This window comes from Fundulus heteroclitus, chromosome 19 (assembly GCF_011125445.2).
Source record: "Fundulus heteroclitus isolate FHET01 chromosome 19, MU-UCD_Fhet_4.1, whole genome shotgun sequence".
Taxonomy (NCBI): Eukaryota; Metazoa; Chordata; class Actinopteri; order Cyprinodontiformes; family Fundulidae; genus Fundulus; species Fundulus heteroclitus.
The window spans coordinates 14,823,933-14,896,021 of NC_046379.1; the positions used below are offsets into that span (position 1 = coordinate 14,823,933).

Sequence of the window (72,089 nt, forward strand, 5' to 3'; positions counted from 1 at the left end):
TTGTTTTTTTCTAAAGTCACTTATTATTTCCGTGAGTCCCGTTTTTTTTTTTTTTTGGCCTCGTTTCTGAATGTGCAGTCGCTTATTTGGGTTCTAAAATAAGCGACTAACACCAGTAAAAAGACCCAGTCGGTCCTGCTGATGTACTGCAGACAGTGAACGGGCCGGCGGATATCCCTCCGTGTACTGTACATATGTACCCTTCGTCTCTCTCTCCCTGAGAGGTGGAGAGAAGTGCCAGGCAGAGAGAGGCGAACAAAACGACCCGTTTCTGCCGGGACGACACAGAGTAGTTGCTGGATTACACTGCTCTGTAGTGTAGTCCAGCAACTACATAACGCCAAATATAAACTCCACTGTTATATTAAATTACCTATCTGTTCAGTAGAAAGCCTGCAAGCTCCGTATCAGTTCTGAGTCCGCGCCGCCCAGAATTATCTCCACTCCACGTGGTAATAATAGCTACGCCAATATAGGCTCTCATTTTCCCCCGATTATTACTTCTTCTTTTCTTGGTTGCTTTCTTTTCCCTCTTGTTGGGCAAAGAGTATGGGTGGTCCTCCATTTCAACAGAAACCGGCAAAAAAAGATCTACGGTCGTCTTTGCCTGTTTTATAATCCTCCACCACCGACAGCGCATCTTCATACAGAACACAGAAATGGAAAACACATAAGGTTGACGTAACAACAATTTCCGTGATCGTCCCTTCATAGTTTCCTCTTGCTTGCTGTGCATACGCACTTCTAGTGTTTTTGTATCTGGTTAGGTTAGCGGTTAGCTGTTCATTGTAGCGCCACTGCTCTCACCGTAGACTTTGAACATGGGTGAGAGTCACATGAAACGGACAGTGTTCCTGTTTATGATAAGAAGAAGAAGGCCTCAGTAGAAATTAATAAGACCAGAATGGATTTGGGGGATTTTTGAGATGCGACCCACCTGAAGAGTGGAAGAGAGGGGTAAGCCTTTCTTTCCCATGCGGAGTTATTCAAAACGGGACTTGGGGAAACTTCCAAAAAAAAAAAAAAACGGCAACCCTGGCTTTAACTCTGTATATTTTTTTTTATTGAAATGTTAGGTTTAACTCAGTAGGTTCCAGTCCAGTAGGACCTAACGTGTCATCAGCCCAGCAAGCATTGCACAGGTGCAAAAATGGAGACCTACATGGGTGAAAAATATAACAAAGAATATAAAGTTTTTAAAGTAATTATGAGTTTGTATGTATCACAAACAGCAATTTTTTATTTAATAGGGAAATTACAACATATTTGGGCTAACATGTTCAACTATGGATCCCTTTAAGGAAATGGATGAATCACCTACTTGCATGTTTGATCAGCAGAATCTGATATGTCAGATGTCTTTTTTAAAAGATGTCTTTGGTTGAATTAGATTATCTCTGTCTACAACATCGGTCTTTGTAAAAAAAAAAAAAAAAAAAAGATTAAAATTATTGTTTTGTCAACCAGATTAAACCTAAACTGGTGCCCTGAGAAGTGGGTATTTAGTGCAGTTTGCTGACTGAACTCAGCAGCAGAGGGCTCTCTTTCCCTCACCCTATTTGATATTGAAGTCACTTTTAGGATAGATCAAATAACAACAGTCTCATAGATCACATAATGGCTAAATGCAATAAATGAAAGTATTTTTACATTACTTTGAAAAATGATTTTTTTGTAACTTTTAAATCAAAAAACTGGACGGACATAAAATAATATATAATGGCGTTATATACTTTATATACGTTATATACTTTTACGCATCTGATTTCAATGCTGGTCTCTACACACATAAAGAAGCCATTTGCAAATAATCTGATTTTGAAAACTACTTCACAAACTAACTTATCTGACTGTTTTAATTTCTCGGGATGTTTGCCAGATAGGAATTTCCCTACCATTAATCTTATTGACGTTCTGAGTGACAGACCGGATTATCTACTAAAACTTTCAGCCACTTGAGACGGCTACCTGTGTTTTGCTTTTGAGAAGAAGAAAGAGAGGGGAGCCATTCTTCAGGTAGAAAGAGAACAGAAGGCTGGTGTAACCTAAGCAATGCGACAACTATCGGCGGCCCGTAGCATTATCTGGACAAACTAATATTTACTCCATGACAGTGCAAACACATTCATTTGCTCTGGCTTTATTCAGTGGTCTGGCATTGTTGATGGATTAACTCTAACGATGAAATCTAACCTATCTCCCCAGTTTGATCTGAAGGCCTTACTTCTGAGAGTGCCCTGCATCAGTCACTCGCAAGTGAAATTACCAGAAGTTCTGAACCAAAAGATTAAAGGTTCCAGATAAAATAAGCCTGAAGATAATCAATGGTTAAAGTTACTGAACTGTTAGTGCTCTAAAACTATTTGCTTTTCAATGACCAGTCAGCTGTAGAGATGTAAATGTGTGCCATTATTTAGCAGAGAGCCTCTTAAAAAAATGAAAATAAAATCAACAAGCATCTGTTTCGTTTTTATTCTGCTCTGCTCAGAGGGACTGGAGATTTGCAGCAGTCTGAACATGAAAAAGGGCAAGTAATCACTTGGTTTGAAGTCTGACCACACTGCGGTGAATCTGTTTCAGTCAGGTCTGCCTTCAATAAAAAAAGATTTGCCTCCCCCACCGAATGTAGTCTTCAAAATTACACACTCTTCAGAGCATTGTTGGAATGCACAAAACATAAATGTCCTCTCTCCTCACTAGAGAGTAATAAGAAACTACCTGCAGAGGACACTGGCCATGAAGTCAAACACCTGCAACAATGACACCATAGCAGTTAACCTTTCCTTCATCCAGCCCATCAACACCAAATAAAGAAACCGGATTCCCATGACCTGTCAGGTGATGAGAACTGGAATGATTGCTTTGCAGCATTAATCCAATGGAAGGATGGAAAAGGATAACCTTAAATCAGAAAATATTTTACTGCAAAGGAAATAATTTACTCTAAACAGATTAAACTAATGAGCTTTTAGAAACTTGCATTTTTTTTGGCCTTAAAGTCAGTCTCATTTTAAATAAATTATTGGTAAATTAGAATTAAAGACAAAACACGCTAGATGACCAGAGGCGGATCTTGCACAAATGGTACCCCGGGTAAGCCCCTACTGTTGTGCCCCCACCATGCCCACCCCACAAATAGATAGATGGATTGATAAATACAGATAGACAGGTATATTATGACTCTCACACTCGAATTAATTTGAGTTGAATTTAATATGGTTGTAATATTAAAAACATTTTGTATTGTGTTTTCCCAAATAAAATAAATGTTGAGGACAGGACAACTTTAATCAGCCATTATATTTATGTATCAATTAAATTTCTGTAATAAAACATCTGTAGTTATCTGTAATCAAAGTACTATTCAGATTCCATAAAAACAGTCTTTAATTTAGCACTGCAAAACAGAAACCAACTACAGCTTAATTTTCAAGCTGTAGTGTGAGGACATATTCCACATTACAAAATAGGATTGGGTTTCTGGAAACACTGCCAACGATTATGTGCAGTAGACATAAGACATATTGCAAAAGACATATTCTGGCGAAACTAAATTGTACACATAAAATAAATATGGTTTCTCACTCCGTACTGTTTCTAACAGACATGCTTTACAATAGGTTGCCTTTGTTACAATAGTAGCTGATCTACATAATTAAACAGAAATCATCTGAGCTGGCCTGTTGTGCTTCTAAAAAACAATTTCATAGTTCGTTTTTGGCTGCAGTTCTCTTCCCAAACCGTAGGGGTCACCACTTATGAAATAATCCCGCTCCACAGGAAGAATGGCAGCAAAAGAGGTGCCTTAATAGAAGTTAGTTCACAAACATAACTTTCATCTGCTATTATGAAAGGTCAAACTTTACCCATACTAATATAGATAAAACAGTGCATCAAGATTTCATCCAAATACTGCATTTTATATTGGCTGCTTTATATTTGCACTTAGACCGTGAATTGGTATGAACTGGTTAGTCTTAAAATCCATACTGTCTACACTATGCACAATACAGACAGCCACCAACTTCCCAATGACTGGATATGCAAATAAGTGCCAAAAAAATTTTGTTAGGGTTGCAACTGACAAATAATATTTTTTTGTTTTGCTTCCCCACATGTTTTGCTGCTTTGGGCAGGTAGCCATAGAGCCTATATTTTAAAGACCACCACGGCACTGTTTTAGTCACGACGGGATGTTTTTCAAATTGTTGTTGCTGTTTAACAACAAGTGGTGAGGATTTCTCTGCAAGCATTTGCAAGTAGAGATGCGATGGTGTATCCATCCAGCATCCTGTCTTTTAATGGACAGAAACTACCCTTCTTTATCACACATTGGCCCCTGAGAAACACCCAAACCAAATCAAACACATATCTATTTGTTTTAATCTTCAACGTGACAGACAGACAGACAGCTTTAGGTTTCACTTGTAGACTGGCCCAAGCCTTCTGAATTCAGTAACAGATAGCCCAAACGTACGCAGAGACATCCTACCTATGCTTGGAGCGCTGAAAACTGTTGGAGAAGACAAACACTTCCTCTGTAACCCTGACCCTTTGCTTTTGTCTGTCACAGGTCGGCCTTTAGAAAGAGACGGGTGGAAGTCAGAGGCTTTCAATTCCATTTTCCCATGAAGAAACGCATTAAAAAGGAGATGCGCTGCTTTCTTGTGAGCGATTCCTGCTGGATAAGATCACATAAAACCAAAGATGTGTATTAATGTTGATTTAGTAAAAGTGTAACGTAATTAGACACCTTAAAACTGTGACAGCCAGAATGTTGTTGTTTTTTTAATTAAAATGTTTTTCTTCCGAATGGGCTGCAATAATTCTGTTCAGTTGTTAGAATCTGTGACTTTACAAGATAATCATGTCATTTCATTGCATGACATTGCATATGACTGCATGACAAACTGTTTTTTTTTTTTTTGTTTATCCGTCTCGAAGGAGAGATCCACAGGCTAATCACCTGCGTGCAGATGAGATAACGCAAAGTAGAGCACGCTGTTTCCTGCATGGGTACATGTCTGGCGTATGCAGAACCTGTTGCTCTGTTGAATTCTTTATGTGTACATGCAGACCAGGAACAAAAGCTGTCACCGTGCAGTGAGACTGGGAGATAATGCAACAAAGGGTGAAACGTAAACAACAATGACAGTCATTAATCAACCTTTTGACCTTGCACCGCTGCTGCCACTCCCTAGGTGTTTGCGACAGAGGCGCCAGCAAGAGCTGCCAACCCCTATCACTTGTCAGATTTTAAGGAACTTGTTGGGTGATCACCAGGACAGGCTGCTGTCTACATCAACACAAACTTGCGCTGCCCTCTGAACTTGTACAATATCCGGGATTACATCTAACGCCGGCTATAGCAGTCCAACCTTTCCCATATTGACAATGTCTGTAGGTTTAAACAACCAACAGATCTGTTTGGGGCATTTAAGAACATGGAGGCCCGGGAAGCCCAGCGTTTCGTGCAGCTCCAAACCGAAGTACAATGGCGTGGGGGGAGGGAGGCCCTTTGAAGAACACGAAGTGCAGCCAGTTGTGGAGAACCATGCATGCTGCTGTTTCTGGTGCTTCTTACTTGAACGTGCCTCGCCTTTCTCAGCGCTCACACGCAGCGTTGACCCAAAGGGTGGCTGTTAATTTGGCATGGCGAAAACATGAACCTGAAACTGAACCACGGGTCTGATACAACTGCTCCGCTGGGAGGAACGTGCAGCGACACAAAGCGGACCAAGTGACATATAGGGCTAATATGAAATAACAAAACATGACTGGTTGTACATTCAAGAGGAAGAGGAACTTGCAGGAATGTAATAACAAATAATAAGCAGATTTTAATGCAGCAAAGTATGTATTTGAGAACAGGTCATTGGATGGACATGGTCCTATATATGATGAAACAACAGCAGAAATGTATAGGGTTAAACACTTTAATATCAGGCGGGTACATTTTTTTTAACTGGAGGAGTCCAGATATTAATTAAAGCTCTCTTCTCTCTTTATTAGTCAAATATGTATATTTTATGGAGCATACAGTGCAGTTAATAAAAAAAAAATCAACGCAACCCATGTCATAACGTCTGTTTTGTTAGCGTTAATAAATGACATCAAGATAAATAATTTTAGACCTTTTTCACATTTAATGTGAGATAACCTGTAAAAATGCATTGACAAACTGAATTGCTTTAGAGGGAAAAAAATATATATTTATTTTTTTGGTCTAGCAATATTAAAACAGTATTTGGATCAGTGTTTCTTTGAAAATAAATCCTGTATTTAGCAAATTTTAATAAATTAATTCAAAACAGATTTTAATGCAGCAAAGTCTGTATTTGAGAACAAGTCATTGGATAAACATGGTCCTATATACAATGACACAACAGCAGAAAGGTATAGGGTTACACACTTTAATATCAGGTGGGTAAATGTTTTTTTTTTAACTGGAGGAGTCCAGATATAAATTAAAGCTCTCTTATCTCTTTTAAGTCAAAGATGTATATTTTATGGAGCGTACAGTGCATTTAAAAAAATCAACACACCCCATGTCATAACGTCTGTTATTTGTAGGGTTAATAAATGACATCAAGATAAATAATTTCAGACCTTTTTCACATTTAATGTGAGATAACCTGCAAAAATGCATTGACAAACTGAATTTCTTCAGAGGGGAAAAAAGAGACATAAATATGAAGCTTTCATGTTAAAGGCCCTATACCATGAAAAGTCAACTTTTCTGAACTTTTAACTATGCTGTGGTGCTATACCTTCATTAAAATCATGCTGAAAGTTGTATTTTGCTTGATTCATGCATGTCTGCGTACACCTTATGAATTCTGTCCTCCGAGCAGGAGCCTCTCCCTGTCCTTGAAAACGAGTAGCCATCACTGGGTCTATGTAGAGGGGTCATAACCCGCCCCCTCCAGAAAGTGCCTACCTTGCCAAATAAATAACATGCCCAATGAGTGTTTATGTGAGACAGAGCATGATCATTTCTGCTCAAAGTTGAGATGAAGTGGCTCTTATGGCACCTAATATTCACAGCGATTGTTCTTTTTTGATACCATGCTGTAGCTGCTCTAGGATGACATCATAAAATGGGTGGCACCCATACGAGAAGAGCCGCCGTTTCAGTGAAAGGAAGCATCTTTCTTCCGGGTTAGAAAAATAGCACCAGTAAACAACACATTTTTTCATAACAAATGAATACTCTGTAGTGCCAAATTCAATATTTCATCATATATTTGCCAATAGTTGACTTTGGAAGACTTAAAAAAAAGCATGATATAAGGACCCAGTTCCAGCTGAAGAAAACAGCAACAGAGAAGCTGCTGACATCATGCTTCACTGTGGGTATGGTGTTCTTTTGGCAATGTGCTGTGGATGTCTTTGTGCCAAACATACTATTTGGAAATGGGGCCAAAAGGTTCAACCCAGGCTTTATCGGACCATGACACATTTTCTTGATGAGTTTGGAGGACTTTAAGTGTGTTTTGCCAAATTTTGCCAGAGGTGCACAGCCAATGTTATTTGACTTTTTGTTTTAAATGTATACGTCCATAGCTCACTCTGGTTGCATACAAAGTTTTTACGAAAGATTATCACATCCGGCTGGTATATTAGTTGTTATTTTGGTGTTTTACAATTTGTTTTTGCTCAATTTGTTAGTAAATAAAGCATTTAGTGTATATTAACGCGTACTGCGCATGCACAGCAGGGTTTGAAACAAGGAAGTGGCTAACGGCTATTAGCATCTCCAGGCAAAACAATAAAGAATGTTCCAAGATCTAGTGAAAAAAAAAAAACTCAAAAAATATATGATTCCAAGGGGGAAAAGACTGGAATGTCACTGGCAATACAGTATGTCTTGGTGTTCACTGAAGCGGATGCTAAAATTGACGATTGCTCAGATGTGACTGCAGAGTTGATTGATGTGAGTACATTTTCTGATACATGCGGCTCTTAAAGTTGCTCTTAGATAATTTTATTTAATTAATAACAGTTGGTCTTCGATTTACTGCTAGGCATTGCAGAGGGTCAGGCTTGGTCCGGCATTATTTAATTTTGATTTATTAATTAAGCAAATCGCCATTATGATAGTTACGATACAGTCGCTAGATGGTGCCACGTCTGTTTATATCTGCTCATCACACTCGGCACTGGGGCTATCCACAAAAAGGACAATAAAAACACTATCAGGAAGGAGGCTTGGTGTATATAACCCTATTTTATCATTATCAAACTTTTTTGATATTTTTCAAAGCATATAACATGGCTATATACCTTTAATGAAAAAAAAGCTTCAGTCAGTTTCACTCGATCCCTAAACCTATTTAGGCTAAACTAAATAAGTTTAGCCTATGTCTAAACTTTTTGGGCCAAAATTGTCAAGTCAAGAATACATGAAGGCCACAAAATTAATAAGAAATTAAAAATCATCAAAAAAATATTTGTTGCGAATTTTTAAATGCTCTACTAAAATATAATGATTTTAATTAAACAAATTAGTCCAATATTCAGTTGGAAAGGGATTTGTAAATAATTGTAGATTGTATTTAAAAACCGTTTGGCTCATTTGCCTTATCAAAAGATGGTCATCCAGTTTGCAAATAATTTTGGGCTTGATTGAAATAAAAATGCATTATTATTATTATTATTATTATTATTATTATTATTATTATTATTATTATTATTATTATTATTATTATTATTATTATTATTGGTCTAGCAATATTAGAATAGTATTTGAATCAGTATTTATTTGTGTGTGTGTGTGTGTGTGTGTGTGTGTGTGTGTGTGTGTGTGTGTGTGTGTGTGTGTGTGTGTGTGTGTGTGTGTGTGTGTGTGTCCTGTCTAGCAATGTGGCAATAAGAATTGTTTTAATGCCAGAAAGAGCCCAACAGATTTTATTCTCACAAGTGGAGCATTATCGCTTTCGCCATAGTGCTCAGCTTGATTTATATATGTAAATAGTTTTATTATGTAGGGAATAAGCAATGTTTATGTGGACACTAGATTGAAAAAGTAGAAGAGGAGAGAGAAATGAGAAGGAAAAAAAGAAAGGAAGAAAAGGTGAAAGAAAGAGGAGACAGTAGAGAGATTGACAAAACTTCATCAGTCTGCTTCATGGCCTGCAAAGATGTAAAAAGAACAGCACAACCAATAGATTTACAGATACAATACAGCAACACCTCGATACCATCACTGAAGTATATACAGTATTAATCAATACGAAATGTATAAAGTGGTAGCTGAAGATAAAAATTGATGAGTATGTATGTAGCTGGAACCAAGCACCTGTAGGTGTTTGTGAGCGTGCGCTTGTGTGTGTAAGGTTTATCCTTGGGGAAAATGCTCAATAGTGGTTGTGAAGAGCCAAAGCCCCCCCCCCCCCCCCCCATCAGTATTTCTTTGAAAACACATCCGTATTTAGCTAATTTTAATGAATTAATTCAAAGCAGATTTTAATGCACCAAAGTCTGTATTTGAGAACAAGTCATTGTATGGACATAGTCTTATATACGATGAAATTAAAGAAAATGTAAAAAGTGCAGTTTTTAAAAGACAAATACTTTGTGTTGTACTTAACATTTTCAGTTGCAAGATTGTAACCTGTCTGTAATAATTTTGCCCTAATTAAAAATAAAAAGTTTCCATCTGTATCAGCCACCTAGACCAGCCGCACAGATACAGGGACCGTAAATGCCCCCCGGGCCGCACTTTAGACACGCCTGCGCTACTCATTTGCTCAGACATACAAGGAGTATTTTGCTGCAAAATGCTGTATACAGCCAGTGCTTATCTCTTGGGAGTCAGTTTCCTTCTTGTCTTTTCAGCATTGTGAAGGGATGTCCAGTTCTTGGTATTTAGACCGTTGGGACATATTTTCTCCACTTGATCCTGACTCCCTTCACTGTGTTCTAGATATGTCTAATACATTGGAAGTACAGTGGGATCCCTCTGATGCTTTGGAAGCTCTCATTAAACCATGGCTAGGCTGTAAGGTTGGACCAAGATAATATCAGGAAAAGACAACTAGAACAGCTGATCTTTATCCAGGGTTATTAGAAGCCCTTTAAATTGAGGCTGAACAATTGATCCAATTATTTCAATTTTGCCTCCAAATATTCATAATAACAACATAATTGTAAAACAAAAACATAATTACTTTTGCACACTTAGGTAAAAGCGTAATTTTAGTTTGTTAATTTTTAGTTTCCCTTCTAATTAATTTCAGATTGTTTTCTAATTGAGGAAAATGAAACAATGGACCGATCCAACGCAAACTTGCATGGTTAGTGGAATTACTCAACCAAAAATGTTAAAAACACAATACGAACGACCAACACCGTGGAAAGTTTTATTATATGTCCTTTTTTTCTGTTATGCTTTGCTTTGAATCTGTTTACAGCATCTTAATGCCATAAATGCTCACTGGGACTCAAACTCAGTATTCATCCACAGCTGAAAATTATCTTCAGCAAGTGCAGTATTTGCTTTTCCACAGAAAAATATTTGCTTAAACTCCAGCGCTGAGATGATGTGGGAAATTAATGAACCTTTTTTTAGGCTCGTATAAAAGCTTTTGGTTTTTAACTGGAATGAATGGCAGCAAACAAGCAAAGGAAATCACAAAGTACTGAGAGATGGACTCCCTCAGTGCTTTAAAATAAATGTATCTAATGGTCTCATATGAATCTTTTTGGACAGAAATAACACAAACCATATTATTTACCCTTTAATATATCTATAACAATTATATATGTAATTAATAGTAATAAACAAAAACCTTTAATTTTATTTTTTGTCTGAACAGTGAACACACTCATCTAGCTTCTGAGTTAGTATTTCCCCCCTCAAAGCCACAGACAGCTGGATGGCTGACAATGTGCATTTTTTTTTACAGAAGTGTCATCCTCATATTATCACCTAATAACAGCTTGAACTGGGAACTAATTTGAGGTCAAACTCATATGTGGCATATAACTCATATGTTGCATATATACCAGCCCACTTTATGTGAGTTCCACATGTGGGTCATGGTTGAACATTGATTCTGTAATGTCCACAAATTGTAGGATTATTCTACACCAATGATTTTTTTCCCTTCTACTAGCCCAGATCTATTGTAAAATATGCGTCTACTATAAATCTGCCCAAGATTTCTCCATGACCAAAACTGTATTTTTGATAGTAAAGAATTGTGTGCTACAACTGCACTTCAATGCAAAAGCACTTCAAACCACCTAGTTTTCCAAAAATATGCCTCCTTTCATTGCAGACATTTCAAACAGTGAAATTTATTGTGTTTGCAAACATAATTTCATGCTCTTTTAGTCATCTGTATATAATAATCAAAACTGGGCTCTACAATTCAACATGATCCTGCGGTCGGGCTCTGCATTGCTTTGCTGCCATTATCCTTACAGGACCAAAAACAGCGGCACGATCTCCTGAGAGCAAATGTTAAATGATACGTTTTCATTTAGAAAGCCAAATGTCATCATCATGTCTCTGTCCCTTTTGCTTTCAGAGCATCTGGTTGATGTGGTGAGCTGGCAGAGCAAGTAAGAACATGGGAAGAAGACATTTATCATCCTCTAGACTTCAGAGCTGTAACTCTGCCTGCTTGGAAATCCTGTGGACAGTCTATGGAAAAAAAAAAGAGCGCTGATTGAATTACAAGAGTTGCAGAGACACTGCTTTGGTGTTTCAGCAATAGGTGGCAAAACTTGGAGGCATAATTTACAAACTAATCTAGAAATTGGTCTAACTCTCGTGATTTTCTGTTTTTGTTTTTATTTTCCTTTTTTTAATCATAAACCTCTGATCCTTTCTTTGTTTAAGTTTTCCAACTAGGATTGCTTTTATTGTATGACATAGTTGTTATGGATCTTTTTCCAGGGTGCCACTGTGTCAAGGAAAAGCATTGAATAATTAAAATGCAAGCTGTAAACTGTGGCTTTTAAGTGTGCACTGTGATTTCAAGTCAACTAGGAGTGGGTGTTCCACCATGCTTTCTACAGTGTAGAAAACTGTTGGGAAATTCTAGCTAAGCACAAAAGCTGACTGATGGTTTTGAGTTTGCTAGCAGATTCGAAATTCCTGTTTGGTACTTTAAAAAGGGGCTAGTTCACTGTTTTTAAAGAAAACATTGGCCACACTGCAGCACAGTTAGTGACACTGCTGCATGACTGCGAGCTGGTCCTAGGTTTAAATCCTGGTCTGGGTTATTTCTGCATGAAGTTTGCATGTTCTCCTCTTCCATGGGTGGGTACCCTCCAGGTACTCCAGCTTCCTCCAACAGTCTGCAAACATGATGCTTAGGGCAATTGGCCCTTGTAAATTGTCTTTGGGTATTATTTTGTGCCTACATGGTTGTCTGTCCTGTGTCACTCTGTGTTGCCCGGTAATGGATTGGCGACATGTCTAGGTCTCCCCACCTCATAAAGAAGGCGTGGTCTGCTCTGGTAACCGTGGAAATGTTTGTGCAAAGAGGGCTTGTTCATAAAATCAAGAACATGAGGGAAAATCCTGAGCATCATCTTTGTGAGGCTGCCATGAAACAACAGGGTGTTTTCAGTCAGAGGCTTCTTCAGATCTGCTGTATGACGCATCGCTACAGGAGACCTTTCGTGCCCACGGCCATCCAGGGTAAGCATCGCCCCAAGAACTGCTACTGTTGTGTGAGCAGAAGCTTGTCATAAATCCCATCATCCATGTCAAAAATGACGAAATGTGCATGTTCCAGCCTTGGATCTGTTTGTAGGCAACCTGTTTCCATGATAAGTCATTTAATTTCAAATTTCCAGCAAAGGCAGAAGTGCTGACATTGGTATTTGTTTTTTCTCGAAACTTGACACTTTGCCAACTTACCGCTCTTTCTTTTTCTGCTATTTCTTAATGTTCCCAGACCTGTCTGGTCTTCTATGTTGCCTATCCTGAGATGTTCTCTTGTTGACTTTGAGGCAAACAAAAGCAGAGTGATGAGTGAGCGAATGACTTGTGAGCTGCCTGGGGCAGCGTCTACCCTTTAAGAAAAAACTTATAGATAATACAAATTGCACTAAATCATACTGTACTCAACAAAGTGTCAACAACATTATTGGAACGTGGGTTCTAAACACTCAATCCCCCCCCCCCCCCTCCGACCCCCACATACATGGCAGACACTGTCATCTTTCACTGCATCACAGATTATTAATTGTGCTTAATATAATATCCATTAGGATCAAAAAAGGCAACGTCTCAAAACTTTTTTCCAAGTTACCATGGGAGCTTGTGTTATTTGAGAACCCCTTCAAGTTTAAGTTTCCAAGTGAAACACTCACGATACAATGGAAGTCATAGACAAGCAGGGTTTAAATCCAGGCTTTCTACACATTTTGTGCTCAGTTGTTTGGCCTCAAACATCTGTAGGTTACAGTAGTCACCAGACTCCTTTTCATAGCTATGTCTGCTTTGCCCCTGCAAAATACTCCAACAAAACCTATAAAATCTAACAAACAAGGAGCCAAATATGATAGCTGGACTGTCTAAAGGGACAAAGAATTTGCACAATTTTGCATCGGAGATGGCACCGACAGGACAGTTTTGACTGTACATGTTAAAATTGCTTAAGAAACGTTGCTTATACATGGCAAATCTTGGGAGCCATGTATAAAATTGCCAAAATGTTTATTTCACCTGTGGAAAGTGAATAAAGTTTCACAAAAAGATCACGCTGTATGAAGAATACTTGAAGCCAGTACTTTTTAGGCTGTAAACTCTTTTGACTAAATTTCTTGTTTGCTTTTATCTATTATAATCTGTTTTTTTATTTGTTTTAAATCACATTGATAAAACAGCTAGACCGCAAGAGTAAATTAAAATGTAATTTTAAAAAGAAATTATTATTTCTTAGAAGTTTTATTTTATTAAGATTTAAAAAGGGGCTTTCCAAACCAACTGTGGCCTGTGAGAAAAGGTAATTGGCACAACAAAAGTTCAACAAATTTGACAGCAACGTTTGGGCCACAATTTCCTCAGCAGAAATAGTTTAAATCAGCCACAATGAAGTCTTTTTGCACTTGAAGTACCTGTTTTAGTCCGTGCCAATGTCTCGATCAGATTTAGATCCACACTTTGACTAGAACACCAAAATTTTATTAATTTAGACTTTGGCTTGATTATTGCCTTGCTGCATAACCCAAATATACTGAAGCTTAAACTCACAAACAAAGAGCCAGGCATTAAATCTTCAGGATTTTCTGGTAGAGCATAATCCATAGTGTCATCAGTTATAGCAGTTATGGCTGACTAGCTTCACAGGGAACAGAGAAGTCCCAGACCATGGCCCTTCCACTACCACGTTTCACTGTTCCTGAAATGCTGTGCTAGGTTTACGCAATACGCACACTTTGCAGACACTTCCACTTTTGTCTCTTCCGTCCACAGAATATTTTCCCAAAAGTTCAGTGGAATCAATGAGATGCTTTTTTCTGCAAAATATGAGACGGGTCTTTGAGTTCTTGGTCATCAGTGTTTTTCACCTTTGTGCTCTCCCTTGGGTGCCATTTTCCCCAGCCTCTTTCCAATTGTTGAATCCTGAACACAACCGTAACTGAGGCACATGGAGGATTCAGAGCTTTAGATGTTGGTATTGGTTCTTTAGTGAGTTCTTGGACGGGTTGCTGGTGTGCTCTTAGAATAACTTTGGTAGTCCTTCTGGGAAGGTTCACCATAGCTAGATGTTTTCTCCATTCATGTAAGGTAGCTCTCCTTGTGACTTGTTGACACCGAGAGTCTTAGAAATAACACGATAATCCTTTCCAGACTGATAAATATCTGTTACTTTCATCTTTTCTTGAAATGTTTAACGTATTGCCCGTTTCAGATCTTTTAGCTGACCTCCTCTTGTAAGACAGGGTCTGTTTAAGTGATTTATATATTTTACAGGTCTAGCAGTAATCTGGTCTGTTTTTTTTTTTTGTCTGTGAAACTGGTCAATCACATTAAATTACTGATTTCATATAAGCCCATGTTATATTGCGGTTGTTTTTCAGTAAATTAAATAATCTGTTGAAAACGTAAGGGTTAGCTGCTTCTTGTATTTGCTAAATGATATTTGCATATATACAATCATGTCCTAGTCATTTGATAATAATCTTGAATTAGACCTTATATTGTGAAAACTTAAGCTGTATGGGCAAAACCTTATAGTGATGATGTAAAAATAAACTAATATATTTCTTGGAAGGGGTATTCGCTTAAAAATTTAACACATAAGAAAAAAGCATCAGCAAATGGCTCAGTGGGACATAGAAAATGCTGAATGCTAGTTCTGACGTTTAAAAACAACTCACTGGTACCCGATGTATCAGTCATTCCTAGGGATGTTTCTGCGCTTCGTGTCAGTTCCTAAAAACATCTGAAACCAGCCCACCTGCTGCCCTCTGAACGTAGAGCGTCTACTGGAGACGCCGTGGGGGGTATCACTTGCTCCCCTGATTGATGACCGTGGGTCCCGCAGGAAATAACCCCACCACCATGAAGGAGTGTTTTCCGAACCCCAAGTGGTATCCGGGAAAACACGTACGACTCCAGCCAGGGAGCATGTGTATTCAAAGGCCATCTTAATGTTTGGATACGCTGAGCCACTTGGGATTTTGTGCACAAAATGGGAAAAGAATTGGACTGGCTTCTGCAAAATAGAGTTCATGGCACCCAGATTGCATCCAGTGAGCTTAAACCTCAGCTGTACAATTATGTTATGACCTTTGTGTTGAGAGACAATGTTAAAAAAAAACTATGTTCAAACAATTTAGTTCCTTGTAAGATGGATCTTCTTTTACATTAATGGTAATACGATGTTATACACCTTTCCTATGGAGCCTAATAGCAATTATATAACATTAAGGTAATGTTTATATTTTAACAGCACAGATGGGTAAAAATAATTACACTCCGCACTTATTCATGTCTGATTTTTTATTTATTTATTCCGTTTTTTCAGATAAAATTATTATAAATATATATTTTCCTGACTAAGGAACACATAAATCTCACTTGCAAACTAAACCAAATACACTGGTCTTCACTGAAGTGTTTCATGAAATCTGATTCTTTTTCAGTAATAAAACTAATATAGCTCTTTTTTCAACCAGTGTGTGCAATACACAAAGTCCTTTATGCACAATGAACTTATTCACAATTCAAAAGCAATTCTCACTAAGCTTTGTTCCTGCTAAACCCTGGTCCTTAGAATTTCCCCCCTAATGATAAATGAAAAAAGGTTTAAACTGATTAGACTTGTCAAGTATAAAATAGGTTTGATCTATAAATCTTATTAATAATCCGGATTTCCTTTCACTCAAAACTGTTTATTCCTCTTCCTGAAAGTTATAGCTTTGTGAGCAAAAAAATAAAAATAAAAACTTTATTACTTTTTAGATGCTTTCATTTCCGAAAATGAAAGAGGTGGTCTCATCCTCGAGGCACTTATGAGGGAGAGCTATCCAGCTTCACAGAAATAGTGAGAACTAAATGCCTTCAATTGAACCTTAGCATCAAACACAACAGATTTTTCTAGAGACGCTCCTGTAAGCTCTGATCTGTGATCTGCAGGTCAAATCCTAAGAAAACTAATTATTTTTACTTCTTATCAATACCATTATCAAATATTCCTGCATTTTCTATCTAATAACGCATCGACAAAGGCCATGTGCTTTACAGCACTTTTTTTGTTTAGCCACGGGCTTTCATGCATGAATAGAGCTAATATCTTCATTTTATGTTGGAATCTACCTCAGTCAAAGAACTTGAAGCACATCTTTTCTCTTTTGTTTGATGTAGACTTTAGAAAAAATCAGCTAAAATAAGAATCTGCAGGTCAGACGTTGGCGCTCTATAGGTTGGTGTATCTATAGTTCTTCCGCATTCCCACTAAAAAAACAGCAGCAAACCTGCCTTTTTGTATGGCTCTGCCCTCACCTCCCATCAGTTTAGCAACAGGAGGGCCTTTAACTTATTATTTGACAAAGCTTAGTTAAAAACATGTCGGATGGTAGATGTGGTTCGTAAAATGATAGAAATGAAGAGGATTAAAAGCGTCTAAAGTGTATTTTAGTGGCAATGAAAGATGCAGTTTCATTTGTTGGGCTACTAAAACACAGTTAATTGCAAAGCAAATGAATTTGCAAGGACTTGAAAAACCCGAGCATATACTTGAATTAACTTTTCTTTAACTTTAACAAAAAAAATCTGAGAAAGCTTAGGGACATGTTTAGCTGCATAAATGGGACATTCTTGTATAATTCCTTGATTTTTGGTTGAATTAAAAATTACCACTGCAAGACACCGCAGCACATTTTCTTCGGTTTTATGTATTATTGTCCGGAAAATAAAATTTGGTCAAGTTGTAATTAGCAAGTCAGACCTAAAGAAAACCAGAAATTGATAGGGCCAGGAAAAGTCTAAGTGGCGCATCTTTCCTCTGAAGGTCCACCTAAAATGATGTAAAGCAGGACCAGCAGCTATTGCACGAATCCTCCCTCACCTATAAGTGGCATTTATTCACAGCATTGGTGTCTAATAGAAAGCACATTCCATTAAATGAGAGAAGTAACAATTTCGAAGGGGAACTAATTTTGTTCTGATCGCAATAAATTATGCTGTTTTATTTCGTTTGGCAACTAAAAAATAATAATAATAATAGTAATCACAGAGCAACCTATTTTCAAAATAAAATCAACATGTCAAGAGAAATAAAACTTTATGATAAAACCTGAAATGAAGAATCTCAAACATTGCCATAAAAGAGAAAAGGATAAGAGAATTGATAAATGCTAAAGCTGGATACAAAACTGGTTCAAAATCAAAAAGCCGTCGCGTATTGAAACACTTTTTTTTTTTTTTTTTTTTTTTTTTTAAGAGGAACACGGTGTAACCTGTGAGGGAGTGCATGCAGTGAGAGGTTTTCTGGTCGGGGTTGGCAGAAAACAAACGGGCTACAGGAATAAACAGTTTACAGAGCAGGCTAGCGAGGGCACAGACACGTAGGCATGTACCGGGAAAAATCCTCGACGTTTAACGGATAAAAACGTATTCGCGGGGCTGCGTGTGGGTGCATATGGAGCCTATATGACTTCTAGCCGCTCTCATGTACAGCCCTGTTGAAGGTGCACGATCAGCCCTTAGATTTCCATCATGGCGGGTATCAATTACAAGCCAGATAGCATCAGCGGAGGCGCCCAGCCTGCAGATAACTCCATGGCTGAGTAAACAAAGTTCCCACTAAATAGTTGTCTAATCGTTATCGACATTAGGGTTCAGTTCCAAATAAGAAATGCCTTAATATGAAGTAAGTCAAAACTTTGTTTTTTCTTTTTTTCTTTTCTTTTTTTTTTTTTCGCCCCGCATGTTCAGGAAGAAAAAGGCCAATCTCAAACTGAGCCTCTGTTCACAGAAAATACATCTTATTTTCCTATGCGCTTCATCAGCGTCAGACGCCTAATTTCTTTATTTCACAATTTCAAGGTTTCAACGGACACTTATGTGATATTAAGATATTGACCTCGAAAAGACGATAGTAAAAACAAATACATTTTTTTTCCTTAATATATTTTCTAGGATGCTCAGGTAACATTAGCCAATCAGCGCCCCTTCTTCAGTTCAAGGATCAGACAACAGAACATAGGCTAGAACACATGGCATTGAAGACCGCCTTTATTTTTTTTTTATATATTCACAATGAAATTATAAAAATATATAATTAAAGCTTTGCCATATATTTTACATTTAGACAATTTATAACTTTTGTTCGCATCGTCGAGTCACTCGTGGCCACAATTTAGGATAATAATAAAAGGCGAATTACAGAATAGACCTTGTCTTACAATAAACATTGAGCGCATTTACATGTACTTTTTTTTTATCCTGTAGCCTCAATTAGATACAGCCTATAGCAAGATGAAATATTTCAACTAAAAGAAAGTAAATAAACTATCCACCAGGGAGGAGGGGGAACACCGATACATCCATGCAAGCTTACATTCAAGTGGCCATGAAGGCCGACAGGGTTGCTGTGCGTGCTCGTTACGCATGGCGATGGGGCATGCGTTTTCCGCTGTTGACTGTCAGTCACAAACAAGCCGTTGTAGCGATCTCACTTACTGTTGGAGCTGTTGAAATGAGTTCAGTTAAATGTGTCTGGTAATTAGGGTGTGTTTGAGTTCTGGTTAAGAGGACGAGGTAGCGAGGCTGAGTCCGTGCACACTGTTCAAGTCTTCATGTTGCTGCTGTGACTGCTTACTCAAGGGACTGGGAGGCTTTCTATCTCCTGATGGGCACAAGGAAGAAAAAAAGGGGAAAATACTCTTAAAATAAATAATAAAAAAAAAATCATAACTCTAAATGATTAAACACTGGTGAGATTGTTTTTCTTCTTCAAATCAAATTTATACCACTATATTTTGAGTTAGGTGCGTAAAAGGGCTACAATTACATTAAAACGTTTCAAATTAGAAATGTAACTCCCAACGGGACTTTATTAGACTTTTGCAATGGCCTGATTAGATTTGTAATAAACAAATTGGGCATAATAAAAAAATTCAATAATAATAATAATAATAATAATAATAATAATAATAATAATAATAATAATAATAATAATAATAATAATAATAATAATAATACCTTCCCGGACTTGATGCTTGAAGGCCATGGCCGAGTGGATGTCCCCTGCGTGCATGGCCATCCCGCTGCCTGGGTGGGACAGGGCCGGGTTCTGAGGCTGCCAGTGGTGGTGGCCAGAGGCCACGTAGCCGCCTGCTGGGCCGCTATACACCCCGTACTGGTTGCTTGGAGAATAGGCGCACGCCGAGACGTAACTGGAGAGGGTCGAGGAAGGCTGCGAGGAGAAAAGTTAAGATGTGTATGTGGGGGTTTAATTGCATGCGACTATGACATTTGGCCTCCATCACGTTCGTTTGGCTAAGATGACTTTGAATAGGCCCAAAGGTGTCTCTTGTTCGTCACTTTCAAGCGAAGGATACACGTTTTAATGGCTGCAATTATGCTTGGAAAATATACCGAGAGAACAAACTTTTCTTTCACTTTCATTTGAGATCATCTGTCTTGCTTTTAATATCTATTTATGTCCCTCTACAAATAACACACACACATAAAATAACAATCCACAACAGCACAAAAAATGCACAAATAAGCCTTTTCTTTTAATCAGGCAGCTTTTTGTTTTACCTGAGCATATTTTATGTCGGCGTCGATGGCTGGCTTGTCGAGGCCGTTGACAGAGTGAGGAGCGGGGAAAGCTGCTCTGTTCATGCAGCTCCAGTCCTCCATTTTTGTCGGATATCCCTCCGTCCCAGCAATTGCTGAATTGAAAACATTCAACCCATGTCAAAATTGTACGAAAGCTGTGATTGCAGTTGATTGAAGGGCAGGAATCAGCTTTGCAGTTGTTTTGAACCTGCATTGAACCTCAATCGTTTTGTACACAAGCCTTATTTCAAAGAAACAATTCTAAAATATGATATAAAAACGGCAAATAATATCAGGATAAATGCAACGAAATGGATAATACTAATACTGTAATATAGAATATTTAACATTTTCTAAAAATAGTAAGAATATGTTTTTTTTGCAAGATTAATAAAAGAGGTCAATTTCATAAAGGCTTGCCCAACAATTTATAAAAAAGCAGACCTTTTCCAGAAAACAAAAATTAGTTACATAGGATATTTTCTCTGATTTAAAAAAAAAACAAAAAACTCTTGTTATTTATCGTAAGCCTATTTGTAATTTATTATCTGAATTCCATAGTAAATAACCCTAATAAGTAAATCCTATTTTTTTTTCAGATGCAATCCTACTAATGTAAATTATGACAATATATTTATTCTTAAATTACTGTCTTGGATCCATGGTTAACGTACACCATGACAGCGTGACAGAGTTAGAAAACGAAGAGAAAATGCTTGTAGCTGCTATTTGAAGGATCAGCTTGGATATATGGCAGGTGAGCAAGGTGTTTGCAAATGCATCATCCCATGAAAATACCTATTGAGAGTGGCCTTACTGCGTTCTGGCTGAATGGTGAAATGGAGGACTGGTTTAACTTTTAATGGACTCTTTGTCCTGCCTGATGCCAAAACAGATTGTACAAGGTGATATGGCAATTAATCATGCAGAATAAAAGAACAGCTGCGTCAGTTTGCAGAACAGCAGTTCGGGGACCGTCGGGTCCAAGTTATCATAGTACATGGCAAAGCGCTGTGTTTTCCCCTCACCTGTTGAATCCATGAATGCACGTATTCCCAGGATGTTGCTGACGGTGTGCGGGGAAGGCCAGGCCCTGGATATGCTCACATGCCCAGGAGTCACCGGTACCCCAGGGGGGGTGCCCATTTTAGAGCCTGTTGGAGACATTGCGTTTGGATAGGAATAAGGGTATATGTGGTTGTAAGAGAGGCCGGCCTGCGCGGAGGCTTGCTTGCTGCCCTCGTACTGGTTGGGCTGCGACAGATTCCCGATCTTGTTGCGTAAAATCCGACTGATCGAGCTCACGGACGGGACGTTGTACTTGTCGCAAACGCCGTCGGCTAGAAGCCTGTCTCTGATCTCCCAGGCAAAGATCCCAGGGTCGCTCTGTTTGTATTCCCTGATGTTCTTCACCACGTTTGGCGTCGTTACGCGCGGCTTGCTCCCACCGATGGCACCGGGCAAGATGGAGCCCGTCTCGTTGTACCTCGCTAGAATCTTGCTCACGCAGCCGTGGGAGACTCGCAGCTGCCGGCTTATATCGCAGGGTCTGATCCCGAGCTGAGCCAGCTCCACGATTCTCAACCTAATGGCGTTGGGCAGGGGTCTCCCGTTTACAAACACGCCACCCAGTTGGTTCACCTCTCCATAGGTTTGCTCTGCAGAGAAAAGGAGAATTAAATCTTAACTTCTAATAATGGCAAAAAAAGACATTCTGCATGCAGGAACAATTGATTTATATACACATAAAATACCCAGTTTGCATCCGAACTAAGTTTAGAAAGCTGTTCATGTCGGTTGTTGGTGACCTTTGGTTTCTATTTTACAGCCGTGCAAAAGCGTGCAGATTTTTTTATAGGCTCATCCTTGCGCGCACACAAGAAAACAACATTAAATATGGCAAGCTTGAATTATAGACATTAGAGAGCCCTTCAAAGAACCTCTCGCCTTGTAATTGGTTGATGTGGTTCCATTTACGAGTTAAAGCTCCAAACAGGCAGTCTGGGATAAATCCACTATGAAATAAAGTTGGCAAACTGTCGACGAAAAAAAATCACTCTCCATTTGCCGATTGTCTAATGCAAAAAGAGGGAGTTTTTTGTCTTTACTCTGCCGTGGCAAGATCGTAACGCTTCCATAACATCACTGGAGCATGCACGCTTTGAGCTTACCCATTTGGCTATAGCGCTGTGAGATGCTGTAAGTAAAAGGTGTCCCTCCAGATGGCTCAACGCGTCCTATAGGAAATCCAGAAGAGGAAGGGGGAGCGAGAGGAATTAACCCAAAGGATCAGAGGGGGACGTGAACCTCTCTCAGCCTCGTCCCGACTGCAGCGCGCTCCCCGACTTCTTATATTTGGAAACCTGTTGCGCGCAATGGCAGCAAAGCGATCTTCGTCCGATAAATGCAAATTGGAGTTATCCCGGGAGTCCAGGCTCTGCTGGAATTAATTTGACGCGTCCTCCACGTCAATCTTCGCTGCAATACGCCAAGCCTCCGCTCTGGTCTCATTGGTCGTCCTGCCCTGAATATTCTGACAGCCAATACGAAGCCCATCGCGTCGGAGCTGAGCAGCCTCCTTTCATTATTTTGCATAGGGGAAGTGGCAGAGAGGGAAACGTTTCGTCCAACATGCAGCCCATGGTAAGAACCTACACATGATAGATTTAGTGTTTGTGGGGGGAACATCGCCGGACTTGTTGCCAAGAGTTTAAAGTAGTTCGATGTGCTCTTTCGGGTTAATTTATAATGCATGATCTGAATAGCCTAAATTTGAGTATTTCTTAGATTTGGCTTTTTAAATAAAACAAACATTGGCAGCCACGCATGTCGGATTAATACATGCTTTTCTTTCTTTCTTTCTTTTTTTCTTTTTTCTTTCTTTTTTTTTTTTACAAACATTTTAGATTATAAAGTTTTTACATTCACATGTTACTCGGATGATAGGATCTATATTTAAAATAGCCTGGAAAATCAAATTTAGACATTTTATGCAACTGGTTTATCTGCACAAGGAAAAACTATTTTTTTCTATACTAAATATAGCCTATATCGTTTTATTTACACTGCAGTTTAATACTTGACTATTTGAGCTGTAGAGAAACTCCTTCCAGCCTGATCCTTTTCCCTTCATTTTATAAGCCAGCGTTAGGTCATCAAAGATGGGAATGGCCTCATGTAATCGATACCTCTGTAGATCGCGGAATTCTCCAGACTATGGGATATCGACTGGATTCCACAGAGGAATATTATCACAGCGTGTTTTCCGAGTTTCCTGTGCGAGTTTAGAAACTATCGTTTATAAGCTCGCAAAACGTTACTTGTAAAACTTAACAGTCGACCCAATGGTAACAAGGTGCAGTATCCCTATCCCCCCCACCCCACCCCTTGTTCTTTTTTCTCAAATGCTCCCACCCGTTTCCACCCCCCCGTCCTGCCTGTCTGCTGTAGCCCATCATACAGATCATAGAGCAGGACACATGGAAAGCATCAGGCTGGCTTACGATTGGAGAGGGTCTCAGAGAAAGTTTTCCGTTGGAGGAGACGGAGAATTAGTTGTCACCATGTATATATATATATATATATATATATATATATATATATATATATATATATAATTTTACACGATACATAAAATCATTATTATTATTACTATTATTATTATAGTACTCCCCATCACAATAAGCTAGATTTAAAATCTTATTTATCATGTAAAAGAATATTTGCTATATTTGCTATACATATACATACACACACACACACACACACAAATATATATATATATATATATATATATATATATATATATATATATATATATATATATATATATATATATATATATATATATATATATATATATATATATAAATACATACATACACACACATACAATTTGCTGGTGTTTCTATCTTTTTCCCCGTCTCCCACTCACATTTCCGTCTGCCTCAGTATTCTCCCGGCCCTGTGGACCTCCCTCATCTGGGCAAATACGGAACTGCAGGATTTTAGCAGCTCACTTGCGTGACTTTTCAGAATGCTTCATTTGTTCAAAATTTCATTCTCAGTCACTATAGACCATTCAGAATGTCAAAGTGAGGTGTGTTGCCGACGACCAGCTAAATTTTTCCTGCGTTGTCTTTTAGTTCGCTGCACCTTTGAAGCACCTTACTCCAGCCCGTTAGGGTTTCTGTATTCTGGTGAAATGCCGTGGCCTTTACGTTTTTTTGTTACTTTATCATGTTTTAACATGAGAGCCGTTTAATGATAGCCTGCAATGATAGCAGAGTGGCACATAAACAAATCAGCAGTCTAGATTGATATATCCAATGGTTGCTGGAAATTGAAGATAAGACACACAATATGTTTGTATTGAGTTCATTTCAGAGTTGGATTGTTATTAAAGCAAGATGTATTTCTAATTATCTATAATTTAATTGTTTTAAAATTTGGAAGTTCAATATTTTCATTCCCAGATGCATAACCTACATACGGCCAAAATACAGCGTTCATCTTTGTAAACTGTGTCAAGAGGGTCAGATCAGTTGCGTTATTGGAATTTTAAAACCTTTCATAAAGCGTCTTTCTTGATTCTGAAGCCATTCGGAAAAACCTTGCAAATAAAGTATTTAAAAAAGGAAACTGTATTATAAAATAATATAATAAATAAGGCTAAAAAATCTGCATGTCAGAAGCTGTTGGTGCCGTTTTTTACACTCTGCAACAGCCTGAAGGTGCTTCTCAGGTGTAACAAAACAAAATGAGATCTTGAACAGCTGCTCTCTTTTTGTTCCAGGACTTAAAATTCCCACAATACATCCCCCCATAAACATGCCAGCAGGATCATAAATACAAAAATACAGTCCTCAATGTCTGATTTCAACTTTAAAATCTTTTTCGGTCACCTAGATGCCAGGCCTCTAAAAAAACTCCACCTTGGTCTTGTCGTTGAAGACCAAAAGTTTTGCTTTGATATGATCTGCTTAAATATATAAATATGTAAAAAAAACTTGCACAAATGTGAATGTGCTTCCCAGAATTAGCTAAGAGATTTATGATAAAACTTGATGTGCAGGATATTTAACGAATAAAAGTAGTTACAGCACAAGTGACGTAACTGTGCATTACTTTCATACGTGAACATTTTGGCAAATTCAGGCTGCCAGATTAATGTTTATAAAATGTTATTTTTTTTCTTTATGAGATCTAATGAAACTATTGGGCAAAAATGAGGATTATTTTACAAATTATGACGTATCATAAATATAAGTATGATTTGCTTTCTTGTGATGTGAATAGAGCACTAGAATCCCAGTGCTGAAATCTTCACTGACAAAACAAATTAGAATTTAACTGATAAAACTGGTCCACCAAATAGATAGATCTGAATTAATTAGGTTTTAATAACTATTTCTGAGTAGAGGTTACGCAAAAACATCTAAAAGAGATCTTAATCAGTAAATGATGGTTCAACCAGTTTTGGAAACTCAGCTAAAATAGTGAAATAAACATTTTGTTCATCTAGTTGGTCCCTTTATGCTAAAAGAAACAAAGCAATGTGATGAAAAATAAAAGGCATTAGAAACAGTAATGCTCTTTTCAAATTGTTCAATTCAAATACTGCTTTAGGTTAGGAAACAGCTTGTTCGAACGTTTGACTTTTTCATTAACACGGTGGCTAAATAATTTAGGCCTCAAATATTTCTGAAATATTAATAAACTCTTTTAAACCTATTCTAATAAGATGGTCCCCGCTCACTGACATCTGTTTCTCTGACAATCACAGCCGAGATCTGCTGCTCAATAGCAACAACTGCCTCAAGGTTAAGAAGCTCAGCCTGCTGGCAGTTTTTCCATTAGATTAGCAGTGCTGCTGAATAATTTGAAACTGGAAACGATCTATTCTGAGAAGATGACAGGTAGACCTTTTCATTTACAACCGCGGCTAAGACGTGCTGCCCAATAGCAATGGCTGCCTCAAGGCCAAGAATCTCAGCCTGGTAGTAAGTTCAACTTTAGCATTAGTGCCATTGCTGGACTAGTAAAAGCTGTACAAACTTATATTCTTGCTTCAATACAGACACTTTCAAATCCAGAAGTTCTAAACTCTTACTAAACACTGTCCACAGTGAATGGGAATGTAGGCTAATCGACCACCATTTTTAGTTAAATCCTTTTTTTTAAATGTTTAAAATAGTAACTTTTCTTCATAGAATCAAATGGTTACTGAACCAAATATAGACAAACTAATATGCTTGAGTAAAACCAAAATACGTTTAATGACGTTTATTTACCACCCTTTAAAATTAATTTTCATAGTGTGCAAAGTAACTCAGCCTGAACAGTTAGGCCTGTGTAAACTCTCATCGACTGATTTTCTTCCAGAGGTAATTAATTTATTTCATCGAGTCGTTTGCAAACTTGAAAAGGCCAAACATAAAAAAAAAAAAAAAAAAAAACGTCCCCCAAACTCATCCAATGGACACCCGACACCAGCAAGGTGCAACGACCCCAGTCAGTAAATATTGATGCTGGTTTTAAGTGTCATCAAAGGATAAACATCTTCAAGTGTGCTTTGTCTTTAAAGTCTTAAGATGAATTTAAAGTTCTATTGGCCCTTGTCTACACTGGAGGGGGAAAGCGTTACTTTGAGTCTGATGGTACAGATCATTTCAGGAATCATTCGGTAGCGATTTTACTGATGGCGTACAGCTATGCTGTCCGTTCCTCATGCCCCACTATTTTGAGGATGAGATAAATGGTGTGTTAATTAATAGAGTTCAGCTTGTATCAGTGAACCCATTAGAATAAAACACAAGAGGGGGATTTTAAAAGTAAAATGATCTATGTTTGCAATGATGTCTATTACTGAGGTTATTTGTTCATTTCGGTGGCATGGAAGGTTAACTTTGCCTTATCCAGAGACCTCAAATTTTGCGGTTTAAACACTTCACATTTTATAGGGTTTTGTCTGAAGTCCATGTTGCTCATTATTTGATAGGAGGGGGTGAAAATCAGTGTTTATCCTCTGAAAGTCAACCATTCTCAACCTGTAAAGAACCGCACAGATCCTCCCACCGATAAACACGGGAAAGAAGGCTTGTCCATTCCTATCTGATTTAGAGGTGGTGTTGTGTAGCTTCTTTGTACTCCTGCTGGTGAGACCTGCTTTCAGAAGGCTGCGAGCTGACTTCTTTTATAGCCATGAGACCCACTCTGAGCTGCAGAACATGCCTAATGAGGGCGCGCAGCAGTGCCATGTGAGACATGCCAGCTTTTTTTTTTCTTTTTTTTTTTTGTTTTACCAGGCTGGTAATTGCTTGTGACCTTCCCCAAACATGTCTAGTGTTTCTTTGTGTTTTAGGCGTACTTCTAATTATGACTCAGATCTGTTGTCTGAGGATTGGTGCTTTAGAGAGAAGCAAGGGAAATGGCAAATTATTTACACCCTTTAAAGTGGGTACACCGGGTGCATTGGTCTGCCAATTTCACAGTATTTATGTCTTTATAAAAGAACTTCTGGGGAAAGTCTGTGCTTGCCTTTCATGCAATGCAGAGTAACATTTTATTAAAAAAAAAATCTGTCAAAACATTTTGTATATAAGAAAAACGTGCAATTATGCCATGAAGCATTTGCATTTAAACATTTTAGGGTAGACATTTGTAAATTAACATCCTATAGTTCAGAGCTGGGCTGGGACAATAATTTGGCCCATGCAGTTTTGTTTCAGAAGACATTTGTAGATGTTATTTATACTATGTGTGTTTACATTGCTACTGGAATGGTAAGCAATTTCCCAAAAGAATCTAAGAATAGTTGTATACCTTTTTATGCACATTCTTTATTAAATAAAAATAAACATAAAATACACATAAATACAAATTTCTCATATATACATACTGGAAAATTCCCTCCAAATATATGGATTATGTAACATTTATGTTTTAGTGTTAACAAACTGTGCATTGTATTTCTTGGTGTTGCTATGTATATGGGTTTAAAGCTGGCTGTATTACTGATATATACTGATGCTAAATACCACATAGAGATTTCACCGTAACCATGTTTATGTTTTATATTAATGACAAAGTACTGTTATTAAATGATGAACCCACAGTTTATGTTTCTGTGACATGCCAGTGTATGCTAAATTGCAACCAATCCATTTAAAAACTTTTTCAGTCAGCAGGCTTTACTGAATGTACGCAGAGATTTTAGCAAACATGTTTTGGGAGTCAGATAGCGTTACTTAACTAAAAGGTGTCCTTGTTAATTTCAGCACAGTTGAAGCACTGTAGTTCTCATTTTAAACAGTATATGCAGATACAATTGCTTACATTCAACAACTGGAAGCAGAAGATGCATAAGGGAAGGTAGTTCCTTCCTAATAGAAGTCTAACTACAAAGTTTGCCCTAATACGTTTAACTTACAAGCTATTTTTTATAAAGTTATCAAACTTTTAGTCATAGGTGGGTAATCCACCTCTGATTCTATTTATTTCAGGAAATAAAAAGTCTGTACAGAGATTAGTTGCAACTGTTTACATTTCTAGCTCCACAGCACAGACAGTGACTAATGTAAAAATCACATGGTTAATAAGGATTAAGGAAAACTAGGTAGGTTTTCTTTCTAAAGATGGATTTTGACACCTCTGGTTTGAGTTATCAATTATTAACTCTGTGTTCATATCAAACTGTGCATATGCTTGTAAAAATGGATGGAATTTCAAATGCTATCTTGCTGTAGCCTACTCGTGTTTTTTAAGCGTCACTTGTGCTTCAACAACTGTAACAAAAAATGGGGTGATTGGTTAAGACAACCAGCCACACATCTCTAAACCAGCCTGTGCAAGTGCCCTTAGGATTGATTTAAATGAGGACAGAAAAAGTGAGGATAACCCAGGTGCAAGAGATGTGACTAGGCCTGCCACAGCTAGAAAGTGAACAAATAAGAGAGGTTTGTAGATCAATCAGTTAACTTAGATGAAATTTATCAGTCAAAAAGTGTGCCGGCCCATGTATGAACAAAAATATACATTTACATCAAGTTCTAACTAGTTAGTGATGATGTTATTTGCGGCCTGCATTTCAGCTAGCGTAGAGACGGCACTATTCAAAGACTATATTCAAACTTCCTAGTATTTGTTGTATATATGTACTGTAAATGCAACCGCATATGAAGTAACAGCAGCAATTATTTGCTTGTGTACCACAACCACCACCATAAGTGCTGAAAGTTGCTTGACTGGTTTGGATAACTGCTTTCGAGCAGATGTATGAAAAATGTTTTTTACAGTTGGTATGTCAGTTACAGAGACAAAAAAACAAACAAACAAAAAAATAAAAATAATTCAGCCGAGATGTATGGCTGAAATATTATGTTTAAACAAAGGAGGAGAAACATTTATTTTAACTTGATCTGAAAGTTTTTTATTTTATCTTCAGATCGCAACAGCAGCGCTGAAAATCCTCTCACCATTTCTGATTTGTGTGAAGCAGGATTTGCTGTAGTGACTGAAATCCAAAACAAAATTACAGCGTAGACTGGAGTCTGCATATGAGCAACACACTCCGGGTGTCTCCCATTACCCCTTGATGGGACAGTTTAGATGCAGGGAAAAATGCTCAGGAATCCCACTTATTCAGCACTGTATTTTTCATCCACTTTATATTTGGGGTTTTCTTTGTGTATTTTACTTTGAAGGCACGTTTGAAGGTTAACATAGAAATCAGTTGACAGTTGCTCATGTTGTGCCGTGACCGCAATGTTACAAGGACGCTGCTGATAAAGCGAGGGCATGGTGAATTCAGATTTGTTATATTTAGAAAATAACAGTCTTTTTTCATAGGATTTTATTTTGTCGTGTTCATCCACCAGACCTTAAAGGCCAGGTCAGTAAGAAAATTTGGTCTGACAATAAAATGGTGCTAAAAAGGTTGGGGACCGCAGCTTTACATGATGAAAACATAAGTGCACGACATTGCAGTGGCACAATAAAGGAAAGTAGAGAAAAGTTGGACTACAGACTGAAATTAATGATAGTTCAGTTGACAGTTTAAATAGAAGAGTCAAAAGCAACACTACACAAATGGGTTTTTAATAGTGGTGCCTGGTACCAGCATTAATACTCCTACTTGCAAAAGCAACCCGATACTCTGAACCAATACCAATTTTGTGTTTGATTTTCCTCCTGGGCTGTGTTATGTGCAACTCAAAGACTAGACGCCACTCCAAACAGGTGATGGGTTCCTAATACACCAAGAGGTTGTTTGCTGACCCTCCAAAAAAAAAAAAAAAAAAGAAGAAGAGAGAAGTTAGATAGCGGGAGGGGGCAAAAATTGCTGTGTTCTGGAGATAAAACAAGTTAAACATGGAGGATACTAAAAAATCAGACTGTCTGCTGTGCTCAGCTAAGCTGTAAAAAGGGGCAAAAAATTTGACTTTTACTAACACAAAAATAAAGAAAAAAAGCATTTCAAGACTAAACATGACACACAATTCAAAATAATTGGCTGCAGCACAACCAATATTGCAACAAGTACTCCAGAAATGTGAAAAGATGGCAACATACAATCCATGTTCGGTAAAGATAACTGAAGCCCTTACCGAATTCATCCCCCTTGTTCCGTCGTTTTCAATGATCAACGATATTGTCGTATGTGCTCTGTAAGTACCAATTTAATAAGAACACAGTAATAAGTACTTGGAATTGACAACTATCTAAACTGAGGTACCCGTGCTTGTGCTCAGTCTGGAAAAAAATGGTATCGGGACACCCCTAGTTTTTAAACTCAGTTTACAATTGCTCAGGAAAGTTTGTCCCAGTTAATGAAGCATAAAAACTGAATGCTACTTCTCCATGTTTGGTACTGATTCTGGGGATGCGGAGCAGAATTGAACCTGAAGACCTGAGTGGTGTGGATGGTTGATACAACAACAACAAATCCTTAATGTTTTTTGTGCTAAACCATTTAGTGATTTATAGGCTAACATAAATATTGTAAAGTCTATTCTCTGAGTTATTGTGAATCAGTGTAAAGATTTTAGAACTGGGGTGATGGGCTCTACTTTCTTAGTCAGCTAGTGAGCAGTATTCTGGATCAGCTGCAGCTGTTTGACTGACTTTCTAGGCGAACCGATGAATATATTGTTGCGATGTGGTCATTTTAGGTCGCTCCTCCTTTGGTTCACGAATAATGGCTTTAATTCTGTCTTTTTCCAGAAGATTGTAGCGCAACACACATTGATTTGTTCAAAGCATTTACTCAATGCTTCAATGGGTTCATAGTCGTCTGGTGACGTTGTAATATAGTGTTGTGTGTCATCTGCATAGTTATGGTAACTTCTCTTTATAACCTTCACTGCTACCAACAAACTTAATAAGTGTTTAACTCCCTGCTGTTATTTGCACAGGTTTTTCCATTATCTTGTAAATGGTCTGTTTTTATTTTTGTGCAAGAATATACATGCACATATTGCACGTTTTAAATTATCATACTCAGTTGCACATGTTTCTAGAAACTGAATATGTTATTTTTAATAACTGTACAGCATTTTTCTTATGCTGTACACTCTATTATTTTACTTTTTTGTATCATCATGTGAATCTGCATGCTTCAACTTACCTGTCACTTTGATGCTGGTACACCTGAATTTCCCTACTGAGGGACAATAAAGGATATTTTTATTCAGTTCAGCGAATAAACTATATTTAGGTTTTTAAAATGTAAGCCTCTTACTTCCTCTTCAAACTGCATTTCCTATTACCAGACTTACAAATGCATCCTGTTGAAAAAAAAAAAAACACAACTATAATTCAAATGCATAATAGTAATTTTCTTTATATTTTTTCAGCAGGTGCTGTTTATCTCAATGACATAGGAAATGCAAACCAGTATGTAATTACGTCCCTTTTTCAGAGCAGAGACCCTTTGAACGAGTGTAAATTATAAGAATGATAAAGTATTAGGGTGCGGAAAGATCTGTTTATCAGACACATGTTTATAATACTACTTTAAAGGATTAAGGGGATAAAATTGTGCACCTGTGCGACTGACACAGAAAACAATGTAGATCAAAAATATTCTCAAACAAAATAAACTCAAAATATAACGTGACTTATATTACATGTTAGTTTCATTATTTCAAATTACATAAATTTCACCAAATTTTCAAGACAAGCAGTTGACACATTTGTCAATTATAACTATTGTTTTTTTTTTTTTACTTTTTCATAGGTTAGATTTTATCTGTATAAATCTTCACTAGAGACCACAGTTGGCAGCATAACCATTTTACTGGGACATTTACGCAGCATATATTCACTGTGCCCAAGTAGAATTCCTCCCATATTTTAACATAACATTGTGAATGTTAAAACAACAAAGTGGGGGAATTTGGTCATTACATAGCTCAATACACAGTAAAGTGTGAGTAAAAAAAAAGAGTAGTCATAATAAAATTATTAGCAGTAACAGGATAGCAATAGTTGTTATAGCAGTAGCAATAATAATAGTAGAAATAATGGTAGTAGTAGTAGTAGTATTGATAACAGCAGTAGCAATAATAATAGTAGTATCAACAATAATAGTAGTAACAGTAATAACGAGACTAATAAAAGGACATAATATATCATAAATATGATCATTTCTTGTTGTATAGTCTAATAGCAGAAAGTACAAGTGAGCATTTGAAGCACTTAGTCAAGCTCTTTGGGTATGAACAACTGGCTGAGAAACCTTCCCAGCTGCCACAGTTCCTTATAAAGAGGTTGAGAAGGGTTAATCAGGATGGGTCTTATTTTATCCACCACGCTTTACTCATACACTCTCTCTAAACTGGCGAGGTGCAAACCCGTCATACCATAAAGCTGCTTTTTTCTCCAGCCTATTCAGTTTGTTGGCCTCTCGACACTTCCCCAGCACACCACAGCAATAAAAGGACACTGGCTACCAAAAATCTTCAGGAGTTTGTAACACATGCTGAAAGAACTCAACCTCATCAGAAAGATCAGTCGTCTTTCTACTTTCTTATGCAGCCAGTCCAGCTTGTTGTCAGTCTGTACCCCCAAGCACTTGTTGCTCTCCACCATCTTCACCTGCTTACTTGGTGTAAGATTTTATTTTCTATAGTGGTACAGCTGACATGCTGTTTAAAGTTTGTCAGTGTGGAAGAGAGGAATGCATTGTAGACATCCTAGCTGATCTAAACCAAATACCAAATATGCTGAGTCAGATGTCTTTTGAAGATGTCTTGGTCGATGTCACTGTCTCTTTTGCTGCAGTGAATGGAGGCACATAAGCAGTCACAATGATATTGTGTGAGAATTCACATGGTAAATAAGGAGGCCTCAGCCTTGCAACTTAGAGCTCGATGTCAGTGATGCAGCCACATTCCTTCGTGGTAAAATGTCCAGGACGACACAATTTGGAGTTAATAAAGACATCAAGACCTCCTCCCCTTCTGTTCTCACCACTTCGTTCCCCCCTCTACTCTACTCGAACAAGTGAAAACCCATCAAGTTCAATCATGCAGTACAATATGTTGTTATGAGGCCATGTTTCAGCCAACCAGATCAAACTACACTCCCTGTACGCACAGTTGTTGTTAACCAGAGCTGCCAGTTCATCTACCTTGTGAGCAAGAGACCTCACATTCCCCATAATGACTGTAGGAAGAAACAATTCAGACCTCCAGTTCCTCTTAGTCCTCTCCTTAACTTTATTTTCAGATGTTTTCCTGAAGTAAGTGCTGCTTCACTAATCCAGTACAATCCGCACTGAGGAAACACCACCACCATGCCTGTATTGCAGCAACTCTTGTCGAGAATAGGTGATAATTTATTCTAAAAGTAGCTGAAAAATAGTAGGAAAAAATTTTTCGTACTTTAAAAATCCATCAGTGGAATTAGAAAGTTACAAACAAAAGGCTAACTCTTAAAAATGATTCAGTCAGAAAAATGAATCAGTTGACAAAACATTTGTTCTACAAGATCACAGCAACTCAATAAAATGTCAGAAAAAGGAGAAACTTACAAAAAAGTAGAAAAAATAAGAGTAAAAGAAAACAGCCAAGCAGGCTGCCAATCTCTCCTTTGCCCCAATAACCAGCATTTCAAAACATTGCAGAAATGCATATTCAAATCTGGATGTCATAAGGTAGCCAAATGTTCTGTTTTTTATTTCAACTCTAAAAGGGAATATGGTATTAGAAGAAAATAGTGTTGCACCAAAGACCAAAACTCGTGTGGAAAGCAGGTCATAAGATGATCTCTGTTTTATGAGTTGCTCACCTCTATCTATTTCCCAGCAGGGGCAGGGTTTTTATTTTTATTTTTATTTTTTGCATTTGGACCACAATGAAAACAATTTCACACTGCTATGGTAAACATTCGTATTAAAAGTATTGCTAAAAATGATTTGACCTATATGAAAACATTACCACCCCTTATTAAATCATGAATGTGATTAAAAATAATTTTCAGTTTTTTGGGTAGGTCCAAAGAGAAAAACATCGCCCCATCTTTATGACTACCAAGACTTTTAAGAAAACATTCTGTGGACTGACAAAGAATGTTTGAAGCAGTGCGACCCCTCACACCTGGTGTAGGGTTATCACAGCATTTCAGAATAGGAACATCAAACAAACAGTCAAACATGGTGATGGTGTTGGTAGTGGGGTGACCTGGAGTGTTTTGATTAACTGCTTCAGAACATGGAGGACTTGCTGCAATTGATGGAACCGAAAAATCTACACTTACATCATCAAGTGGAAGGTCCAGCCATTGGTTTCTAAACGTAAGCTCAATCTCACTCTTGTAAAGGAGGGTGGTTATCCAAAGCCTACCAACAAGTCTTATTTGTTTTTGGAGTAGTTGTAATTCAAGTGGGGACTTAAAACAAATCGGGATGTTGTGGCATGTTTTTAAACAGGCTGTTTATGGTTTAAAATCCTGTAATTAGGGTACAACTGTGGAGTTTTTTTGGCTATGAACTCAACACATGTAATGATAATGAAAAAAAAAACATCAAACATAAATACAAAAAAGTACCAGTGATAAGTAAACAACAGAATGATCATTAAATTTTTGCTAAACGGATTTGTTGTTGCATAACAATGAGAACACTGATGTATGTTTAGGTTCTGTATTGTAGAACCTATTGTAGAAACTTTCTCTTCCTTCTGCCCCTTCTCGAACTTCTGAAAGAAATGCTTTTTTTATTTTTATATTATCCATAATGTTTAATGGTTCCACTTTCTACACTTTCTACTTCTTCACTTCTTTAAACACTTTTAATGTATTTTCTTTTCTTTGAATATTTGACAATGAATAAAATAAATCTTTGACAAACGTTGTATGGCAGGAGTCAAAACATAATGAAGAGCTCCCTCTGTGGCCACATGTAGAACATTCCCAAATGTTGAAAACGTAAAAAAAAAAAACACTATTATTTCTGGGCACAGAACAAAATGGCTACATGTGTGTAAAAAGTGATGACGTGTGATGGTGTTCATTAAGATTTCAAGGGAATCACACAAGCATCATAAAAAACTGAAAAACAACAATTTTAATATGTCCCTTTATATACAACATGTTTTCTTGCTACATGGTTCAGCCCTCCCAGCTAATGGTCTCGACAAAGAGCCTTTGCTAGCATTGTTACAGATGTTTCTCTATACTCCCATGGTTTTTGTTTGGCATTCAGGGATTGCTTGTCTGGATCTGTTGTCAATTAAGAGGAGGACCCTTAATTACTTTCGGAGCACTTCAGACTCGATGCTGATTCATGGCTGCCGTACTTGGAAGTGAGCCCGAGGAGCTGAAAACAGTGGGTCACATGTGGAAACTGATATAAACACTGCATTTTCAGCTCATTATTGTACAACCTTTCTGAATAAACTTTGGACTTTTATCCTCTAGCTTTTTTTTTTTTTTACTGAAGGTGTGTTTTCTCTACAAAGTAGGTACATTTCTTCCCTTTAAAGCACCTCTGTGACATCAGAAAGTAGCGTTTCCTTAACTGACCCCTTTTCTTGATCAACAAATCCAATTGTGCGTCCTGTAATGTTGAGATAACTGTTGTTGCGTGATTCTCTACTTCAAAGCTTAACTATGCCAGACCCAAGAAGGAAAATTGTGCAAGAGGACATTCAAGGCCTTCTGTCAGGCGCAGTGTGATACTGTTTTCCGCCAAACCAGAAATCACGGCCTTGGAGAGGCCTTTTCTATGTCAGGGATAGGGGTACTGTATGTCTTCTGACAGTTAGTCCTTTTAAGATTAATGAGCTCATGAGAACCATGTGTCTTCTTTCAAACGCCAAGCTCAATATCAGTCAGTGTTACCAGCATAATCTTGTTCCTCTCAGAAAGAAATCCCAAACATGGATTGGACTCTCTTGACATGGCACTGGTGGAACAAAAAGTGGAATTGTATGTGCAGGATCCTGTGAATAGAAAATAATGTTTTTTTTTTCTTCTAGACAAAAATAAGTTTTTTGCTTATAGTATAAAAAAAAAAAAAAAAAAAAAAAGATTTAAATCACATAGCTCTTTTTTCACCTGAATATACTGGGGTGCAGGGATCTTTTCTTGAATGATATCAGCATATTGACCTTACTGTGCCGGAGCCAGAAGCCCATAAATACGTTCCCTTATTTCTACCCCGGTGTGGATGCCAGTTGGGCAGAGATGTGGGTTTGTTTTGGGTGTTCTCGGTAGCTTATATTCCAGCAAGACCTGCGCTTTTCACGTTTCTTGAAAGACAGCTGAGCCAGTTTCCTGAAATGCACCTGAATTCCTGCTTGTGGTTGTTGGTAATCTGTTGAAAGCTGTTGAATCATGGTCCAGTGTCCATATAATAGAGACTTGTTTGTCCCCTCACCACACATGTGGATTGATCAGCTGGACGTCTCTCTCTCTCTCCCTCCCCCTCTCTCTCTCTCTGTCTCTGTCTCTCTCTATCTCCATCTCTCCTTGTTGAGTTGCTGTAGCTTTGGATGCAGGTTCAAGAAAATAAATGCGAAAAATGAGACTTAGGCTTCGATAAAGCGGGTGGTGAATCTGAATCATGCCCACATAAACGGAATTTCAGTTTTTACATAAACACGATATTTTTTTAAATTTGTACTTAAATTTAGAAAAAGAGAAGCACATGCATCTACATTCATTAAGCAGGAATTAATCTTAGAGCGTATGATACAGACACTTGAACCTTTGGCAAAGGAATGAGGGAACTTCGCTCTGTCATACTGGCGCTGAAATGTCTGACATGTTTGTACTGAGTAGGGACAGAGAGGCCTGCAACCAAGCCTAGACTTGCTGGCCAAGAAAAAGCCCCTTAGCTCCCCCATTTTCTCCAACATGCCGTTTCCTGAATGAATGTACTGCCTATAGGACTGCACACCCGGTCTTTAGTATCATAATATTGAGACAGTTTAGTAATATTCTATGTATAGCTTTTGACGTTTTCTCTTCTGTTAAATGTGCTTTCTTAATTTGGAGCATGGCATAGTAAGAGAACGGTGTATGGTTTTGTGCGGCTGCTGTTCAAAAATAAATTTTGATTGTGTCAGTGGTACAAATGATCCGGATTGTAAGTTATCGTGAGTTATATATATAAAAAAAAAAGATTTAGGTTTTTCTGTGAAGTGTGTACTTTGGTTCAAACAATCTTCAAGATAAAAAGCACTAATTAGTATGATTTAGTTTTGCCTTTTGAACTGGAGAATATGTCAGCCACTCTGTGGGTTCTAATCTGTGAGTTTGACCATCTCCAAAACAACTGATTTCCTGTGGTAGTGAGATGATTTTTGATTGGTTAGGGAAATAAAAAGTCATGGTTGTTTTCATTTCTTAAACACGTGGACTTTTAAGGGGTAGACTATTGGGAAATCATAAAGTTTTTGGATTGTCAACAGTCTGTCCAGTTAAAAAAAGAAAAGCTGAAATTGTTAAATGTAAAAACTGAGACCAATGTGAAAATCTGTAAGGAGTCAACCCTACATTCTGCATTTTTAAACTTTGATAAAGGTTTAAAATGTCCAGTGACAACCACCTGGAACTTCATCCGCTCAAGACAGTGGAGATGCCAGGAGACCTCCTGAGAACACCCCCTATACTGCCTCCCTTTACCATCCTCAACAATACTCTGTCTGCTGTGGAACACTTCATGTTCCAAGAACCAACCTTTCCCAGGACCTTAGATGGTCCTCACACGTTGACATTGTTTGGAGGAAGGCCCAGCACAGACTGTACTTCCTTCAGCTACTCGAGAAGTACAACCTTTCACAGAAACTGCTGGTCATTTTTGACACTGTGTTCATGTCCTGTTTTCATCCAAGACTGTGGTTTGGTTCGTCCCCAAAATGGGGCAGGTCCAGACTGCAACGCACAATTAGGTCGACAGATAGGATCATCAGGGCTTACCTTCCCTCCATCCAGGACTTGTACAATTACAGGGTCAGAAAAGTGGAGGTAACATCTCCACAAAACTGATTTGGATTTTTACCTCCAGGTTTGTGCTACAGAGCACTATTTACAAAAATCAGCTGCCACAGAGACAGTTTCTTCTCCCAGAAAGTCAGTCTGGTGAACACTTACCAGTCAGAGTACCCAGATCAATTCCGTGATTTTTGCACCAATCCTCTTTTGCTATAATGTATATATACATATTCACGACAATTTCTATTTCTATTTACCTTTTTTTTGTATATTGTACTTAAAATGTCATCATTGACAGTTGAGTGGAAGAAAAATAAAGTATTTTTTTTATGAAGCAACTTGGTGATTAAACTTGTTTGCTAATTATTTTGGGGGTAGAATTGTTGCATTTGTTATCACAGTTATTTTATTATATAACAGAGGGATATTTAATTTTTTGCACAGGGACATGTTGGTCTGGAAAGCTTTGTTGTTTTATCATTGAAATGTTTGTAGTTACTCTGGTAAATATTGTCCGATATTAAGATATGTTTGATCAGAGACATTTATACACGACACGAAAGCATAAGTAGCAGAAATCTGCAAGGTGGCAAACACGTTGTTTTTAAAAACTTCCAAACAACACACAGTTGCCATGCCATCTAATCACAACATTATGCACAATCATTTGCATACTAGGTCTGAAATTAAAATTGTTCACACAAAATGAAAGAACGTGGTGTCTTCAAGCCATGACCTTTAGTGTGCACTGGATGGGTTTTCCAGTGCAGTATGAAGATTTCAAGATGAGAGTCAATGACGGCCATGTTTCTTGACTAAAGGTGAATTGCTTGTAGGCCAGTTTTTGCCTCATGTAGAGAAGTTCAAGGATCTTGGCTCTTTTTCACAAGTGATGATAGGGTGGATTAGAGATTTAATGGATAGATTTAAGCTTTTATCTCCCATAATGCAGTCACTACTCCAGTCTGTCATGGCAAAAAAAAAAATTAAGATCTGTGTATGTTGCATCTCTCACCTATGGTCATTTGCTATGGCTCATGATGGAAATAATAAGATCTTGATAGTGAGAATTCATAAAGTGCTTCCTTAGTGTGGTGTCTTTGCTTTAACAAACAATGGGACAATTTGGCCTTGAAGAATCTCCCTTTGGCTTTTGTTAGAGTACAATACTGCAGCGGCAGGGCGGCATAATTTTTACAATCAATGGCGGAACTACGCACCGGAAATCGCTCCTGAAATTGCTGGAAGTTGCCCCCAAAATGAAACACATACTACCTGAGTGGGAGAGCTATTTGTCTCTGTGGGTGGTTTGATGGTTTTTAGGTACAGTATCGCGGACTTTTGATCACAGCAAAATCATTTTTATGTATGTTAAAGGTAGGCTATAAGTGCTGAGCAGTTCTCTCCTCCTCGCAGAGAAGTACTGGGTCGGTTGGGGTACACAGGTAAATTAAACTAGTTGGGTAAATGTGTACAGAAACACTACCCGTGATTTGCAATGCCCCAAGTTTCTCAAAAGCCCCAGGCTTCAGAGTGGGAACAACGATGGCAGCTCCCTGCGAGCTGCCATCGTTGTCTGAATGCAAACAGCTGCTTCTCTGATACGTCAGATCCACGAAGTTCCCAACCGACGATCCTGATTGGCTTGTCCATTTTATGTTGTATTGAAATTCCTCCCAATGGTAGTGATTCCAGACAGATGTGTGAAGCCTTGTGGAGCTCGGCAGAACTACATCCATCTAGCCAGTGTCAGGTTACAGTCTATACAATACTGTACAAAGAAGAAGAAATATCCAAAATTTCCAATGTGAACCTCTGGTGGTGTTGCAGGGCGCCGCCATTTTTTACAATCAGTGGATGGATGAGCAGACAATCATTGTCTGCTCATTCATCTGTATGTTTTTTGAACCCGAATGGAATCCTGTGAACAGTTTTGGGAAGTACTATATCAGAGTCATCTATGTACTAATTTAAAGTTTTATAGAAATTAAAGGTTTTTAGCATATACTTTAAAGCTGATTATGTTTTTACCCACTCAACCATGCTGGGGCTGATATTTAGCCTGGCAGATAAAGGCTCCGATTTATAATAATTGTATCCAGAAGTTATTCTGAGTCTGAAAGCAAATAGAGAAAAAAAAATTAAATTTTGTTCTATATGCACTCTGTATATACAAAATGAAAATACATTTGTTTAAGTCTAAAAGGAAAATTTGAACAATGAATCGAGCGGTTTTGCTTACAAGATTTGTAATTTTTGATCTGAGTTACTTTTTAACCAATCTAACATCAAATTCTAATTGTACCTAGGCATTTAGGCAAACTTTAGAAAGGTCTGCAAGACCAAATAAAGAATATATCGTTTGTGGTTACAAGACTAGAAGATTTGTGGTAACGTTTACAAGTAAGATTATGCGTCCTGTCAAAGACTGTTGACAGCAGCTGCGATAATGATGGTGCGTGTGGTGGATTCCACATGTGATGATATTATTTTGTGGAACAGCTTTGGAAAATAAAACTAAAAGAAAAACCGAGCTTGCTCAATGTCAGTGTTGATGTAACCATCTCTGAGCTGTGTGCACCCATATTACAACTAATTATGGGTTTGGCCTCAGAGTTTCCTAGACAACCTGCAGTGTTTTGAGAAGTCAAGGAGATCGTACCTTCATCCGCTGTAATTAGAGGGCGTTCAGCTGTGTTGAAATCTGCAACATCTGTCAACCCCTTGCGAACACTGTCAATTCATTAACTCATTACACTTCAAAGTATCTGTTCAAGATGATGAATTAAATGATATTTGTTGCTGTTTAATGTTATTTTTGAGGCTGTTTGGTTATCACAATGTTTATGGTTATCATTGTCGATTTCTCAATGGAAAGTCTGAAGTCGAGGAAACTTGTGTTGTTAAATCAAAGCCTCTAACCCGGTGTAATTCATGGTCCAATTATCTCAAAAGGAGAAGCCTTAGTAGTGCTTTTAAAGTGGGCCCATATGCTGTGGACCATGACCCGCTGCCACATTTCCAAAACACACAGAGATGGGTTTCAGTGCTCAAGTCAAGTGTTTCCTCCGGCAGGAAAATGTGTTCTGAATCTCCAGTGAAAACAAGGGCAATAAATACATCAAAAAACAAAAAAAAGGCAAAATTTTCAGGTTTAGAAGTGGATGCGTTATCTTTCATTGTTCTTGACTCAAAATCATGACAGGGATTTCCCAGTAACATAGAGCAAAGCTTGCCCATAAATTTACAAATAGAGCCAGTTGGGAACCAAGGTTTATCAGTAGGGGATTGGTAAAATTTATATAATTCTTACCAGGACTCTTGAAAATTGACAAACGGTGGACTCACAATAATCTGTGTAGTTTGTTTTATGATTGGCCACCTTATCAGAAATCACATGTAGGCATGTTGAAACTCAAATAAAGGCAAATAAAGTATGCAATAGCAAAACAAAAAAACAAAAAAATTAATGGTCAACGTCAAAAATGTAGCCACTGTTAAACAAATACATTTTAGTTACAGTAGTTTGTAGCATATTATAATGATGTCAACTGAACTTTTTCAAATTTTGTCAGGTTACAGCCACAAACCTGATAGATAATTATGAAGGAGGACGAAATAAATACGATATGTAGTTTTAAATCATTGTACACATAAAAATCGGAAAAGTGTGCTTTAAGCCCCCTGAGACTTGTAGAATTTGTAGAACCACCCCAAGCTGTTTGGGCTATGCTTCTATGGGTGTTGCACACATTGAGACTGACATTTTTACCCATTTCTGTTTGCAAAATTCCTCAAGCTCAAAAAGATTAGATGGAGAACATATCTGAACATAAAATCTCAAATCTTTCTAAAAAAAATCTTAAACCTGGACTTTAACTAGGCCGTTCTAACAGATCAGTCCTCTTTGACCTAAACCCTTCCATTGTAGCTGTCACCGTAGGTCCGGTTCATTTTCCTGCTGGAAGGTCAACGCCTGACTCAGTTTCAATTCTTCAAGTCAGCTTTTCTTTCAGGGTTGCCATGTATTTAGCTCCACCCATGTTCTAATCAGCCAGCTTCCTGATTCCTGCTGAAGAAAAGTATGTTGGCACCAAGAAGTTTCCTCATATTGATGTAGTTTCAGGGGAGTGTGGAGTGTTCATCTTCTACCAAGCAATGCGCTTTGCGTTTACATCAGACAGTTCCGTTTTGATCTCATCTCAACAGAGCACCTCCTTCCGCATCTTCGGCCTCAGCTTTTTATAGTTTTCTCTCAACACTTTTCCAATTATCTCTATAAAAGCAATAATTTGGCATGCACACATTGATATTGCAATGACACCATATATTTCTCCCACCTGAGCTACAGCTCCTCCATAGTTACCGTGGACCTCTTGGCTGTTTCTCTGACTAGTTTGGGGTGGACAGCCATATTTTTGTAGGTATATAGTTGTGCCGTACCCTTTGCATTTTCAGATGATGGAGAGAACAAAACTCGCTGATTTGGCCAAAACAGGCTTTGTTCCGTAACCTAACAACTTTCTCCCTGACCTATCTGCTGCGTTTTATTGTCTGCAAGATTCTGTTTGTTTCCTAATGATCTCTAAAAAACCTTTGAGGGCTCCAGAGAACAGTTGCATCAACACTGACATTAAACATGCAGGTATATTCTGATGACATATTAGGTGACCTCTGAAGGCGATGGATTTGATTTAGGGTTATCAAAGTAAAGATGACTGAATCTTGCATGACAAACTTTACAGATTTTGCACATGTAAAAATTGTTAAAAGCTCGTAGGATTTTCTATTAACCTCCCAATGTGGCCCTACTTTGTGTTGGCATGGTACATAAAATCCCAACAGAATACACGTTTCTGGTTTTAAGGTCACAAAATGCTAAGAAATGTAAAAGAAAAGGAATAATTTGTTGTTTTAAGTGAGAGTGGACTGAGAGGTAATGGAGTGTCAGTGATACTGCCAGCGATGAGGGAACCCCCTGTAACTGATACCCACTCTTCAGTGACTGTTTAACCAAACCAACCGAGACGTTATTGGCATTCTGGGGCTAAAATGTTTGAGTAAAAGCTAAAAATGGATCTGTCACTGTCTTCTTGTCTGCAGATAATTCATCCTTAGCCATTCTCAGTTCTCTTTCGTTTTCTTTTTTGTTTAATGGAGACAAGGCAAGTGGAAGCAAGCCCAGGAGGACAGGTTTGATGTGCGCCTTCTAATAGTTTAAACATTTTCTTTTCTCTCCTTGCTAAATTGATGAAAAAAAAAACATCAGTTTTTCTAGCTGAATGAGAGATAAACGTAAACATGGGGTTTCAAAGTTAAAGTCATGCAAATCCCTCTGATAATATGATTTAAATGGTTATCTACCTTTAACTAATTAAAAAAAAAACTAGTATGTGATAGGACAGGACTAGTCCCATTACCTTTACAATACCACTATGCAAGGTAAAGGAGGGGCCTGACAGTCATTTGAACTCTGGCCTTAATTGACACACGTTTAAAAACATTCCTGTAACTTTAGTTTTTTTCTTTTGACAGTTCTATAAGTCATATCAAGTTCACAGGAAAAGAAAAATATCTGAGATGGTATCGACAAGATGGTGCAAAGTGATGACAAGTTTGCTGAATCAGCCTGTCTAACAAGACGTGGGTCACGGTTGACCGACTACACGTAGTTCATCTCATCATCTTTAAGCACTGACAAAAGGATCTTGTTGTGTGAAACGCACAGGACGCAAAATATGTTACAGAGAAGCAAAAGATAATGGGAAACAATGTGTGTCTTCCTAGGTGAAGTTAAAAAGATTGAAAACAAATGTAAAACTGACCTTTTTGGTAGGATATCATTAAAAACCTTAACTTTTTTATCATCAATTATCAGCGTCTTAAGTGACAAATGTAATAAAGAACGTATCCAATGTACACCTTTGCAGAAGGTGTGCCAGATGAGGATCTTTGTTAATCCCTATAATAATAGCAAAAAACTCATAGGCATAAATTAACAAGTAGATATAAAAATGTTGCATCATCTGGGAACTTGTAGTCTCCTCTTTTAAATCAATGTCTGGAGATGCTGCCGAAGTGTGATTGAGGGGTACAGGAAAGTTATATAACCTCTTAAACAATAGATATTTCATTATTTTACGTTAGACATCTTTAAATTCACTTGATGACTTGCAGTGAACACAAAATTCAAAAGGTAATCTTTTTTTAACATTGTGGGAGTCCCATTTTTTGTTATTCACCTTAGTTTTACCTTTATATTTGACTTTTGCTCAAGCTATGGCTTGATGTAGTGGGCCATTTCATGAGCAATGTGCACATATCCTTGTCTGTAGCTCAATGAAGTTTAAAAAATGTTTTGCTTCTTTTCCCCAGACTGTTCCTGCATCTTCCCATGCCTCACATGGACCGATGAGAAAGCTGCAAGTATGACACAGAAAGAGGGAAGAACCAGGAAGTAAAATAAGCCTGAGAGGTTCATCACCTGTACTGACAGAACAGACCCTTGGGTGAACCAACTCTCTTTCGCCGGAGTTTACACATAAACACATCCATCATGCAGGTGGAAATACGGGCCTGGGAAGAGGGTAAATAAATATCCCTGCAATGGGGCCCTGAACATTTTGCAAACAGTGGAATCTTTCACCCAAACTTGGACTTGAACATTGTGTGGATAAAAATAACTTCCTGTTAACAATTAAAGCGGAATCTTTCTCTGTGAAATGTGTGAAAGGAGTGTACTTTTTCAACTTTTAGGGATGGAATGAAGGACAGACTCCTGTAACCCCACATATCACAGCATGTAAAAAAGAGGCATACTTTACCTCTTCTTTGAAATATGTTTTAAATTGTGAAAGTTCTTTACACCCGTGGAAATATTCTGTATTGCTATAAAACCCAAAATACTGGACATCATACTATGATGTCTGTGTATACAGCTAGGAATAGTCCAACAGCTGGTCTAGATGTTGCCGGTTCAGTCTTCAAGACAACAAGAACTTCTCACATAACCCAAGTCCTTGTACTTTAAAGAGAACGCTTATTATTGTTTTATTGGGTGCTGTAACCCTTCCTGGTTAAATAAAGGTTAAATTGTCATTCAAATGCTTTTCCTCATTTTCATTACTTTCTACAGTGTAGAAACACAGTAAAGATGTCAACATTATAAAGCAAAAGTACAACATCTTTTATATTTTAGATTATTTCACATGACCCACATTTGCTTTGATCGCTGCTTTGCACACCCAGGTAGTCACCTGGAATGTTTTTCCACCTGTCTTGATGGAGTTCCCAGAGGTAGAAACAAAAATAAAGACAAACCATTTTCCAAGGTGTGTCTATATATACACTTACACGTACTCTGCTCCTCTCGGTGAACCAGAATATGTCGTCTCACGTCACCCGTTGTCATTTTACCGTGGCATCCACTAGATGGCGACATTAGCTTGCGGAAGACGCCTCCATGGTTCTAGTCACTCTTGACCCACTTTCCACATCTGATTTTTCTTTTCTTGAACTGACGTAAATATAACGTAAAAGTCTTGACTTTAAAAGAGAAAAAAATATCAGTGGCCACGTGATATTCGCTGACCAGCTTTTTGAATTTGTCCACCGAGATTTTGACTATTTATATGTGGTGATGAGGGCCAAGAATGGCTCCTTGCCATCATTCTAATATTTAGTTCCCACCAGGAATACCAGATTCAAGTCCATATTCTGGCCCAGCCACACCAAAACATTAATATCACTTCTTGACGCAATAAATACGTTTATAAAATTAAAAGATGACTTTAAACATACATTTTATCAGAACTGATACTCCTTTTATAAATTTCAACTATATTTTAAGAGATGGCTTGGGGTTAATGTTAGATGGTGAAATGAAAACATTGAAATCTAAATATGGCAAGGATATGAATAACAAGTATACATTGCTCATTCTCTACTTCTATGGACACCGCTTATCTCTGTTGGTTTTCCTTCCTATCAAGAATAAGTAGAAAACAAGAGGACAGGCTTCAAATGGGTTGCAACATTTATTTAACGTAGTAATTGACCCCATTTTACCACCCCTTGTGAAACCTTTCTGGAATCCCCATGACAAGTGTAGTATTTGCATAATTTTGTAAAATGTGTATAGAGTTGTAATATATATACAAAAATTACAAAGTATTCTGGAAACAATACTAAACACAATACAACTGAAAATAGATGGGACTGTCTGTGATGCTGCCAGCAGGTGGCGGTCTTTACCTAAAGAAAGGCTTGACATCTAATTGTTACAAGTATATTTGTTAAAGCAGTGATAATTACAGTCTGGTATGAGGTGATTATTTGAGCATACATTATTTTTATTAAACATAACCAGGACAATATTTTTTTTTCAATTTACAGACCTTCCAGTTTCTCCCCCCCCCCCCCCCCCCCCCCCTAAGGCGCCTATGTATTTTCTTGCGAAAGCAGAGCGAGCATGATTATTTTCTTGAAAAGACACAAATAAAGAACAAAAAAGAATGAAAGATGGTGTTTACTCTCAGATCTTTCAGGCTGTAGACAGCATTTGCTTCTGTTATTATTTTCCATGGGGTAGACACAGGCGTAGTTCATGATGCCAAGGTCCTCTTCTGATTTGAATACGATACAAAAGATGAAACGTTTGACCTCACATTGTCACCATTAATCACTCCATGTCCTCTCATGAAAACGTCTCCGACAAACGATGCACGGTCCACACGTTGAGTTTTGGGGAATGAAATAGCTCTATTACAAATGTCCCTGCAGAGCAGGAAGTTCAAAGGCGCCCCTGATTGATGTGCCACTGTATGAAAAAAACATTGACAGCAATAGCCCACATTCCTCATCGGGTTCGGCAGTGTCAGCTTCCTTTTCTCTCCATCCTTCATCTGCTCACCGCCCCGTCTCCTCCACGATGAAAGTCGAACAAATCTGCTGACATTGATCCTGTCTCCTCGGCCGGCCTAATTTCATTCCAGCTGGAGAGAGACGGCTATCTCCAAAGATCTTGACAGACAATTGTATTTACTATTTTCTTTTCACAAGCCAATAAAGGGGGAGCAGTTATTGCATCAGATTATATGAAAAACCGTTTAATGATTCCAATTTATAACTCTAGACTGAATAATGATACAGTTAAGAGCTGACAGGTCATGATAAATGAAGGCTCATATAAAACATATTTAGAGTGAAGAATGGCTGGAGATGAATTGCGCTGTGATACAAACTCATGATAAAGAACAGTAAGAGCCACTAGAAGACTTAATAATGTGCTATTCATTTTGAAGTGATTTTGCTGGTTAATAAAGGAGCACAAATTAAAAATATATTTATTGTGGAAAGATGTCTCAGAATATTACCCCCATGACGCTGCCGTCCATAGCTAATCTAATCGGGGCCCATCTCTTTAGATTGAACCTTTCAACTCCTCACTTTCTCTCTCCTTGACTGCAGACTTAGTACTTTTCAATGCACATTAGCTGCTTGACGTATATGATCCTTTTCTGGAGCATACATTACAGAGATGGGGCCTCGAGTCAGTGATTTAGACTCAAGTTGCACTTAGGTCACAAAAACAAAGACTTCTGACTTCTGACTTCTGCTTTAAAGATTCAAGACCACTGTGGGACTTGAGCCTTGTTAACAATCTTATTCATGCTTATACAAGTTTGTAACAAAATATTGTAGCCCTATTTAGTAAATTATATATATTTTTTAGATGTTATAGTGTCTACAAGAGAACAAACACACCACCAGCTGTACATTTGCCCATTTTTGTTTGATGCAACCATCGGGTGGCATTTACAATAAGTAAGATAAGGATCAGTATTCAAATATATTTTTGCAGACTTTGGGCTTTTGATCATTTGTAATAACTTTTTTTGTTTGTCAAAACTCCAGGGCCCGTCTGCAGCGATACCTGTGGACGCAATTTTAATTAAATACACATATTATGGTAAACCACTGTGATTGTTTTAACAATTACAATCATTAGATTAGATTAGATTCAACTTTATTGTCCTTACACAGGTACAGGTACAAGGCAACGAAATGCAGTTTAGGTCTAACCAGAAGTGCAATAGCAGCAAGTGCAGGATAAACAATGGTTCCATAAGTACAGGACATGGGTTTTAACTGAATAAATATAGAGATGGATACTATTATAAACAGAATTTTACTGATAGATTTGTCCTATGAGTATAATATATAGTTAACTATTATTGTGAACTAAATTTACAGCTGGATGTGTACTGAATATAATATACAGGTGAATATCACTATAAATAGAGTTTTACAGATATGTATAGATATGTGTATATAGATAACTAGTATTGTGAACTAAATTATACCTGAATAGAGTTTTACAGATATGTACAATACCATAATATACAGATGATTGTTATTATAACAGAGTTTACATGTACTATGAATATATGTACAGATGGCTATTACGATAGGCAGAATTGTGAGCATGATATAAGGTAGCTATTACTCTAAAATGAATAAATAAAGTTTGGACAGAAGCTATTTAAATTAAAGTGCAGTGGAAGGTAATTGCATATTACAGTTAAAGTACGGTACTGCAAATGTATATCTAAACAATTGGTACTATGAATAAACAGTCAGGAGTGCAAATCAATATTCAGTCATGGAGAGTAGTGCAAGATGCATGTCAACACTTGTTACAATAGTTACAGTCAGGAGTGCAGGTGAACATTACAGTCTTGTAAATAACAGAATAACAAAATGGAGGTAGGTGTGGGGAGGGAGAGGAGTGAGGGTTAGAGTTCAATAAAGAGACAGCTCTGGGGAAAAAGCTGTTCTTTAGTCTGCTGGTTCTGGTCCGGAGGCACCTGAAATGCCTGCCGAAGGGCAGGAGAGAAAACAGTCTGTGCGCTGGGTGAGAAGAGTCCTTAAGGATGCTGCGAGCTCGATGTAGGCAGCGTTTCTTCTGGATGTGCTCAATGGTGGATAGTGGAGTCCCAGTGATGTACTGGGCGGCTTTCACCACCTGCTGCAGTGCCTTGCGCTCTGCAACAGTAAAGCTCCCATACCACACTGTTGCACAGTTGGTCAGGATGCTTTCTATTGTACAGGGATAGAAGTTCACCAGGATAGTCGAGGACAGCTGATTTTTCCACCGTGTCCTCAGGAAAAAAGAGGCGCTGGTGAGCCTTCTTGACCAGGCAGGAAGTATTGGTTGACCAGGACATGTCCGCTGAGATGTGGGTCCCCAGAAACTTGAAACTGGAGACACACTCAACAGCCATTCCATTGATGTGGATGGTGTCGTGCGTGCCTCTTGAATCTTTTCTAAAGTCCACGATGAGCTCCTTCAAGCTCATCTTCCTTTTCATGGTAAAAAAGAAAATATATTTCGTTTTTAAAAAAAAAATCACAAATGGCCATTAATGGCCATTGTAAATGTAACAAAGTCATTATTATAATGACATTTTTAAGCCAATAACTTAACATTTTGCAGACAGTGCAAAATAATTGACTGGTTATATTATAACTGGTTATATAACAAGCATAGGATAAAATGTATTCCTTGAAAATGTAACCAGAATCAGAATCCAAATCAGATGTTTATTGCCAAGTAGGTTTGCATTTACAAGGAATTTGACTTGGTGTTGATGGTGCAGACAAAAAAATTAAATAAAATAAAATGGATATATATACAGAAGCTATATACACTCAGTAAACTGTGTGTTAATGTAACGCAGAAGCTTGTAAGTCAGTTCAAAGATTTTAACTGCTGATGCACTTGTAAATCTTTGAACTGATGACTTCCTGTGCTGCATGAGAACGTAACCTGTTTCAGGAGATCCACTCAGTATTTTTTTCTGTGATGTGCTTTGTGTTTCTGTTCTTTTTTTCCCCCTGCTTATACAAACGTTGAAGCTGAACATTTCGTGGACAACTATTTTTTTTCTCCTTTTTTTAATGACTTGCATTTGGAGACAATTGCTTGCACCAGAGATCAGCTGTTAGCTTTTGGTGTCGCCGCTGTGCTGCCTCCCACCAAGCGATCCAATATTCCCCATGAGGTGAGAACGAAGAGACGTGGGACTGACGCTGGCATCTGGTGTCGCAGCTGGAGGAGAAGGAATAGGCTCGTCACTCAGTACGCCATCATGTGAAATACGAGATCCCTTCCCAGCAAAGTGGATGAATCGGTGACGCTAGCCCGGCATCACAGAGGTTACAGAGAGACACCTTAATTATCCTGATGGAGATGCCAATTACCACGCTAACTCTGGACAAACATAAACCTGGGTGGTTTTCATTTTTCATAACTTCAGGCTGAAGGAACCAAGGAGAGTATGAAGAGAGGAGGGGATCTGGCTGTTTGTAAATGGTACACGGTGTAAATCTGGGCCCTTAACTATCAAAAAGCGGTGAGGATATTTAGCAGCTAGCGGTTAGCATGAAGTTGCATTGTCTACCACAGAAGTTATATCCCCTTGTCCTCTACTTTCCCTGCCTTCACTAGGTATGTTACGTGAAACACCAGAGTCAAAACTCTGGAGTCATTCTATGACAGCTCGAAGGAGACATGCAGCTCATCACCTCCCCCTCCTCTGGGGGCTCAGATAATGACCTGGTTCATTTCCAGCATGTGTATAAACCCCTTATACACAGAGAATCAGCTGTGGGATGCACAGTGAAGAGATGGTCAGAGGAGACTGACAAAACTCTTAACGATTGTTTCCGCTTGACTATGTTGGAGAGGGCTCTGTGCTCCTCATTGGGAGGACATTGACAGAATTACAGACTGCATCATGGTCTGCATTAACTTTTTTGCGGATAAGTCTATGTAGCTCATGAAGTTGAGTGTTTCTCCAATAATGAGCCCTGGATGGATGAACCCTGAAATAAAAAGGTTCTCCTCAGGGAGAAGAAGAGAGCGATTAGATCAGGAAACAAGAAGGAGCTGCCCAAATGATCCAGGTAGAAAATAACATCAGGATAGTTACTGCCTGGAACCACTTACCCCTTCATTTGCCCAGTGTCCCCTGCTCCCTAGGTGCCACTCAGTGTGGCCGCTCTCTGCTCCCTAAGGGATGGGCTAAAAACACAAACAAAGTTACCCTCTGTCAGAAATGCATGACCATCTATCTCAGTGTATATTAGACAACATGGCAGCCCTGCAGCATGTGAGGCTGTCATGATACTAAAATTTCAAACTCGATACAGATTTTAAGAAAAATACTTGATCGTCAATACTATTTTCGATACCTCTGCAACAATAATAACCAGAAATAAGTACAGGCTTAAAAAATACAAACAGAAAAACTTATTATTTACAAGAAAAATAAAACCCAATAGGTTCAGGACCACTGTGAAGGATCAAAATGGACAGAAATTAAAATAAAAGCAGAAATATATAAATGGCCTAATAAATAAATCAGAAAATGTGGTAAAGTAAATACATGTGATATTTTGAAGAAAGGCAAATTACATCTAACTATTTCCAATTGTGTAAATTAATTGGTACACTTTAAATGTATTGGTTATTTATTGGGCTATTTTTATATTTCTGATTTTATTTTTAACTCTCTCACTGTTTGTCTTCCATACCATTGAGCCCACATTTAAAAAAAAATATAATATAAATAAATGTCAGTTCCCTGTTTGGTATCACAGTATACCAGATAACACTAATAGTATAAGTGTTAATGTCCTTTATGGAAGTCTGTACTTATGATTCAGTCACACAATTGCAATTCTATTTCATTATAGTTGCTTATCTTTAATGTGCCACCATGTGCTTCCATTTGTCTGTCAATTTGCTGATGATACAAATAAATTTTACTACTGAGGGAAAAATAAAGAACAATTCCATGCAAAAAACAAACATGTATCTGGTGCCTACCAGATATAATTTTCACAGTTTAACAAAGGATGTGGTTCTAGCAAATATATTCAGCAGCAGCCCTGTACAATTCCTGTCTTTCTAGTTATTCAGGATTATATTTTCGTTCGTGATAAACTACAGCAGCAGCGTAGGTAACTTTGTTAACTTTTTGCTCTAACTGTCAGCTTCAGTCTGCCTCCAACGAGTTTTTATCCTCCACATTAGCCTTTAATGCCGTTACAAATAAGCAGAGGAGTAATGGACGGGGGTGCACTGGTTTGTTTCATGGCTTCACTATTTATTAGTCATCAGCTGATTAACATTTTCCTGTGATGATTCGTACCACAGTAGAACTGAGTATTGTGTGGTTCTGAATTGCGGATCTTTGAAGTGCATTTCAAAGTGGGAGCTCAGACCAACAGAACCATGTTATTGGCCGTTGTCAAGTTATTAACAGCTAGCTTTAGCGTATGCTGTCTTGGAGGTTTACTACGACACATGTTGTGCCTCATGCCCATGAGACATATAAATGTCAGACCTTAATCTAACACCCTTTAGGACAGCCCTGGAAAGGAGGAGCCTCACAGCAGGACCTCTCCTGGGACCTACAAAGCCTGTGTCCCAACATAACTGATCCCTTTTCCAGTGGACCATCTAGGGCTGGACAATATATTTAAAAAAAATGAGCTTATTGGTAAAATAGAAATTATATTAATCAATATTGATAATTATCAAAAAATCAAAAACATATTTTTTAAGTGCACCCCTGGCCATTTTATGCTGTTGCTTGGCCACCTATTTTTAGATAATGAACTCACAAACTCAGTCCCTTATTCAGCCAACCTTTTACCAAAACTGCAAGTTTTGAAACAAGAAAAAAAAGAACACGTACATCCAGCCAGAGTAAAATCACATATACAGTAATCATAATAACGCCATATTTAAAATCAAAATGTTTAAAGTTATGTTGTCATTATATTTAAGCAATACGAAAATATCTGCTTGAAAAAGAGATGGACACCTCTCCAGTCTCCCCTCTATGAGCCCAATATTTAATTGAATAGTGGGGGAAAAAAAGGTACCTAAGCTACAGGTGATACTTTAACAATGTCATGAGTTGATGAATGGAAAACAATATGGCATCGGGAATGGTAAAAACAATCCTTGTAAAAATAACTTTTTTAAAACTTTTGCAGACAAAAAAGTAGCAAAGCATCATTCATATGCAGTCTTTCACTAAAGCAATACTAAACGCTTTTGAACAAATGAAAAACATGGAAATGCAGAAATAACAAAGACATGAGAATTTATCCTATGTTCAGCCTGTTACATCTGCCCTGATTCAAAAAAAATAAAATAAAGAAGTGTTAAAGTCTTATAATCTGAAATAATGTTCAGCAGTTCTGCAGACTTTGACGATCTTTGGTTTTAATAAGCTCCTCCTAATGAAAAAAAAACTTGTCATGATCACATTGTTTAGTTTCCTCTGGAATATCAGACATGTATGATGTTTTTAGAGGTTTTCATCAAACCAATACATGTAAAAACAGGACAAAAAATGAGTCGTATTTAAAAGCACTTTATAGAATGAGTCCTAGTTCTGTATTACACTTCCCATTGTTGCATTTCATTCGTTGTATTTTTTCTCATTTTAATCCCAATTAAAATCTATTGTCTTTGTTACTTTCCATCCTTAATAGGTAAAACAGAGTTATCTTGTGTGGAAGTATTTGGTCCATTGTTGATACTGTTAAGTGCGGTCTGTAGACCAAAGCAAGACGTGTGGCAATCTACGCCTCACTCTACCTGTGGGTAGCTGGACTACCGGCTACTCGCCTGGCCAATTGCGGGTTAAATTCCAACAATCAACCCACATGCCACAGTTGTAGCATTACATTAAATTGAATCAACACAGCAACACAAGTCTAACAAGACTGTAACACCAACAAAAACAAACATTTGACTTCGTGCTGTTACTCACATGACTGGAAGAGAAAATCTAGCTCAGAGTCAAACTAGAACTGCTTCTGCTCTGCAAATGCTCTCCACTTTAGAAACGCAAGGCCATTGTTAATCCTTATTTTTTCTCTTTCCTTATTTGACAATTTCTTTGCCAAAGACTGTTGTATTTTTGTGGTAATATTGGGTCTTGATTGTCTAAAATATCGAAATTCCGCTTGTTGCTCATTTCAGCTTAACTTTTGTTTTTGTTTGCTCCACAATTGTCCTAAAATATCATTAATAAGGAACAATAATGTTGATTAATGGTATTTTGTGGAACTTAAAGGAGCAAAAAGTAAGAAATGAACTACAAAAATAACCAAGGTAATTCTCATTTGTCACCCAGGATGGAGGAATCATTCCCTATAAACAATTGCTCCAGTATATCATCAATGTCTTAGTCGCATTTTTCTCCTTTCATTCATAGAGGTACAGTCTGGAACAACTTCAGAGTGTAGCCCATGTTTACTTTCTGGTTCCTTAGCCAATAGTATGAGAGTTTCCAGGGGTCCCAAAACAGAGCGCAGCATTTGGTATTTTTTGTTGGCAAAAGAGCAGCAGCCTGCAAACATGGAAGCCAGTAAGTGGACCAGAAATGAAACAGAATTCAACATCATATACATATCATGTGTAAGTAAAAATTCAGTGGAGTTTCAGGGGAAAAACAACACACCGTTTGGAAACGGCATGTTAGATTGTTGTCACTGCCAGGCTGTTGTACTGATTTGAGCCACTAGGTGTCAGTATTACTTATGGCTCCTTTGATAAAAAGCTAGCAAGCCAATTGTCTACCAGAGTGTGCTTCCAACATAATTTCTGGTCATCTGTGCTTGTAAAGCTTCCCTCCACCATCTTAAATTACAATTCAAATGTATTTATTTACAGGAGAAATAATTAGATTGATTAAAATTAAGTGTTATAAAGGTTATTGATTTTCAATTTGGCAAAGCATTATTTAAAATATTATTTTCTCAAATAGTGTTTTATCTAAGGCTTAGTTGCATTGTGAATGGGAATTGTTTAAATTAATGTAACCTCATTCCAAATTCTTTAAGATGAATGTCGGTTCTCCTCGCTGAACTTTAAAACCGTTGAATCATTTTCATGGTGCTGGTTTTCAACCATTTTTGTTTGTCCCTTTGTTCTGTTGTGTGTACATAGTTCTTTAGTTTCTTTAGACTTAATTTCGCTTAGTAAGTTTAGCTTAGTAAAGAAGAGTTGTTGATTTAAATTTACTTCTCTTGTGTTAACACATTTTTGTATTTGAAGAGAAGTTGTCTCTTTTTTATTCCATATGTGTAAAGAGTTTGCTGTTAGAAAATGCCAGCGCTTCATTTCCTCTTTCACCTATTGTCCTAATGTCAAAGCCAAATTGGTCTGATTGTCACGGGACAATACCTGACAGACAGAAGGTCATTTGATTAAATATTAAATAACTTAGAAGTATGTAACTGCACAACACAGTGTTGAAGAGACATGAGCTTTACTTGGCTTTCTACAATGCTTTTTAACAATGACATTGTAGTGTTAGCTTAGCATGTAGCATCGCTCAGCAGATCATTCAAATTTGTCCATCTGCCTTATAAAGAAAGTTCCTCTGAACAATATTGTGTTAGTATTGGTTATATCGAGACATCAATTATTTTGACAGCTCTGGTGAGGACACAGGGTTGTGTCTGACAGGCATGTCTGCAGGAAACTTTTTGGCTCTGTTCCTATTCACCCACTACACTGCAGACTTCTCCCTCAACTCCCCAGGTTGCCAGCTACAAATGTTATCTAAATATTCTGCAATAGTTGGACTCACCATAAGTGACAATTACTCAGAGTACAGACAGTGGACACAAGACTTTGTGGACTGGTGCCAGTGGGAACATATCCTGATCAACCTGGGGAAAAACCAAGGGTTGTTGGTGGATTTTCACAAGCTACTAAATAAATTTTTGACTCAGTAGTGCGATCAACCATTTTATGTGATGTACTTTGTTGGAGCAGCAGCTTATCTATAGCTGACAGGAAGCAGTCAGATAAGCTCAAAAGAAGGCCAGCTCTGTTCTAGGAGGCCTCCTCGATCCAGTGCAGGTGGTGGGCGACAGAAAAACTCTAGTAAAAGTAACATCACTTTGGGACAACATCTCCCACCCCAGTCATGAAGATGTTGCAGAGTTGGAAAGCTCCTCCAGAGACCGACTGCTGCATCTTAAGTGCACAAAATAATGTTCTTGAAGGTCCTTCCTTCCAGCAGGTCTTAGACTTTATAACTATAACTGCTCTGTTTTTCCATTTGTTGTAATTAGTCTATTGTTTTTGTTGTTGTATAGTTTTCAATTATCCTACTCAGTTGCATATTTCTTTCTGCCTTGCTGTACAGTTTATTATTCTTACTTTACGGCTTTCAATTTTTACTTTTTTTGTATCTGAATGCCCAACTTCCCTTTCCCTTTGGCTCCGGTAAACCCACATTTCCCCACCTAGGAACAATAAAGGTTATTTATATTGTATTGTTCTTGTACATTACTATTTTGCATGTTACGGATTGGCTGCTGAATGTTTGGTGCATAACGATGTACCTGCAGGCTCCTCAGTTAGCAATTTAGTTTTTTCATATGTGTGTGCAGACTGGGACAACAATAATGCCTTTTGAATCATTGAATCCAGAAAATAATGGTGTTTCTCTTGTTAATTTGCTCAAGGGCCTGGGCTCAAAAGAGGTTATTAACTAGCTTGTTGTGCCAACCCCTGCTGGACATTAGCCCATCAAGATAAAGTATGTTGTGGATCACCATCGAGCCCTTCAAAGACAGTAAAATTCCATGCCAGGACTTATTCATTTTAGTTAAAAAGAATAATGAGAATGGCTTTAATTAGATTCTTACAAAGATAACGTATTTATCTTTTCTGTCCACCATGAAGGGCCCTTCTGAGAAAATACCCAATTTATACTCACAATAAATCCAGGCTAAGGTTAGAACACCAAATTATAAACAGAAACCCAAATTTTGCATCCATCTGGTGTTGGTCTCCTGTTTTTGTGGTAACAAATTGACTGAAAGGGACAGATTTCCTGTCCTTTGTGTTTTTTTAATCCTTGTAAGTGGTCATTTTGGGAAATGCTGGCTCTAGTGAGCAGCAATTGTAACTATTTTTTTTTTATTTCATTAGTAAAGTTAAACCCAAATGAAGGCACGGAAACTTTCAGCATTCCATATTTATTCCCTGAATATCCTGGTGTGACGGCACCTATATCCTTTCGCTGTGAAGCTGGCGTTATTAGAAAGACACTTCCAGTTCTTTAAAATGCAGGCACTTGGTTTATTCGGATATAGCAGGAACCAGTGTTGACCTTTTACAACTAGTTTTCTTTGAACATAAGAGCATGTTTGTATTTTTTGTAAGAAAATATGGCATGTTATCACATTTAAAAATAAATCACAGCAGGTATTTTACATGAATTGAGTTCTCTGAAAAAGATAAAGATGTTAGATGTTTATGCATTTAATTAGTCTTGGGGATTTGAATTCATAACTCACTGACATGCATACTTTTCGGTCATTAAAGACCGGAGACTTGACTTGGAGCTTGAAAAAGATTACTACAGAATGTCACTGATGCATTTCCTGGTAGCTCACTGAGGGGCCATAATTCCTACTGCTTTCCAAACATGGACTGCCACACCAAAGGTAAATTACCTGCATCAACGCAGTATATTGAGTACTAAGTAATTAATGCCGTAAATGAAAAGCTTGAAATTATTGGCATTCCACAGCTCAGGCATCCTTGACTTGCTGCCGTAAAATCCCACATTAAATACAGTTCATATCATTTAAATAGATGGAATGGTGTGTATTCAGAAAGTTGAATGTTGTGGTTAAACCACAATGGAGTGCTGAACCTTTTAAAAGCACGGTCAAGGACTTGACTTTCTGAAGAGGTCGTGGAACACAGGCTGTGAGTAATATCGCCACGATTTCTTTTCACTCAGAGACAGAAATTGAACTTTGCAGATAAAATGTTTCCTCATTCTCGTAGACATCAGGACCTTCATTCTAAAAACACCAACATCTTCTTTTAAAAAAGGTTTAGTTGATGTTTTGATTTACACTCTTAACTATTTAAAGGGGGCAGCTAGTTCTCCTGTTGATTTCGCATTCCAAAGGTGACATATAAAGAAGATTAAAAGTAAAAAATCACATATTTTACTGAGTGGAACGAGTGGTTCCACCATTAAAACAACACAGGCAGAATCAACTTGATTATGCTTTTAATATAAAACAACAGCAACAGTCATTTAATCAGGCAGTGTGTTTGTGGTATTTTATTGGACAATTATAAATAAGATTGTGCCCCTTAAACGTTTTACACATTCTCTAATTCAGCAACCATAAAGTTCAGTATTTGTAATCGTAATTTTGTCATAGATCTACAAAAAAGTAGTGTCAGGTGGTGAAGTCGAAGGAAATAATGCATGATTTTCAAAAACCTTTTACCTCTAAAAATCTGAAAAGTGCTGTACACATACCATACGTACTCAGCTTCTTTAATGTTTTATCCAAAAACATCTTTAATGTTTTATCAGCATTTGCAAGACAAGACACTGAGCTTTGAACATTTCATGGAGTGCAGTTCAATCCACCATTAGACAAAATTAAAAGAGTATGGCACAACTGCAAACGCACCAAGACATGGCTGCCCACATGGCCTTTATGGGAGACTGGCAACACCATTGAATTGTAAAACCTTAAGAAGTTCCCTCTGCAGTTTGCAACAATCCAACCGGTGGGTCTTGAACCAAAAGTGACTCACAGGGTATTTCCAGCGGGTGACCTGCCTTTGTCTGGGCATTAAATGCCAGGAAAAAAAGATAACCTGTGGAGTTTTGTCTATTCATACTGAAAATGTCATCTAATGCGAGTGAATGCTTGTTGTTTTAAACCACAGGAACAAATATTGCTGAAGACAAAATACAAAACTTGTTTACATATGCTAATTAAACATGGCAAAAGGCCAGTACAATGGATACTACAACAGTGTTTCCATCCAATTCTCATTGAAATTTTGAGCAAACTTTTAAAATGTTGCAAAAAAGAAATTGCAAATCAGACGTGTTTTCATCTACTAGTTTGTAGCTAATTAACCAAGTGACGCAAAGTGTGATGATGTCATATGTGGAAATAACAGACAGAAAGTTGAGGTTACAAACTTGCACGGACCACAGATCAGTAAATGGGCGAGGTTTTAGTTAATGTGTTGCTCTTTCTTTTTCACAGATGTGACTTAGAAAAGTTCTAGTCTTTTCGCCAGTCCAAATGTAGCTGTTGTAGCTTCCAGTCAATGTATTTTGAACATTATGGGAACGTTCAGGAAGATGGCGGTTGTCAAAGCGGTCGAATAAGCTCTGCTACGTCAGAACTTATTTGAGAAATGTTTTTCCATCTTCTGTTTTGCACATTTACGCTTTTTCAAACAAGTCAAATGAGCGTATTTTTTTAATTTAGCTAGTTAATTCGAATTTAGCCTTTTCCATCAACCTTGTCTAATGCAATATTTCAAAATGTGCGTCAAAAAGGTAAATGGAAACCAAGTTGGAAACACGGCTTATGAGTTACTCTTTTCGCAGAAAACAATGGGATGAAGACTGAATGTGTGACTCTTTTGGAATCAATACATACATTTTAAAGTTTACAGGGATGGACATTTTTTCAGTTTAGAGCCTGATTACATGCATGGAGGTAGAAAATGTAATTTCTCTCAGGTTGTGGATAAAATAAATACCTTTCAACAGCTGACTCTTGGCAAAAAGCTTGATAATTTGACTTGAAAATACTTTGAAGTAGAATGTTTTTTGCATAGACAACAGAGTCCATTGAAATGGTTGTTGCTGATAGGTCTGATTGCTGTACTTAGCATAATCATCTTAAATAAGTGATTTAACTTTAAAAAAGTTTCTTGACTTGGGTCATTGCTTAAAATAAGTTGTCATGGTGGGTCCCAAGCCCTGACCAAGAGAGATCCACTGATGTGGAGGGCGCAACATGCAAAACACCATGTGTTCTGTAAACAAATAAGTGGTATAGCTCAAGGGATGTTTATTTGTAAAAATGGCCGGGACAAAATGTTTTAGAGAATCTTTGGCAATACTTGAACGTTTATGTTCACATATGTCACTCATTTAATCTGGTTTAACTGAGGGGGACTGAATACAAATACCCCAAGACTTTTCTGTAAAAAAAGATTTTTCACCTCACAATTATGCATTGTTTTTTACTACATTAATCTAATTAATGTAGCAAAATTAATTAGATTAATTTTGATATATACACACGGTGACAATAAAGGATCCTTGATCCTTGATTCTTAAATGCATTGAAGCACTGCTTCTGCTGTTATGTCACAAAATGTGAAAAAGGTTAAAGGGACAGCTACACTTTTGAGGGGCTCCGTAAACCCCCTTTGCACATTTGTTTTACTTTTGAACAGTTTTTTTCTTATTAATAATGCCTGAGATCTCAAAGCCATTTCTTTGAATCCTTGCCTGGGTTGTATAGGCTGGGCTACTAATATAGTTTTTTGGTAAGACGTGTGGTCAAAGTAGAATTTAAATCCAGACAGACAAAAGTGTGTGGTTTGACAAATATTATTATGGGTGGATGTATATATATATATATATATATATATATATATATATATATATATATATATATATATATATATATATATTTGAGCTTGCATGTACGATTTTAACTGTGTGTGATTTGGAGAAGTTCAACGATAATTTCAAATTTCTGAATGCAATTCTTAATATTAAAATTTCACATAATGTGTATTTTGTAAGATCATTTCAACCCCAAAACCTGACTAGGTCAAATGCATCCCCAAAAGCCCCAAATAAACATCACATTCATTGACATTGTACCAAATGTACATATATATTTCTGCTCAATACTGTAAATAGGTGTGTTTAAGCTTAAAAAAGCGTGCATATTTTAGCGTGTTCAGATAGATGGCATTAAGGTTCTCAGTACCTGAGAGCTTAATGTAAACTCTGTAGTGTCATGTTTCCAGGAGGAGAACAATGCCTGTAATACTAGTTGTTTTTGTACAGAAATACTTTAAGTCCTCCTTTCCCAGTTGGATCATTTAATTCAAAATCAAATAAAAGGCAGAGAAAGGATGGTGAACGAAAGAGTAACCAGAAGTCTTCTTCCTCTCAACAGCCCCATCCTTGAGATGCAGATCAACCGTGATCACCTGACAGTTCGGGGACATAAGAAGAACTAAGCTCTTGTCGTCCTCTCAGAGCCAACCTAGCAACACCCTCTGTCCTTTTTTTTTCCTCCCTCTGGACACCCACGCACTGTCTTTTCTCATTTTTGCCCACCTCCCCCAGGCCTCCCACCCAGACCCTCAGCCCTTGGAGAAGACCCCCAGACCAACACAGGAACAGGGAGCCTCTGAATGGACTCTGAACTGGCCTTTGTCTGGCCCTACTGCAGAGTCCCTTTATTTACCCAGTCTTTAACGCTATATGTTTTCTTGTCGCTTAATTGCATTGGCCTTTGCTGCCCCTTGGTCAATCAATACCTCCTCTCCAATGACATCAGCCGGTCTATTCAACAAGACCTTTCCAGGTGATGGGAGTTTTGAGGAAAGGTTGGTGGGAACAAGCCTTACAAGTCAAACCCTATCTATCTATCTATCTATCTATCTATCTATCTATCTATCTATCTATCTATCTATCTATCTATCTATCTATCTATCTATCTATCTATCTATCTATCTATCTATCTATCTATCTATCTATCTATCTATCTATCTATCTATCTATCTATCTATCTATCTATCTATCTATCTATCTATCTATCTATCTATCTATCTATCTATCTATCTATCTATCTATCTATCTATCTATCTATCTATCTTTTTACCCTGCACCTGAAGGGGAATAAAAATCTGGTGCACGCCAGTTAGTAGTTTTACATTGATTTTAAAGATGGCAGCCAAAGAAGTATCTGGTACAAATGAAAAAGTAAAAAAAAAAAAAAAACACATCTATGTCTTTAAAAAAAAAAAAAAAAAGTCCTACAATGTCCCTTTAGGGCCGCTGTACTTTTAGCTTCACCAATTTAGTCTATTTTGTGCAGCTCAATCACATAAAATAGGATTAAAACACATTTATATTACTCATTTGAATGTACCAAAATAGAGTAAAGGTCAAGGAGTGTGAATACCATTTGTTGTATATAACACATTATGCTTATTTTAAAAGACTGCGCCTTATCCTTCAATTTCACACATCCTTCCCGCAAAGGAGTTAATCTGAAATCTGGGGTCTGTAGCGTTGAGATATTTCTGTCTATGCATATATGTAAAATGCAGAGGCCAGGCTACACACTGCAACTGACACATCATAAACAATTCAACCGAGGTAAAGTTGCACAGTTCAATTTTAACATTTCTTTCACTGACAGTAACATAAAGTGATATCCTGCTGGATGTTTCACTCTATAAAGTTCACAACTATATGTATATATATATATATATATATATATATATATATATATATATATATATATATATATACATATATACAAGGAGTTCCCATGAGTGAGCTGGACAAATCCAGGTTTGAGTCCTCACCACAATCAGCAGGATTGGGGCAATATTTCCCGAAGTTTGACTCCATAACAGAGTGCTGCAAAGAGGAGTTGACATGCCATCACCACTCCTGAATGCGCGTGACCGACGCATTAATCACAAGAGGTCCAATCCTCTCCTGTGTCCAATTCAGCGGCGATACTCTAGTGCATCACCGCGGCAATGTTTAGACAGAGCCGGGCATAATTATCTTTTTTGTGTACTTTAATAAGGAGACATCCGAGTGCTCAGATGACAGGGGTGCGCTTGCACACGCCACCAAACCACCGTACAGTGATATTATCCCCTTCATTCTGTGTAATTAAAACATAAATAATTAAATGCCACTAACTAACGTAACTGGTATGCAAATTTGGATGATTTAGTGAGTTGAAGAACACAGGGACTTTTTTTTGGCCAAATGGGAACCATTTAAAGTTGACCTTTGGAAATGTTATTTTGAATGCAATGTGATGGTGCTGTTTAATTTGAAGAGGTGCTTATCCCAAAGTCAACATCTTACTTCTGTTTTCCTGACGCACACTCAGTCGCCATATATTAGGCAGTAGCCTGGCAACCACAAGAGTAGAGCCGTAACAAATGGATATGTTTGCAATATGACGGGCCCGGTGCGCTCCTTACTGCTGACCCCGCCTGCCATTTTGTTTCTGTCCTGCGAAGGTGTCAGTGATAAACGTTACCTTGTCTCAGCAGGTGTGCCTGCATGGAGGGCCCTGCGGCACGGAGGGGGTCACCAACCCCAACAGTTTTTTCCCCCAGTTATTTGAATAATGGGCCATTAGGACGGCTGGATATCCGATGTTAAAGTAGCCGTATGTGTCTCCTAGATAAAAGACATAATTACCTGAAAGAGGGAGGATGTGTTGGTGCACACTTTTCCTCAGCTGGGCTCCAAAGCTCAGAAACTGGCACACACTCCTGCCATTAGATGGCGACAGAGGGACAGAGTAGAGTTGTTTTCTGGAGGTGGAAATACCTGTCCAGGATTATCCTCACACAAAAAAGCAAAAAAAATGTCCTAAGAACTGGGAACACAAATTTTAATTTAAAAATAAAACATTTTTAGATTAGTTTTTATTATGGACATTTACATAAATTTTACTAAAACGTGCTTTAAATCCCCCACCACTTTTGTTGATAAAGGATTTTTTTTCATGCTTCAGTTTCAATTTATAAAAAAAAAAAAAAAAAACGATCACAGCTCTCACAATTAATGTTTTCCTAAAGCTGCAGCATATATCTTTAAAACTATTTTTCAATCGTTCTTTTAATATTGTCCTCGTTGAATTTCATAGTATCATGATGAAGAGAGAGTTGGCAATTTGCTTTAAAAGGAGGAAGAGTTGTCCTTTTTGATCGTCATTGTGGGTCCCCTGTGCCTTTCAGAAACCTGGTTCAAGAGAGACTTGCCTTGCTTTCAGCAAAAACGCAGATACAAAATTTAGAGTAGTATTCATATGAACTAAAAAGATTGCCAATTAAAGATGAGTTCTTTATCATTTATTTGCCCTTGGGTTTTTATTCCTCAATTGCTATCACCTTATAAAAGCATCCTTTTAACGGAAAGAATAGAAGCCCATTTTCATGACCTCCTCTAATGCATTTCCATCCATCTTCACTGCCTCAAAAAAAGTTTTCACCTCTCCACAAAACATGTTAATTGCCATCATGAGCCTGGTATAAAGAAAATATCTACACGTTAATTATCCAAATATGTTGGCAACCCATCTGCAGAAAGCCATTGAAATAACTAAATTGTGTTTTCTCCTTTTCGGCTTTCATTTTGGACACATTGTTAATCAAAAGGCTTCAGAAATGTGCAGATGGGTAATCCTTATGTTTGCAAGGAGCAGCTTGGTTCAAGGTGACTGTTTCATGCTCCCAAGCCCTTCTGTTTCCCCCCATTGTGTTACTTTGGTTACATATCCTGATGGGCTGTTCACTGTACCCAAATAGGGACTTTGCTTGCACACATGGAGACTCTCACATAGACATAAGAACTCACACAGCTGTAAAAATTCATGCACTCTGCTCCGCGTGCTGCTTTAACCCCAGTGTGATGACACATGTTTTTGTAACATTAATTATGTCAGGCTTGAGGTATTAAAAGTATTTTCTAAATGCAAGAGAAGAGTTCCCTTGCGTCAAACACAAATAAAGGGAAAAATAACGAGCTGACAGTCATGTTGGTATTTTACTCTCAAACAAAGCGGTTTTGGGCTGATGTTATAACACTGAATGTTTAATCTTTTAGAGTTTATGGGGCACACTGGTGAGATAAATGGTTTTCTTTTTAAGAGTACAATACCGTTTTTAAATCTTGAAATGGTTTTGAGTAGTTTGATCTTTAAAGGGACTTTTCCTGCTGTTTTCCGCTAAATACAGTTATTTGTTTACATGCGGGAGACCAAATACTTGGGAAGTAAAGGGAACTCCTTTGAGGAATGTTATATCATCTTTACATAGTCTGCTCTGTATCTGTAGGTTGATAATGCATTTCTGAATTACTCTTTTAATTGTAAAACGTATCAGGGCTCATTTCAAGACATGATGTTTAGATTAAAAAAAAAAAAACAGTTTTTGAAATTTGATCCACTTAAAAGGATTTAACATAAAGACTCTAATTTAATCATTTTAGAAGCACAGCAAACATTACTTTGGTCTAGATTACACAATAAAAGACCAAAATAGGAATTAAGTTTTATTCACAATGAACCATTGTAGAAAGACTTTATCATGTCATATACAAATGGCTGGATTTTGTGCATTCTTGTCATGTTTATTTATTTATTTATTTATTTATTTATGTTTTTTTGTGCTTTGAAGCTTTTTAAATAGGTGTTTTGTCATTCGAAATTTGCCTTTGGTGTTCTTTTTGACTTATTGCTCTAAGTTAAGATTTGTTGAGCTTGATGCCTTAAAGCCGTCAGAAATTTTCCACATCCCAGGTTCTACCTGTGCAGAAAGTAATACTGACTGTAATTTTTGTCCCTTAAAATCTGTCTAATGTAAATGCACAAATGATAACATTTATTTTTGACCGCTTTTAAATGCAATGTCTTAATAAATTTTCCCTCTTGCTATGCTGTTACCTCCAACATTAAAATCTGGGCACACTTGTAGGCAGTTTGATACAGAGGCCTTGCATTTTATTTGCACCTCTCTTTAACTATGTATAACAGTCAATTAATAAGAATAAATTCATGTTTCATTGCAGCTGCATTACTTAAAGTACAGAAAAACAAACAAACAAAATATCTCTCTATAAGTAGCAGACGATGTTGTTTGTTTTGTCACAAAATCCCTTTCCAGAAATAGAAAAGAACCTAAAGCATTTATCAATTTATCAATTAATAATTTGCTTCTTCAAGTTAAGCAGACAAGAGGTTCCTGTTTCACCATGGTAGCAATATGACAGAACACAGGCTCATTTTGTAGTCTGCAAAACAGTTAAGACAAAAGAACATGTTACTTAGGTGAGCCAAAACCTGCATTCAAAGAACATCTGCATGTTTAGTACTTTTATTATTTTTTTATTTATTTTTTTATTTATTTATTTTTTGGGTGGGGGGGGGGGGGGGGATTTTTGAAATGCATTGCATCTTTCAAATCACAGCTTAGTCTGGTTTACAGTATTCTCCATCAATATGGGCACCCTTGGTAAAAATGTGTAAAAAGCCATGAAGTAAAATCAACCCTAATTGCACTTGCATTACTGAAGAGTAAGAACAAAGGGGGAACATATTTTTAGTGCACTTATTCAGTGGGGAAAATGTTCCGCTAAAAAATCTTTGTGTACCCTTAACCTTCACTTTTTCAGGTTGATCTGAGAGTCTAGGTACTTACCAAGCGATATATTCATCACAATTGGTTGGAAAACATCACCTTGTGGTCTGGTTTGCATTGATGAAACAAAAACAGAATTAGAAATATTTTTTTTCTGAACAGTTTTATCAGATAGAAAAATCTCCAGTGGCCAGACAATATTTCAAGGCAGTGGTTTGTTTACATTTCAAGGTGAAACTGTGTCTCCTCCCACAAAAGAGAGACAAACTGTTGCCATAAAGGGAAACATTTTCTATTTATATTCTCCAAAAAGAATGTCCAAAAAGGTTTTTAAGAAGGAATCATTATTGAACTGTTTTTCCATAGATTTTTTCCCAAAATATGTAGTATAGCTTTAAATGGTGTATTTGTGTTTTTTCTGCTGTGCCTGATTACAGGTACTTTCATTAGACACAGAGACAGAGAGATGTCTGTAAACCTGTTTTTTTTATGTGCTGGGGAAAATAGTTGAAGATGAAACTGAGATTTTTCTTTTCAATTATGTCATTTCTTTCTTTTGAGTCTAAGAAAAGACTTGTGTCTGTCACTTATATGTCTTTGCTTGACTACGGCGGTGTAATTTATATAAATGCTTTGTCAAAGTGCTTAAGTCGTTTTCACACAGTCTACCATGGAGCCTTGATATTCATTGCAAACCTCGATAGTTTGACTCATCATTGTATATTGTCCTCTACTGTTGGATGGTCTGTATTGTCAGTGCAAAGATTATCTCCTCATTTATAAAGCCTTCCATCTATCATCTTACATTATTCAGAAAGGTGAAGAGTCTGAGTTAGGGAAAAACATTGAAGTACTTTGCCCCTATGCATAAAATCAGCTACAGATGGAGCTACATTTGAAGGAACTCGTTTCTTTGAGTTTAAACAAAATTTAAATAGCCTAAGATCTGAATGCAAATGATTTTATTGATAGATTATTTGGCTACACTGTTTAATATGTTTTGGTGCTTTACATTATATAAAATTGTATGTGTAATGTCTTTTGTTGTTGGTTTTGTCCAGTTCACCCTTATGAATGAAATGTTAAGTCTTAGTGGGTCTTTCTTGCTTAAATAAAGTAATATTATTAATAAATAAAACCTTGAGGCAAATAAATATGTCCAGTTTTTCCCCCACATCAAACAAAAAGATTGATCACCAACCTTTGATTAGTAATCCATTACTTCCTGCTACCCTGAGATGATGTGGCAAAGCGGGTCATTTCCATTCGCTACTCTTCAAAATGTGAAAGCTAAGAGAACATGACATTTAAAACCTCTATCCCTAAATCATTTCACATTAAATGTGCGACCACGACACCTCATTGATGGACAATTTTGACATTGTCATTGTCCAAAACAGTCACTGAGGTCTCTGGACGTGTACTCTCAGAGCATGCGGCTGGGATTGTGAGACTAAAGGGGCTTGGCCACAACTAAGCCACAACTGTGGCGAAATAAAATAAAAGGTTCAACCCCACAGTGGTTAATAAGATTTACTGGCCGCATTAAATTGTATTCACTTGTTTGCAAAAAAAAAAAAAAAAAAAAAATTACCCAGGAACAGTTTAAATAGTTAAGTGAAGCTGTTTGTTACAAGGATCATTTTGAAAATTGGCAACATGACAAGTGAGATGTAGACTGCTCACAAGTATGTAGATAAGCCAAAGAAGTGTGTGGACTTCCTTCTATGAAGTGATTCATCCAAGCTGGATGTTTTTGGACCTATGGATCAGCAACGTGTCTATACAGGTGAGAGTAATGCATACACTGAAAAGAAAACCATGCCTACAGTGAAGCACGGTAGTTGCTCAGTGATTCTCTGGGGCAATTCTCTGTGATTCCATTGGCTCAGAAACATTGCAGCATGTGGAGGGCAAGAGGGATTCCGCAACTATGAGAAAATCTTTGGATAAAATATCATACCCTCTGTAAAGATGCTGGAGTTCAGGCATCATCGGACCTTCCAACAGCACTAGGATACCATGCATGCTGTATCTCCAAGTCTACCAAGGCTTGTTTTCAGAGGATGTCTTGGAAGATAAAATGGTTGTCTTCATAGTTGCCTGTCAACTGCAAGACTGTAAAGCACAGAATAATGCTGAACTGGACATAGCAAGGAGAAAAACAACATTTAAATAATTTCTTAACCTCATTGTTGTTGGGAAATACAACATAAATGTTCCACTTGAAGCACCTGCAAGACCTCCTTCTCTACTGTGTCCAGTCAATTTCAGAATTCTGTGGATATCTGGTTGTTTAATAATATCCAATATTTGAATCACAACGTTTTAATGCGTGTGCTCTTAGTGAAAGTCTAAGATTTCCTGTCTTACCTTTGCCAGAGAGGTTTTAGAAACATATTTCACAGAAAGATACATTCGTAAGAAAGAACAACCTTCACGCGTCCCTTTGATAATTTCAGCTTGTTTTGTCAATTGTTGGGATTCTATAGAAAAACAAGAGTCATATTCATGCAGCCCTGGTTCAAGCACAGACACACTGTCAAAGCGAACAGACGATATCGCTGTGATGCTTTCGAACCTTTTCTTAAAGGCTGCCTTGTTCTGCTGGAGAGAAGGCGAGGTCAGCCTCGGGCCTGCTTGCGATGATCTATCCTTGACTCGTGCTCTAATTTATTGTTATGAAAAACGGAGATGTTGGAAGTTTAACTTGAGTGAACTATTGCTCTCAGTATTTCTTAGCTTTAAGTCAAGAATTCTAAATATTTCCACGGATTAACACAGGCCAACTGGAATGACAGACCATAAGAGCAGCTCCGCTTTATGTCATGCCACAATCGGTTTGCATGTCTTCATTCATCCTCGATGCTTCTACAGGCTTTCTAAAGATCTCTCCAACAGCGAATGCTCCTTACTTTAAAGGTGGTGTAGTACTGCTTTAAAGTACTTCAATGTCTGCAAACGTATACAGCACGGCGCACCTCTCACAGTCAGGTCTTCTCTACCCAAAACCCACCACCACCATCCCACCACAACTAACACTGGCACTGACACAGATGCGCACACACAAAAATGTCACATTTGCACAAACTTTTAAAGTGGCAGCATTAAATTTACAAAATTGGGCACTTAGTTTGTAGCAGAACTGTGGTAAAGAGATGGGAAAACCAGCCTACTGTCACTTTTATACTGGCAGTAACAACACATTTACACCTAAATAGACCTTCTATAGTTTCTCTAATTTAGACAAATGTCACAGAAGCACCCTGCTCACTTACCACTGTGGTTCAGACCCAGTGAAAAGTCAGAAATTGTAGAAACAATACAACTGAAAATAAGCCTGGGAAATGGGAACTACTTTGTCCAACAAGATAGACTACATCTCCGTGATTAAATGATCACAACATAAAGAGATTGAACAGTTTCAATTACCATAGATGCTATTTTTAAACTGATCACCCTTTGTTTGTTTGGATGTCAAAATCCATCAATGTGTTCCCAAGAGTGTAATTTCTGATAATTAGGTTAAGGTGGTCTCATGCTTTTTTGTGATTTTTGATGTTTTGAATAAACAGCCCAGACTCTCAAAAGATCCACAGATGGTGCACAGCTTTCTTCCAGCACCAAAACTTCAGGAGCCAAACTGACACTGAGGCTATAACTTTATTTAACGTTATGTGGTTCTTTATTATCAACCATCATTTCTGGTTGGTAACATTAAAACTGCCAACAGATCAGGGTCTGAAAAGCTCCAAATAGTAGACAAACATTTTAATGTTGCATATCTTTATATGTTTTAAATGTCTAGAAAAACAGAAAATAATATTCAGTAAACATTTTGTTTCCCCTGATAACATGTTCCTGGTCCGCAATGGTCTCTCATCAGCAACACCACCGTCTCTTACAAAAACCCTCATCAGGTCAGACATAAAACAGCAGACATTATGAAGAAAACCAATCAGCACAAGTCAAAACATCATTGGCTGATCAAAACGTCTGCAAGGAATTTACTGTGATGTTCAGTTTAAGACTGCGGGTATTCTCTGTAGGAGACAAACTCTGTTGAGTGACTCTAAAGAACATTTCTGATTGGCTTATTTTTTTCTTAAAATTTCTGTACGGCTCAAATCTCAGATAGAAAACTTACAATCAAGCTAATTTTACACCATTAAATTACAGGTAATTATTATTCTGGTTCTGTCCATTAATTTTAAGTTATTTTGAGACATTTGTGATTTATTGATTCAATATTTACTTTCTTTGATTGATGTTTTTATTAATATTATTATGATTTTTATTTGTTGGAAAGCTTAGGGCCTTCTCTAAACACCGGATTGAGATAGAATACCTTGTCCCTGCCACAAACCAATCACACTCATCATTGAAAAAAAAATAAATAAATACTTGTGTTCCTGCTCCAACAGCGGTTATGTCTGCCTGAATGTCACTCTTAAAAAATATGGTTACTCTTGGTGCAAGCTTTGGATTCGAAACCGGGCGACTCACTTGAAAAAAGTCGCTAAGAGATGTTGAACAGTCCAGACAATAAAATGAAACTATCTGAAGAAACTTCATACAAAAATCTGATCAATTTAGCATTACACACAATGCAAAACATTCATTGCAACCACAGCGCTATGGACTAGCCAGATAGTTGTACTGGCGACTCAGTTGGGTCTCTTTTCTCTCTTGAAATAGAAGGTTTGTTCTGCAAGTCCCTTTCAAGTCCACTCTAGGTCTGAATTTGGCCTCTGCCCAGACTAGGTCAGCCAAGTCCGCTGACTTCACTTCTTGATAAACAGCCTATAAATTAAAGAGGGGGTGAAAGGTTTGCCAATTACAGATTTTTTTTCTCTATGATGTCAGAGAGATCTGCAGGGGGGAGATTTTACCAAAACAATTTCATAATTATAAAATCACAAAATATGAGAAACAGGTTGGGTTTTGAATGAACCAATAGATGATTAAGCTAAAAATCATCAAATTCAACTGGTCAGCTGAAATGAGCAGGAGAGCAAAGAGTTTCTGGAGATAAAAGGTGAAAATCCAAAGGATGCTTTGTACAGT

At 37.6% G+C, this 72,089-nt stretch overlaps 1 protein-coding gene and 1 long non-coding RNA gene across 2 annotated transcripts; one reads left to right on the forward strand and one right to left on the reverse strand.

The window, feature by feature from the left end:
* Positions 1-18,385: 18,385 nt before the first annotated feature.
* Positions 18,386-22,670, reverse strand: pax1a (paired box 1a). Its single transcript, XM_012862120.3, has 5 exons — positions 22,435-22,670; positions 21,292-21,921; positions 20,243-20,376; positions 19,679-19,892; positions 18,386-19,322 (listed from the first exon to the last, which is right to left on the reverse strand). The coding sequence occupies exons 1-5, from the start codon at positions 22,436-22,438 to the stop codon at positions 19,222-19,224; spliced, it is 1,083 nt and encodes a 360-aa protein (XP_012717574.1). The 5' UTR covers positions 22,439-22,670; the 3' UTR covers positions 18,386-19,221.
* Positions 22,671-22,812: 142 nt separating this feature from the next.
* LOC118566995 lies at positions 22,813-45,802 on the forward strand. Its single transcript, XR_004933428.1, has 2 exons — positions 22,813-22,906; positions 45,080-45,802. It is a non-coding gene; the product is annotated as an uncharacterized LOC118566995 (long non-coding RNA).
* Positions 45,803-72,089: the final 26,287 nt, after the last annotated feature.

Excerpts from the sequence above, each read along its gene's own strand:
- pax1a (XM_012862120.3), bottom strand. Across the intron at positions 20,377-21,291 it reads TGCATTCATGGATTCAACAG|CAATTGCTGGGACGGAGGGA; the intron begins GTGAGGGGAAAA and ends TTTTCAATTCAG. Across the intron at positions 19,893-20,242 it reads CCGACATAAAATATGCTCAG|CCTTCCTCGACCCTCTCCAG; the intron begins GTAAAACAAAAA and ends TTCTCCTCGCAG.